The 70980-nt window shown below is 41.8% G+C and overlaps 4 protein-coding genes and 1 long non-coding RNA gene across 6 annotated transcripts; 2 read left to right on the forward strand and 3 right to left on the reverse strand.

Moving 5' to 3' along the window:
* The first annotated feature begins 2216 nt into the window (after positions 1 to 2216).
* gadd45gb.1 (growth arrest and DNA-damage-inducible, gamma b, tandem duplicate 1) lies at positions 2217 to 4317 on the forward strand. Its single transcript, XM_036140001.1, has 3 exons — positions 2217 to 2435; positions 2531 to 2738; positions 3547 to 4317. The coding sequence occupies exons 1-3, from the start codon at positions 2293 to 2295 to the stop codon at positions 3658 to 3660; spliced, it is 465 nt and encodes a 154-aa protein (XP_035995894.1). The 5' UTR covers positions 2217 to 2292; the 3' UTR covers positions 3661 to 4317.
* A 2618-nt stretch (positions 4318 to 6935) lies between these two features.
* si:ch211-22d5.2 (serine/threonine-protein kinase NIM1) lies at positions 6936 to 12126 on the reverse strand. Its single transcript, XM_036140002.1, has 3 exons — positions 11828 to 12126; positions 9863 to 10131; positions 6936 to 7844 (listed from the first exon to the last, which is right to left on the reverse strand). Exons 1-3 carry the CDS (start codon positions 12102 to 12104, stop codon positions 7080 to 7082), a joined length of 1311 nt encoding a protein of 436 aa, XP_035995895.1. The 5' UTR covers positions 12105 to 12126; the 3' UTR covers positions 6936 to 7079.
* On the forward strand, positions 11879 to 17704 carry LOC118563902. Its single transcript, XR_004931515.1, has 3 exons — positions 11879 to 11964; positions 16088 to 16167; positions 17627 to 17704. It is a non-coding gene; the product is annotated as an uncharacterized LOC118563902 (long non-coding RNA).
* Positions 17705 to 18984: 1280 nt separating this feature from the next.
* LOC118563903 (coiled-coil domain-containing protein 152-like) lies at positions 18985 to 30037 on the reverse strand. Its single transcript, XM_036140004.1, has 8 exons — positions 29830 to 30037; positions 26843 to 26948; positions 26421 to 26489; positions 24985 to 25049; positions 24697 to 24832; positions 21566 to 21693; positions 19954 to 20055; positions 18985 to 19482 (listed from the first exon to the last, which is right to left on the reverse strand). The coding sequence occupies exons 1-8, from the start codon at positions 29890 to 29892 to the stop codon at positions 19357 to 19359; spliced, it is 795 nt and encodes a 264-aa protein (XP_035995897.1). The 5' UTR covers positions 29893 to 30037; the 3' UTR covers positions 18985 to 19356.
* Positions 30038 to 35932: 5895 nt separating this feature from the next.
* Positions 35933 to 64598, reverse strand: ghrb (growth hormone receptor b). 2 transcript variants are annotated; one of them, XM_036140006.1, is made up of 9 exons: positions 64287 to 64598; positions 55419 to 55506; positions 45163 to 45286; positions 44216 to 44394; positions 42487 to 42665; positions 42263 to 42407; positions 42086 to 42176; positions 41883 to 41952; positions 35933 to 36826 (listed from the first exon to the last, which is right to left on the reverse strand). In XM_036140006.1, exons 2-9 carry the CDS (start codon positions 55498 to 55500, stop codon positions 36167 to 36169), a joined length of 1530 nt encoding a protein of 509 aa, XP_035995899.1. In that variant the 5' UTR covers positions 55501 to 55506; positions 64287 to 64598; the 3' UTR covers positions 35933 to 36166. The 2 variants fall into 2 exon arrangements, with proteins under 2 accessions (XP_035995899.1, XP_035995898.1); XM_036140005.1 differs by lacking the exon at positions 64287 to 64598 and adding an exon at positions 49226 to 49367 and having other exon boundaries at positions 35934 to 36826; positions 55419 to 55507.
* Between the last annotated feature and the right edge of the window lie 6382 nt (positions 64599 to 70980).

Genomic DNA, 70980 nt, shown 5'->3' on the forward strand with positions numbered 1-70980 from the left:
CCTCGGAGCCAAACAAAACGCAGACATGCAGCCGCGGAGCCGCGGAGCTGCGGCTCTGCCATCAGATAAAATGCTCCACTCAAAACATCAGCTGATTGTCATCGCTGCAAGTTCTGCGCAAACCCGCAGGTTGGGTCCAACACCTGTCGCTCTCTGCAGGAAGGGAAGGGGGGGGGGGGTTCTGGGGGAGGGAGGGTCCGTGCTGAGCAGATGTGCAGCAGCAACAAAAGCTCTGGGTCGATTTGCACGCGTCCGGCCTGTTGCCGTGCAAGCTGATCCTTTCTGCTGCAGATCCGTGTCCGGATCAGTCCGATGATCCGACCCGTCCCCGGAGGCCAACCTGCGAGAATCCAGCGCAATAGATATAAAACTGAAAGTGTGCAAACAAACATGTTGCTGCAATAAACTAAAGTGCAGACAAGGTTGGTGTTGCTGGTAAATAAAACGTGTTTACACCCTAAACTGAAGGCGACCTTTGTGGCGTTGGGGGTAAAAAAAAATAAAATAACAAACTCTCCACTTTGGAAGTTCTGCATCATCTCTTCTGTTCGGCATTTAAATTTAATCAAAAACTCAGACAACAGACTGAAGAATTTGGAGGCCCGGGGACAAAAGCTGGGCCAAAACCCGCGGGGGTCGAGGTTTGACCCGGGCTTATAGGACAGAGGAGGCGTTCCACCCCTCCTTCATAGCGACAGTTCTCCATCTGCCGCAGAACAATAGCGCTGAATCAATCAGCGCCAACCTGTGTCCCCGTCCTCTTCTATTCATGCAGCAGCAGCAGGCATGCTTCATGCAAACGGGGGGCGTATTAAATGTATACACATAAAAAAATAGCCAATATGGGGAAGGATGCACCATTGCTACTGAAGAAGCGTGCGTAAACGTTAAACTACACACCAACGGGTGACGTTTCTGGACAAAATCAGACTTTTCCAGTGCCTTTCAGAAGTAACCCCTTGAACTAGTTTATTTTCTCCCTCAGAGACCAACATAAAGTAGCATTATTGTGATGTGAGAGGTAAATTATTTATTTGGAAATAAAACCATATGGACATTTTTGCGTAATTCCAGTGGATTCCACTTGAATATATACTCTGTTGCAAAACCGATGCTTACAGACGCCTTCCATCCAGTGGAGTTTGAGCTATTTTAAGAAAAGAAGGCTGGGCAAAAGTTTCGGCTTTAAAGCGCACAGCTGATAGAGAGGGGCCCCAATTGTCCGCGAAACCTGTTCCTGCAAAGGGCTGATTAAGATGGGATCAAATGCACCCAAATCTATGTGGAAAAAAAACGTATAGCAGTTTCCTTCTACGTTATAATTAAGTCCTAAATTATGTTAGATCATCACAGAATATCCAAAAAAGTTGAGTTTCTGTAATGGCGCTGTGTGTGCAGGAGCTGCGCACTCCGCGCACTCTGCACAGCAGACGACAGAGTCGTGCGTAAAAGTCTCACCACTCCAATTCTACCACGAAATGTAAATAAAGAATTTAAAAAAAGTGGGCAGCTGATGGCCACGTGGTCTGCGTGGGCCAGCAGGAGTATGCACAGTTCTGGCACGCGCTGTGCATTTGCATTTGTATGAAGGAGTGGGGATGGGGTTGGGTGGGCGATAATAACAAAAAGTGGGGCTTCTGTGCACACAATGAGGGTGGTTTTATGGCCTGCTTCTAGTCCACAGATGGCCTGATCCACCTGCCCTTTCTCCCTGCTGCTGCACAAAGAGAGAGAGAGAGGGAGGGGGGGATAACACTTTCTAGTTTATCTCGCAAAACCTGCGCAAACAGCCCCCAAACTGCGGAGGTTCCAGTAAGAAACGTCATAGTTTGGGTTAGATTTGAAGGCGCACGCAACCAGAACGATAAATGTGCACTTCTGCAAACTTCTGAGCCTAAAAATTACATTAAGCTGCACAAATCGGTTTTATATTGATGCATTTTATTAAGCATGACGTAAACAAGCGAAGCTGCTGTGGATTTTTGTAAAAGTTTGAACCCATTCTGCAGAAACCTCATATTTTCCTCTTGCGGTTCTTGGTGATTGTTGGCGTGCAGAAGGGGGGCGTGCGCCTCTCCCTGACCCCCATCAATCTGCCACGAGCCAAAGTGTGACAATAGCATTATCATACCAATGCGCCATTCAGCTCCAGCCAATCAGCGTGCGGCGCTTTCTCTGCGCCGCACGAGCCGGTGGCTATAAAAGCCGCTGCTGAGCGCCTCTGAAGGCACTCTGCTCCAAACTCTCTCCAAACGCTTCTCTCCGTGCTGGAATATCTTCACCGCCCGCATCATGACTTTTGAGGAAGTTCTGATCCAGAAACCCACCGAGGGCGCTCAGTGCGCCGGCGCAGCCCTGGAGGAGGTCCTGGTCTCGGCCAAGGACAACGACTCTCTCACCGTGGGAGTCTACGAGTGCGCAAAAGTTATGAACCTGTAAGTGTGGAGATCTTGTGATGATTGCAGCATTTATTTCCACCTGCAGACAGTTTCAGATCAGATCTGACGGGATGTTGTTCTTCCTCCCACAGAGACCCGGACAGCGTGTCCTTCTGCGTCCTGGCCACGGACGAGCAGTTCGAGTGGGACGTCGCCCTGCAGATCCACTTCACCCTCATCCAGTCCTTCTGCTTCGACAACGACATCAGCATCGTCCGCGTCAGCGACACGCAGCGTCTGGCCGACATCGTCGGGGACAAGGCGGAGCAGCTGGAAGACGCGCACTGCGTCCTCATCACGGTACGTTGAGACCAGATGCGGAGCAGGGGCGGCACCAAGGCGGGGGAGACGGGGGGCCGATGCCCCATCAGTGCTATGTGCATATTCTGATTAAGACACATTCAGACAGGAGAACATGAACTTCAGCTTTCAGAGGTGGCATTTTTAGACTAATGGGCCAGAAATTAGGATGGACATCAGGACAGAACTTTCTGGATTTGCAGTCTAAGAACTCACACTGCAAAAACGGAACTAAAAATAAGCAAAATGTTCCTGAAATGAATGTATTTGTTCTTGATTTGAGCAGGTAAATAAGATGATCTGCCAATGGAATGAGTATTTTGACCCCTAAAATAAGATTATTAGATATACTGCATTTGAAGTAAGATGATGGAGATGAGTTGTTCCCATTTTAAGTGCATAAATCTTATTCCATTGGCAAATCATCTTATTTGCCTGCTCAAATCAAGGACAAATACACAAATTTTAAGAACATTTTACTTATTTTTAGTTTCATTTTTGCAGTGCAGCAGCTAGCTGAAGGCTCTTTGATTTATTTAAGTTTGGTTTCATCAAGAACAGATAAAGGTTGGGGACATATGCCTTTATGCCATTAGTGAGGATGTTTTAATTCTTTAAACAACTGAAGAGGCACAAAACATAGTCGTTTTATTTTATGTATTTAGGAGAATTTATCCATTTATCTGACTCCCCCTGTTTAAAACTTCCCAGAGACGCCCCTGCTCAGGAATTGCTTCATTTGTGTATTTATTTGTGTAGATTTTCTAAAGAAGCACGTTCTAAAACTCCTCTGCCGTTGTTTGAACAGAACCCAGCTGATGGTTCCTGGGAGGACCCCGCTCTGGAGAAGCTGCACCTGTTCTGTGAGGAGAGCCGGCGCCTCAACGACTGGGTTCCCGAGATCAGCCTCCCTGAGCGCTGATCCGGGACTCTGTTCCTCACCTGCTCCGTTCCTACCTGGAAATACTCATCCTGCCGACCAGGATGATCCTGTTTCTGGCTCAACCCTGGACGCTCCTGAGGAGGTTTCCCCGTCCAGGCAGCACGGCGCCGGCCCCCGGGCCGAGGGGGCCCGCCCCCGCCGTGAAACCGCCGCCCCCTGCACCCGTCCATGCCAAGATGACTCTCATTCTTTCTGTGAACGAGGTCGGGCATGCAGCGGGGGGCGGCACATCGTCGACCCTCATTCTTTGTGCGGATGAGGTTTGGAGAGGAAGGAGAAGCGAGTTGTGCCTCCTGTGGTCCCACGGAGCAAACGTCGCCGCGTAGAAGCACGCGCAGCAGGAGAAGAAGCGGTGCTGAGGAAGGAGAGGCCATCTTGGAAAGAGACTTTTCACAGATGTTCCTCTTCAGCTGAGCAACATGACAGCGGTTGCAGTCAGCGCAAATGTTTCCCACTTTCCAGAATTGTCTTAATTCTCTAAAGGTTTCACTTTAGAAGTTTAACAACGACAAAAAATACTTAAAAAATATATTTTTAAAAGTCTTTTCTCTAAAGGTTTCACTTTAGAAAATGACTAAATTAAATTATTGATAAAACAAATACATTTTGAGTCAAAAAGTAAAAAAAAAAAAAAAAAAAAATACATAAAAAAATGTTCCTGGAGTTCTGGTTTAAACAATGTAAATTAACACATTATTCATTAAAAAAATGTAACCAGGATTACCTAACATTTTATTTTTTCCATTTAATTGTAAAACTAAAAGAATAAATGTTAATTTTGTTCTTTGCCAGTTGATTGTGTGAATAAAAACATTTAGTGAGTTTTGCTTACCACCATTGTTGACTCAGTTAAACTGTAAAAAAAAAAAGAATTTTACTCCATTTTGTGTAGATTTTTTTTTATTTTTTATAAATTAACATTTAAAAACATCGTTGTAGATTAAGTTTTTCCTCAGAGGTCCAACTGACATTAGAAATCTCTAAATTAAGTTATCATTGAAGAATTATCTTGATTACCCTGTGAAAAAATGTTGTTTTAACTTTAAGTGAAAAAAACACTCAATAAAAACGCTTGGAGATGAATTTCTGGAGTTCTGTTTTCACTTTGTGTCGTGTTCTGGTGAATAAAGAAGCAAAAGTTTGGGTCCGTTGGGCCAAATTTGCATGGGAGGCTGTGAATCCTGTCGCCTGTCTCCTCCTCCTTCATCTGCATGTCTATGGGGCTCCTAACAATGGCGGCGCTCCCCGGCCTGTCAGCTGCAGCGGCGCCGCACAGAGAGCCCATTGTCTCGGCGGCAGATGTCTCCGGGGCCACGCCGGGCCATCTGCCGCTTGGTGGGGCCGGGGGTCACCCAGGGCAGGCGGTGCTGAGCTGGGAGGAGTCAGGCCAGAGGGACTGGGGGGGGGGGTCTGGTTATTGTGAAAAGAAAAGGGTTTGTCCTGCCAGCTGCTGTTTACTTGCACACACTTGGTGAAAGTTTTGGTAAACAGAGACGATGGCAGAGCAGATGTGCTGTGGGGGGGGGGGGGGGGGGGGTACCACCTGCTCTGAAGAGCAACAATGAGGCTGAGCTTCAGGCCTGTAGGCAAACTTTTCATGCAGCTACTGCTGTGTGATCAGGACAGGAGTGAGCGGTGTTGAACTTTTTGAAGACAGACAGAAGCTATTTCCTTCTGGATAAATTTCACCTAAACTAGTGCACTCTCACAAACTCCCACAGGTGCTGGGTACCAGGTATTAAATGTTCACTTAGATACAGTAAGCTTATAATTTATGTATTTATGTTCTTTCACTTTCTTTTTTCAGGTATCACATTACACATGTCAGCTTACATAATATGATTTTCCAATGGCATCTAGGTGTTACTCGATTGTATCTGTTGCTTTATGTCTGTTGGTTGTGCTGTTCTTTTTGCATCTCTTTCCAGGTGATGGAGCAGACGGAGAAGGTTTTATCATTCTCTCCCTTTTATCTCTTCTTTCTTTCACCTCTACTCTTTTTTTTCTCTCTCACTTCTTGTTCTTCCTTTACTCTCCCATTGTAGTATCCATATAATTTGAAATTCTCCTTGCAGGAATTATAATAAAGCTATTTACATGCATAAATCAAGCGGAGCACTATGGCGAAAGCTGTTCGCTCCACTTGTAAAAGCAAAATCTGTCGAGCTCTATCTGGCATTGAGACATCAATTCCTATTGCCACATTGCTAGACAGGACACTGGGAAAAAAAAAAAAAAAAAAAAAGACAGACTCCTCAGATTTCCTCCATTTCTTCCTGTTTGAGCAACAAACCTTACGGTATTTCATTAAAGTTTTCTGTGCAGCAAGGATTGCTGCAAAGCCATCAACAATGCAGACGACTGTCCACTGTGGCTCTACGCTCTTTCAGGAGGAGTGAATGCTGCTTGGAGAGACTTGATGCAACCTGCTGGGTTTCCTTAGAGAGGAAACTTTCTCACCAACCTGGAGGATCTGATTGACAGCTGGCGCTATATGAATAAAATTTAACTGAATTGAACTGTGATCGAGCGACAAAAAGTCACGCCTGAGTGTAAAGTGGAAGATTTTTACAGATCTGAAAACGGTTTCCCTCACATCACTCCTCTGCTTTATTCCCTCCACCGGCTTCCAGGACGCTTAGGGGTCAATTTTAAACCTTTAATGTGTGATTTTTCCTTACTGTGATTTTTTACATAAACTGTAAACATTTCAATTGTTTACATAAACCGCTGCTGCTGTGATTTTTCAAGCTGTATGCAAACGAAATTTCGTTCTGTACGCACGTTGTGCATACAAAATGACAAACAAAATAAAACAAATAAAGTTGTCTAAGTTAATGTCCATCTTCTATACCTGCTTGTCCATGCAGGAGGCCTGGTGTCTACCTCCAGCGGTCCATCCTGGTCCAGAGCTGTGGATTTGAGACTTGTGGATCTACCTTGGTTTAAAGCTAAGCTAAAAGGCCGTCTGTGCGTGATTACAAATGCAAAGTCTTTTTATTACTACAGAATTCTACAATAGAAACACGTTATTGACTGGAACCAGGTGAGTTCTTTAACAATGCTACGCATGTTTGACCATAAAAAACATAAAACCAAGCATAATTTTTTTAAAGTTTGTGGTTCTAACAGGACAAAATGTGTAAAAAAAAAAAAAAAGGTGTGAATATTTTTTCCAGGCACTATAAGGTTTGATTTTGCATCAAAGAAAGGAAGAAAACAAACAAAAAAAAAAATCACTTTGAATTTCAAGCTTGGTTTTTTACTTTCCTTTTATTTCTTGTTTTTCAGGCACTTTCACAATAAACGGCAGAAGGAAGAAAAAAAAAAAGCAGAAAAGTTCCGACTCGGTTAGTAAAAAACGTGAATCTACACAAAGCGCACGCAGTCAGGTTTGTTTACGAGAGCACGCAGAACTTGGAGGTGTGCCGGAGGCCCCTGTACGCCCGCAGCCCCTCCCTCTTGGGGTCCCTCACCATCCCCCGCACCACCGGCGGGGATTCGCACCCCCACCTCTTCTGGGCTCGGTGCAGCAGGATGCGGTAGACTCCCGTGACGGGGCTGCGGCTCTCCGTCAGCGGGTTGTTCTGCAGGTGCTCCACGGTGAAGCCCAGCTCCTCCAGGGAGCTCCTCACCTCCTCCTCCACCTTCTCCTCCTCCAGGTTCTCGTGCTCCGACTCCAGCAGGCTCTGCAGGGGGCTCAGCGGCTCCAGGGGCACCAGCGTCCACGGGAACTCCACGGGCAGGAGCCAGTCGCAGCCCAGCATTTGGTCCACGGCGTAGCGCTCGGCGGGGACGGGCTTCAGGATCCCCCTGATGAGCCTCTGGCAGGGGCCGGGCACCCACGGGGGGACGGTGTAGGTGGCGTCGATGATGCAGCGCCGCAGCTTGCCCATGGTGTCCGCCCGGAACGGCATGGTGCCGGTCACCATGAAGAAGAGCAGCACCCCCATGGCCCACACGTCCACGGGGGGTCCCAGGTAGCAGTCGTCCCTGAAGAGCTCCGGCGCGGCGTAAGGCGGCGAGCCGCAGAAGGTGTCCAGGGCGATGCTGCGACTCGACACCCGGGTGCTGAAGCCGAAGTCGGCGACCTTCACGCAGCCGCCGCTGGTGAACAGGACGTTCTCCGCTTTCAGGTCGCGGTGGATGATGTTCTTGTTGTGCTGCGGGGCAAAAACAGAGACGGGTCAGACCGGTTCTGAGGCTCCAGAGCAGGGGTGTCAAACTCATTTTGGTTGAGGGGCCGCATTCAGCTTTATCTGATCTCAAGAGGGCCACACGAGTAAACTCATTGCAAGATTAAATAGAACTAATAAATGTGGACTTGTTGTTGATTTTTATATTAAGTTAATTTCACTTTTACACAATATATTATGAATAACCTCAGCGTTTTAAAAAAAAGTTTGTGCAATTTCAACGACACTTTTACTCAGTTAAACATTTACTTGTGCATTATGCATAAGAACTGATCAGTGATTATACAATATTGAAAAACATTTATTCATATTTTTTGGAACTTAAAAACACTGTCCTGCACGACAAAATACATCAAACAGATAAAAATTAAGAAATTATTTGAATTTTTCCACACCTGAAGCGTAATCTGCTAATTAAAACACAGCGCCCCTCGTGGACAATATAGGAACTGCATATTTTCAATTAAACAAAGTACATGTTTTTTTACAATAATTGTTTTATCATTCTCTTCCTTTTATCTTGTCCACTTGTGAAAGTCAAATCTGATGAGCTCTTTGTGGCATGTTATTGCCACATTGCCAGACAGGACACTGGAAAAAACAACAACAAAAAAATATATATATTTTTTTATAATGATAATGCATTTAGCCACAGGGCCGGACTAAATTGTTCGGCGGGCCGGATCCGGCCCGCGGGCCGTATGTTTGACACCCCTGCTCTAGAGCCTCTGGTGGTCCAGCCATCGTGGAGGGAGGCGGGTTCTGTGACTCTTCATCAGTGAGACCTGCAGAGATCTGCAGCACAGACACGTAGTCTCACCATCACGAAGGCAAACAACCTGAGCTTAACTACCGCTGTGCGCTTCGGTTAAAGCAAAACGAAGAGTAAATATGTAGAGAAACATCTCTTGACCAGCGTTCAGTACGGTAACGGCTCTGTGGGTCTGTAACTTTCTAACAAGCACAGTCTGGATAAAACCCCTGCAGCCTCTATTTAAAGGTGCTTCATAGTTCTCCAATTCTGTATTATTTGTTGTTATTTCAGCTTTTAACTTTTTGTTCTCTGTCATTTTTCTCTTCATAGAAGGTACACCTGGTCTGGCGTTCTGTTAGCTGTGACATCATCAGGGGAGGCAGATCATCCACTATTACCATCTAACATAGAAAGTACTCCTGGGTCAATGTGAGCTTCTGAGCTTTCTGTGTCTCTGCTCTGTCTTCTCTAAGCCCCAGTGGGTGGAGGCAGATGAGCGTTCACACTGAGCCTGGTTCTGGTTCTGCTGGAGGTTCTCCTCCCTGTTAAAGGGGAGTTTTCCTCTCCACTGTCGCTTCATGCATGCTCAGTATTAGGGATTGTTGCAAAGCCTTCAACAATGCAGACGACTGTCCACTGTGGCTCTACGCTCTTTCAGGAGGAGTGAATGCTGCTTGGAGAGACTTGATGCAACCTGCTGGGTTTCCTTAGAGAGGAAACTTTCTCACCAACCTGGAGGATCTGATGGAGTCTGACTTTGGAAAGTGCCTTGAGATGACATGTTTCATTAATTGGCGCTATATAAATAAAATTGAATCGAATTGAAAACTGAAACATCTCACCCACAGACCCTGTAGAAAACCAGTAGGGTGAGCCGAGGAGAGCAGGACCCAGAACACAGGACTCCATCCCTCGAATTAAAAGGCAGATTTACATCCTCTGCGTGTCGTCAAGATCCCACGAGGGATTCATTTGATCCTGCTCGGTTGGAATAGCTACATCTGACACTGCAGGACACCAGAGATGGATCTCTGTGCACTTACCCTGATTCGCCAGTAGGTGGCACTGTGTGGAGTGACGCGATAAAGTCCAAAACAGCCACAGATTTAATGAGAAAACAGCTTTGAAACAGCTGTCCACGCTAGAGGCCATTATTTAAGACTGGAGCTCAGCCTTTTCAGATCAGGCTTGGTTTTAAAACGAACCGATCAGTTGAGCAGAGATCACCCACCATGTATTTGACGGCCGAGAGGATCTGGGCGAAGGTGATCTTGCTGGCGTTGTCGCACAGCTTTCCCTCGGTGCAGATGCGGTGGTGGAGGTCGCCTCCGCCGGCGTACTCCAGCACCAGGAAGAGGCGGCTCGGCGTCTCCAGCACCTCGTACAGCCGGATCACGTTGGGGTGCTGCAGGACCTCCATGCTGCTGATCTCCCTGGAGAGCAGCCGCTGGGCCTGGGCGTCCAGCCTCGTGCGGTCCAGGACCTTCAGAGCAACTTTATCTGTGGAGGGGGACACGAGTCAGAACGACAACAGTTAAAATCCAAAACAGTGCAGCCTTTACTTTTTTAGCCCTACATGAAACCCTGTGGCTCATAAGCTGTGCTGGATAAGTTACTTTAAAAATGTAATCCGTTACAGTTACAAGTTACTTTGTTTAAAATGTAATTGTAGTGTAACTTTTTCGATTACTTTTAAAAAGTAATGTAACTAATTACTTTGATTACTTTTTGATTACTTTAAGGTTTTAATGAGTATTGACCCATGTTCAACATTTAATTTTTGAGAACTGAACGTGACCCTTAAAAAAGCGGAATTGGGAGTTGACACTTTTATGACTCTATTCCTGTATATCCATCAGTAGTTAAAGGGCAAGAGTCAGCAAATGCAAATTCTGCCCTGTAAAACAATGACAGCACAATTGTTGCTGTATGATCTGAAGCCTCATTTGGAGCTTTTAAACAGGCTTTGAAAAACTTTGATAATTTGCTGCTGTAATATTATAGATTTTTTAGAATAAAAAGCTAGCAGATGTGCAGAATCAAAACATAACAGAAATACAATTATAGAGCATTCAGTATTGTAAGAAAGTCCACACTGTTTCTGGATAAATACATTATTGGATGAGTTAAGTTCTGTTCCGTTTTCTGCCTTTTTCGTTGTAAAACTGAAATGTCCCATGCTCCTGAATGCACCATAGCTTTTCTACGCTCACGAACGCAACACTGTCAACGCTGAGCTGTGTAGACGCGCGTTTGATTCTCCGCCTAAGACAAAGTTTTGCAGTTTCACAACACACGTCGGCTCTCACGGTTTATTGTTGTGTGTGAATAACAAGAGGCTGTCAACAAGCTTGAAGGCTGTCATTTTTGATGCGCTGCTTGAGCTGAAATAAAACCGTGAAACGTCCGCTCGCTTGCTGTTCTTTCAGAAGGCTCCACCAGCACAGGATGGATCATCAGAGTGATAGAGACAAGGAGCCGTAGCGGGAAACGGAGATACAGGGCGCGAAGCAATAAAAATATCATTACATATTTCGCAAAGGTTTTTCCTTTATATTTTTTAAAAAATGTAACTAAATTTGTAATTCTTAATATTTTCGGAAGTAACCGTAACTGAATTACATATTTTCTCATTGTAACTGTAACGAATTACAGTTACTCTTTTTTTGTAATTCAATTTAATTCAATTCAATTTTATTTATATAGCGCCAAATCATGAAACATGTCATCTCAAGGCACTTTACAAAGTCAAGTTCAATCATATTATACAGATTGGGTCAGATTATACAGATTGGTCAAAAATGTCCTATATAAGGAAACCAGTTGATTGCATCAAAGTCCCGACAAGCAGCATTCACTCCTGGGGAAGCGTAGAGCCACAGGGAGAGTCATCTGCATTGTACATGGCTTTGCTGCAATCCCTCATACTGAGCAAGCATGAAGCGACAGTGGAGAGGAAAACCACCCATTAACGGGAAGGAAAACCTCCAGCAGAACCGGGCTCAGTATGAACGGTCATCTGCCTCGACCGACTGGGGGTTACAGAAGACAGAGCAGAGACACAACAAGAGAGACAAAAAAGCACAGATTAAACAATTAAATTACGTAACGTCGTTACATGTAATCCGTTACTCCCCAACACGGCTCATAAGTAGACACAGAAGGAGCAAAAGAGAGTAAATCCAGACTCGTCTACCTTTGGTCAGGGCGTGGAAGGCCAGCTTGACCCTGGAGAAGGTCCCGTAGCCGATCTCCCCCCTGACCTTGTAGAAGCCCACCCTGCGGCCGATGATCAGCTCCTTGATGGTCTTCTCGTCTTTGCACATGGCCACGGTGAGTTTCTGCAGCGGGGTGAGGCGCAGCGAGCCCTCGGCGCCCTCGTCCTCATGGCCGCCGTCCGAGCTCTCCGTCAGGCTGTACAGGCTGTGGCTGAGCCGCATGCGTGCCTGGACCTGGTACTGGCTTCCAGGCATCTCTGCACAACAGAGACAGGCGTCAAAACTAGATTCACTTATCAAACTTCAGAAAAAAAGCCTTACGAATCATTCATGATGTTGGATTCAGAGATCATACTAATGCACTTTTCTTAAAATCTCACATAATGAAAATCGAAGACTTAATCAAATTTAAAACTCTTGCTGTGGTGTACAAGGCAAGGCAAGGCAAGGCAAGGCAAATTTATTTATATAGCACAATTCAGTACAAGACAATACAAAGTGCTTTACATGATTAAGATATACCAAAATAATAAAATGTAGATAGAAAATAGAATAAAAGCAAGTAGGGATAGAATGTAGTAACAAAAAAGAACATTAAAAACAGTAAAACTGTTTAACTAGAACAGTCAAAGGCAATTTTAAACAGATGTGTTTTTAATCTTGATTTAAAAGAACTCAGGCTTTCCACACTTTTACAGTTTTCTGGAAGTTTGTTCCAGATAAGCGGAGCATAGGAACTAAATGCTGCTTCTCCTTGTTTAGTTCTGGTTCTAGGTAAGTGGAGTAGACTGGAGCCAGAAGACCTTAGTGGTCTGGAGGGTTGATACACTGATAACAAGTCTGTGATGTATTTAGGTGCTAAGCCATTTAAGGATTTATAGACTAACAGAAGTATTTTAAAGTCTATTCTCAGATATACAAAGCAAGCCGTGATCTACTTCCTGTCAATATACAAAAAATGTTCAACAGTAGAGAAGAGAATTACAATTTGAGAGGAGAATTTGTGTTGAGAAGATGTGGCGTTCACACCACACGTAAAAGTCTGGGGCTCAGCCAAGCAGGAGTTGTGTTGTGGAATGGCTTAGATATAGAAATAAAAAGGAGTACCACGCTAAGACAATTTAAAAGCAGGTATAAATATGTCAGCTTTAAAAAATATGCATGTAACCCAAACATTTAAATGTGATAATTTGTAACATTTTCAATAAGTACTGCTAGATATCTTCTTCTGTACAATTGCTTTAAAATAAGACACCGTATTCATGTAAGTGTGCTTTGATTTGTAATGCCATTTATCAAAGGACTGCATATGTTACATGACATTAATATTGTAATTGGGGGTAGGTTCTTATAAGTTCTCTGAACTTCTACCTACTCCTTTTGAGCACTACTAAAATGTCTTAACATTTCAATGTAAATCTTACTTGTATTTTTGCTCAAAGAAACTGAAATAAAAAAAATAAAAAAAATGCATCTGGAGTTTGTTTGTTTTATTAGGATCCCCATTAGCTTCAGCATCAGCTAGAAGCTATTCTTCCTGGGGTCCTTCAGTCTTCCACGTGACAATACAATGTATTACATCACATTACACACTATACATACAAGACATTTACACAAAATTTAATACATATTTACATTTAACGCCTTTTATCGTTAAAAAGTAACATAAATAAATAAACATAATTAACATAAAATTTTGCTACTCCAGATAGATCTACATCAAAGAACTAGCTAACAAGAACCCTACACAGTATCTCCTTAATAAAATTAACATTTACTATTTAAATTTCTTTGAAGGTAATATTTCTTAAGTGCAGTTTTGAAACCATAGAGAGTGTTTTGTTGTATGATAGTCTTTGGGAGTGAATTCCATTCACACATTGCCCTGTACCTAACTGAACGTTGAATTGATTTTGTTTTAACTCTAGGTAAAATAAAACTACCTCCTACTGCATGTATTCTGCATGTATTGTTGGATAATAATGTGCATCAGTACTAAAGGATAGTTTTGTATATAAAATGAAAGGCGTTTTATTTGTTATAACATTATATAGAAATACCATTACTGAATACACCAATCTGTTTTTAACTTTTAACCATAAAAGACTATCATGCATTTTGTCCACATTTGATCTAAACCCACATGAAAGGGCAACACGTGCAGCTTTATTCTGAATTACTTGTAGTTTTTTTTTTATTAATTGATGAAGTATTTGACCAAACCACTGAGCAATAATCAAGATGTGAAAAAAAACAAAGCATCAAGTACTTGTGTAACAACCTGCGGTGTAAAGTATTTTGAACACCTTTTAATGACCGATAAACTATTACCCATTTTAGTTAACAAGTTCTGAACATGTCTATCTCAGCACAATCTATTATCAATTATCACTCCCAACAGTTTAGCCTCTTGTTTTTGATCCACAGAATTTTGCTCTATGGTGAGTTCAAGTTTCGGTTTGGAAAGTAAAGAAAGTGTCTTACACCTCCCAACATTTATTTGTCCTTCTTTTTCCCTCCGAAACTGCCAGAGGGACTGAACGACCTCCAGAGCAACTGGACAACTATCGATGGAGGCTTTAAATCCTTATGAGGAGGTCCGGCTGCTCTGAAGAAAAACATGGCCAGAAAAAGGATAAAAAAAAAAAAAAAGAGATCTATCTGAGCAATTACACCTGATAAACCTTTTACTTTACCTTTTACCCATTGTAACTATATTATCCTGCAAAGTTACTTTATTATCCTGCAAAGTTACTTTATTCTGAAATCCACTGCAATTCCCTGAAATTCTCAAGCTGTATGCAAACGAAATTTCGTTCTGTACGCACTCTATGCATACAAAATGACAATAAAGTTTGTCTAAGTCTTTTATGGTGTAACTTTACAACCACAAACCTCCGTGCATCTTATTAATAAGTGACGCGCCAACATAAAAGAAAGGACAACCCCTTTACTGTGATGCCCCTAAAAAGAGTCCAGAGCAATTAACTTCCTTCAGAAGTAGAGCTGGACGATAATTCGATAATATATATATAATAATTTTGTTACTGAGGACCCCCATGAAAACGAGATGCTTCATCTCATGGGGCTGATCCTCTAATAAATGTTTATAAATAAATAAATAAATAAATAAATATATCGACCGATAGACGTATATCAATGATAGAAAAAAAAGGGTCAATAAAAAGTTCAATAGAATAAGTTTTTCTTCTTTTTGCATTCTAGTCATGTAGGTTAATATTACAATCATTACATCCTCTCAACCAATCACAACGCAGACCCAGGAACCAAGCTCCGCCCCCTTAAAAGAGTTCAAAGAGCACGCATTCTTATTTCTTTTTTAAAAAAATTGCAGTTTTGGTAAAAAGTTGATTGAATAAAGGGTTGAGTTTGATTTCAGTGTTTGTCTAAAAATAGGCTAGTAAAAAACAGCATAAAATGTCCAGAGCTGAAATTAAAATATATGTTTTGAATTTGTTGATAGTTATCGATATCGATCAATATGATTTCTAATTTATCGATATGCATTTTTTCTATATCGTCCAGCCCCATTCAGAAGCACCCTAACCAGATAAAGTCATCTCTGTATAAAAGCAGATGTTCTGTTTCTGGATGGACCTCCTGCAGACCCACCAGGACATGGATGTCCAGGCCGGACCGGGAGAGCATTGAAGCTCAGGCGGGAGAATCCATCCACAAGCCTGGTCTTTATGAAAGATTAGCAATAAGGCAAACTAGAGAAATCACATTTAAGAAGTTTGTGTGGCAGGAACTCAACATCCTGACACCTACAAACCTTCCAGTGAGGCATGGTGGTGGCAGTGTGATGCTCTGGGACTGCTTTCCTCCAGAAGGGACAAAAGAAGCTGATTGGGGTTTAAGGGAAGATGGACGGAGCTAAACCCGAGACAATAAAATAAAACCCGTTAAGAGGCTGCAGAAAGTCCACCGTGAGGGAGAACCCAGAAGCTCCTCCATTCTTCAGACGTTTATTTGGAAAAAAGAACAATTTAAAACCATGCACTGTGGCGTTTTGGTCTATCAGATACTACAGGTTGAAAGTTTGTAACGAGGAAATTCTCACTTCTTAAAACGTCGCATTCTCTTCAGCGGCACACATGAGCCTCTATTAGGAGACAGGTTCTGCAGTCCTGAAGCTTTTTGCAATGAGATATTATATTTAAATAGTCAACAGGGATATATTCTCACCAGTCGTCCAAACTGCTCCTGTTCTTCAGACCATGGTTCTGGACGGATTCCTTTCCAAACGGCTGGCCCAGACGGAGCCAGAGAAAACAGGAGCTTCTTACATGCTGAGGTCAGAACAACCTGCCTTCCTTCCAACAGAGACCTGGGACACAGCAGACAGGTGAGGGGAGGGGGGGGGGGGCTCCTCTGGTGTCCCAGGCCACGCCTCTTCGTCCCTCCAGCAGAGGACAAGAGTTAAGATGCTGTCCATGATCTCTAATCCAAGTCTGACCCGCTCCATTTTAATGTCCCCCATAAAAATCTGGACAGAACCAGAAGAAAAACGATTTTTATTTTATTTTATTTGTACCAGCAGAAAGTCGGCTAATTCTGCAGACTGGACTCAGGTGTGCGGGAGGAAACGGGCGTTCTGTTGAGCTCCTGACTTTGGCGGCGATGGAACGTTACGCAACCGCGTTACCTAATGTTCCCGTGGAGATTAGACGAGTGTCCCGTTTGGACCGCGGCTGCAGGGATAAACAGATTACAGGGAAAAAGATCAGCGCCTCAGCAGGTAGAGCCGCTCCATTCAGGTGGGCGCCAACTGTGAGGAGCGGCGGACCCAAAACATACCTGAGCACAACGCTTTTGTGCTGGATTAAAAAGAAAACACACCGCCTATGGTTTTCAGGGCAGAATCTGGACTTCACCCGGCTTTAAAATCATTTAAAACTAACCTCAAGTGTAGAAAAAAAAAACATTCTCACCAAGGAAAGCTTTAAAATGGCTTCATCTCAGTTAGCAGGTTAAATGTTGAAGGTCAGGCAGTGCAGCGAGGAGAAAAACTGATCTCCTTTGGACAAGCAGAGACACAAAAACACCTCATAGTGGTGGGAGTGTGATTGGGGGGGGGGGGGGGGCACAGAACCTCAGCAGTCATTAACAGCACTGCAAAAACAGAACTAAAAAATAAGTACAATTTTCTTTAAATGAGTGTATTTGTCCTTGATTTGAGGAGGTAAATAAGATGATTTGCCGATGGAATGAGTATTTTTCCACTTAAAATAGGAACAACTCATCTCCATCATCTTATTTCAAGTGCAGGATGTCTAATTATCTTATTTTAGGAGCAAAGATACTCATTCCATTGAAAGATAATCTTATCTACTGGCTCAAATCAAGGACGAATAGACTAACTTTAGTAATATTTTACTTGTTTTTAGATCCGTTTTTGCAGTGAGGACGTACAGCTCCTCTGTTTACCAAGTAAGAGACCGTCTGTCCAAAGCTGGGCCCAAACTGAACGACGATCCCAAACACAGCAGACAAAACAGCAAGAAATTAACCAATGGCCTAGTCAAAGTCCAGACATCCACCTGATTAACATGCACTAGTTCAGCATTTTCCTACCCAGGTCCCCAAGGCACCTATCCTGCATGCTTTAGACCAGGGGTTCCCAAACTTTTCAGCCTGCGACTCCTGACACCCCTTTTTGGAAATTGTGAGAATACATTTATAATATCAAGAGAATAAAGTTGGTATCAAATTATGTTGTGACCTCCTGCTTTAGACGTTTCTCTGCCTTCCAGGTCCTGATTCCGATGATTGCAGCTCAGTAAACAGGTATTGATCAGCCATCAGCTGAAAGCAGGTGTGCCGGAGCAGGAAACGTGTGAAACCTGCAGGGCTGGACCTGAGTTGACCGACGCGGCTCTAGTGGGACCTCCAGGGAACCGAAGATCGGATCAAAACTGCTCCAGAACGTGGAGAACTGAAGAAGGCCCAGTGAAATCTTCCACAAGCTGTAGGATCACTGGGTGCACTTAGGTTTTCCACTCACAGAGAGGGAGAACGTTCCACTATGAGCGCGTTGTTTCTAGGAACACACCGATGTGAAAATTTGGACTGATATCGATTTCCGATATAAATATTGCTGTTATGTCCTATAACCGATATTTACCGATGTGTGTGTATATACACTGTATATCTATATCTATCTATCTATATCTATAGATAGATAGATAGATAGATATCTGGCGTTCTGTTAACTGTGACATCATCCAGAGAAGACGCCTCACCCGCTACTACCATCTAATGTAGAACAGATTACTGGATCAATGTGTGCTTCTGTGCTTTTTTGTCTGTCTTGTTGTGTCTCTGCTCTGTCTTCTGTAACCCCAGTCGGTCGAGGCAGATGACCGTTCATACTGAGCCCGGTTCTCGTTCTGCTGGAGGTTTTCCTTCCCGCTAATGTTTTTTTTTTTTCTTTCCACTGTCGCTTCATGCTTGCTCAGTATGAGGGATTGCTGCAAAACCATGGACAATGCAGATGACTCTTCCTGTGGCTCTACGGTTCACCAGGAGTGAATGCTGCTTGTCGGGACTTTGATGCAATCAACTGGTTTCCTTATATAGGACATTTTTGACCAATCTGTATAATCTGATTGATTTGACTTTGTAAAGTGCCTCAAGATGACATGTTTCATGAATTGGCGCTATATAAATAAAATTAAATTGAATATATATGTAGATATCTATTTGTATCTAGATAGATAGATAGATAGATAGATAGATAGATAGATAGATAGATAGACTTACGTCTCTGAGATGGTTAAATTTTGTAAGTTTGTACCGACTGCAAACTATTCTAACTGAATTATTAAATGTGGGTTATAGTCCAGACTTGCACGATGCTTTTATTTTATATCTCTGCTTCATTTAAAAACCCCACAATGCATCACTGTCACTTTTAACATGGCCGCATGACCAACCCCCTCACCTCCCCCTCTTTAAACACGGGCATAAAGAGCAACTACCTGGAAATAAACATCGGTCGTTAATATCGGCCCAGTTATGATTTATCGGACCGATACTGATAAGAATGACTAATATTGTCCGATTTCCGATGCTAATGCCGATATATTGTTGTTGATTTCCAGAAAAGTCATCAAAGATCAAAAGAAACCAGCCAAGCTTGTAGATTTTAAGGTTTATTGGTCTGAATGGAGGGAGATGAAGGACTGACTGCATGAACAGGATTAGAGTCCTGGCTCTGGGATCCATTCAGCTTCCTCCCTGCTCCTTCTCCGCAGCACTCTAATAGGATTACGGCCTCCTGCGGCCGTGCAGCGTGTGTTTAAACGTGCTCCCAGAGAGCGCAGCGCTCACCTGCGAGCAGAGCGCTGACGGAGGATCTAAACGAGGGTCACGCACCTGCAGCACCCAGAAGATGAACTCAAACTTCTTCTATCGAACACAGTTAACAGGAAACTTCAGAGCGTTTTGTGCACATGTCCGGCAGACGTGGCCTCCGGTCCCGCTAGAACCTCCTCCGCTTCACGTGGCTGTAGCTGCTGACGGCGTGCTGGCTCTCCTCCAGCTCCTTGATTCTCTGACGCAGAGTCGCAATCTCTTTATTCTTCTCCTCCTGGAAAAACTGCAGCTTCTGAAGGAACACACACGTTTAAATTAAACAGCGAAAAACTGGGTTAATCTTACCACTAAAACTCCCCCCCCGCCAACATCTGCTGCCTGTTTCAGCTCTTTAACCTGACGAGGTGCTTCATGTTTATGACCATCTGTACACTGCAAAAACTTAAAATAAGTAATATTTTCTTAAAATTAGTGTATCTGTGCTTGATTTGAGCAGGTAAATAAGATGATCTGCCAATGGAATAAGACTTTTGCACTTAAAATAGGAACAACTCATCTCCATCGTCTTATTTCAAGTGCAGGATGTCTAATTATCTTATTTTAGGGGTCAAAATACTCATTCCATTGGCAGATAATATTATTTACCTGCTCAAATCTAGGACAAAAACACACATTTTAAGAATATTTTACTTATTTTTAGATCAGTTTTTGCAGTGTAACCTGGGGCCTGAGCGGCGTCAGAGGTTGTGTGTGCACGGCTCACCCTCTTCAAGACACTCTGAGGAAGAAGGTTGGATCCATGGAGCTGCTGCTGCTGCTGGCTCCTCTGAGCTGAATTCTGAACCCGAGCCAACTTCGCACCAAACTGTTAAAAAGCACACAGAAACAAAGTGAAAACAGGTCAACCTGAGAGCCTTCTTGGTGTGGAAGGAAATCAGCATCTTCCTGTTCTTCTCCATCTTCACCTCTGATCAGAGTTTCTGCCCTCAGATTTAAAACCATTTTTATTTCTGACTTATTTTAGACGCCTCTAACAATCTACTTTCTGTCGCCGATTATAGAAAGTTGGCTGTAAGCTTTATGTAAAGGATGCACTTGCGGCAAAAAGGCTTTCACATTTAAATTAAATTAGTTTCTAAACATTTTTGCATGTCAGAGGCTTTTCCGGACTCGAAATTTCAAGAGTAGTCAGTTAATTTTAGACCATTTCTGTAGACTAAATAGAAAAGGTTGCATTTTCTGCCACAATGGTTGGATGGATTTAAAGAATATAATTCAGTATCCAGATAGATAGATAGATAGATAGATAGATAGATAGATAGATAGATAGATAGATAGATAGATAGATAGATAGATAGATAGATAGATAGATAGATAGATAGATAGATAGATAGATAGATAGATAGATAGATAGATAGATAGATAGATAGATAGATAGATAGATAGATAGATAGATAGATAGATAGATAGATAGATAGATAGATAGAAGCGATTTATGTAAACAATTGAAATGTAAAACAGTGTAACAATGTAAACAATACAAGACAAGAACTTTTACTTTTGCCAGTTTTTCACACTTAACAAAACATTTTAAATAAATTCAAGACTTTTTTTCCCCCCAATTGTGAAGGAACCATAAATTACATTTATTTATAAAGGGATCTGAAACTCTAACATCAGAACCTGATACAACACTAAACATAATCAAAAAGCAATCATTGAAAAATAGTTTAGGGAGTGGTTATGACGATTCGTCTTCATTGCTTGTAACATCCAAACAACACGATGACCTCCAGAATAACCCGTTCATCATAAATTAGTTAAGCTGGTCCGTCCCGGCCCGTCCATGTGCCGGAGCGTGTAGTACCAGCGGGTGTCAGCAGGGGGAGCTGTGTTAAGGCCTCACAGAGGGCAGCAGCTGTAGCTCATCTTCATGGAGCACCAAACCATAAAACTGAGCTCCACCCTGGCTGTAAACAACCCCAATCAGCAGAAGATGTCAAACTAAACGGTTTCTCCTTACGGACACATAAAAGGGGGCGGGGGACGTTGTACTCTTGGGCCTCCAGGCGTTGTGCTGACAACCTGTAATTTTTACAGTAGCAATCACATCTTCTTTTTCTTAGAATAATCCAAAAAAGAAATTCTTTAAATTTAACGAGCACCAGAGATTCTGAGAATGGAGCAAAGGAGCATGATTGCACAGAAGCTGGAGGTGTGAGTAAAAACTAAACAAATATGGATCTAATGAGTAAAACAATAACAAAGATACTAGATAGAAATGCGTTATAGTTGGGGAACTAAATACTAGTTGCTAAATAATAACACAGTAGGCTTTTGTACCACCATAACAAACGTCTTAGCTTTTCGCTGACCTCCATCTGTAGCTTGAGGAGCTCACTCTGCCTCTCCCTCTCCTGCTCCTTCAGCCTCATCTTCATCTGGTCCAGGTCCAGGTCCTTCTCCTCCAGCAGCCTCTTCATCTCAACATCTTTAGCTTTCACTGGAATCGCAGCGATCAACCTTTAAGGAACACTTCTGAAACTGTTGCCTCGGCAAAAACATCATCAGATCCGACTTTGTCCAACTCTGCTCAGACACTCTGATGAAGATGAGAGAGTTGCGCTGCTAAAAGTGCCGCGGTAAAGTCTTTGGTTTGTGAAAATCAAGACACATCTTCTGTCTTTTCTGAGAAAAAGTAACAATTTTACTGGAACTGTCTCAGATGAACTTTAACGCGATGTGGTGGGATTTTACACGACGCGTCTACATGAAAAAGAACGTAACTATAAAGTAGAAAAGGCTTTAATAATAGGATGAAAATCTGAAAAGTGCGGTGTGCTATTTAATGCAACACGTTGTGGAACCACCTTCAGAAGTAGCTTCACCTACAGCGTCTTACTTGGTCAACTGGGTCTGATGCTAAACAACTCAAGCTCAGTCAAAATGGACAGAATTAGGTCCGGTGTAGGTACCAGATCGACTCAGGGTCCTGCGCCTTCTGATGATGTCACTATACATGATTGGTTTAACGTTTGCACAATTGCGCAAAACATTGTGATTGGTCTGCACAGCTTACTGAAGTAATTATAGCGGGGTGTAGGTTTTTATTCGAGCGCGGGATTGCGGTTTGTAAACGGACAATTTTACGAAGAAATTCTCCATGGTCCCTGCGCCTCCCGATGACGTCACATTATGGCAACGCCACTCAAACAAACTACATAGAGCCCGCGGTCTGCATTTGTAACGAATCAATTTTATTAAGTTAATTTAGCGGTTTCTTTTTTCTCAAAAGCTTCAGGCTTAAAGATGAACATAGAAAATGTATGATAATCAACCCACTTTAATTAATAAAAATGAGGTAAAATATTTAGGTATAATGATTAGCAAGGACCGCACTGGAAATTATAGAACAAACATTCAAGCCATTTTACGAAAAAAATCAACAAATATTTGACAGTTGGCTCAATTTTTGGAAAAATATTGTTAACAAAAACGGAAGGGATAGCCAGATTAATTTATCCAGCATATATCTTAAATATACCAAATACTACAATAAAAAAATAATTAAATTCATCACAATTTCATCTGGAATAATAAAAAACATGTGATCAGAAAGAATGACATAGTAATATCAGTAGAAAAAGGAGGAATAAACGTTATTGATTTTAAAGTGATGAATGCAGTGATTAAATTAAAATGGCTGCAGACTTTTATTAAAAAAGAGTTTATGGTTTATTTTCCCTTCACAACTTTAAAAAAAAAAAAAAAAAAATTGGAGGAAGGAAATTTTGTCTTAAGATGTAACTTTGATCCGGCAAAATTACCGATTAAATTGTCAGACTACCACAGAAGCATTCCAGAAAGATGTTAAAAGTTTTCATGTCTCGATTAAGTTACTGGAAAATAACCGTAAATTAACAAAATAAAATTGATTTGTGACAAATGGAGACCGCGGGCATAATGTAGTTTGTTTGAGTGGATTTGCCATATGATGACGTCATCGGGACGCGCCCGAGCCGATCTGACCACCCGAGTCAATCTGGTACACTGCAAAAACGGATCTAAAACTAAGTAAGATGTTCTTAAAGTTAGTATATTTGTTCTTGATTTGAGCAGGTAAATAATATCATTTGCCAATGGAATGACCATTTTGACCCCTAAAATAAGATAATTAGACATCCTGCACTTGAAATAAGATGATGGAGATGACTTGTTCCTATTTTAAGTGCAAAAATCTTATTCCATTGGCAAATCATCTTATTTACCTGCTCAAATCAAGGACAAACACACTCATTTTAAGAACATTTTACCTATAATAAGTTCCGTTTTTGCAGTGTACCTACACCGGGCTTGGACTGGACTGTTGTAACACATGAATATTATCAGGCTGCAGGTTCAGGCTGGTTCTCCTGCTGGAACAGGTAGACCTCCAGGACTGTCCTGAATTCATCTCCATCCATCTTCACGTCAGCTCTGATCAGCTTCTCTGTCTCTGCTGGAGAAGAGGATCCAACAATAAGCTGCTCCAACCAACGTTTCTCTGGGGAGATTGTGTTACTGGCGACATCTTGCGTTATTTTTCTGCCACACTAAGCACTCAGGCCAAAACGGTTAACTTCATGATGGTCTCCAAGATGCTGGTTGTTCTCCATCAAACCTCTGAGGCCAGAAACAGAACAGCTGGATTCATACCGAGACGAAACTACAATCAGTGCGCTTTACTTAAAGGGCGCCAGGATAAAAATATACATCCCACTTTTCAGATTTATGCCCTAAACATCATAAAATCATTTTCCTTTCTACAAAAAATGACTACGTTGTGTTGATCCATCATGATAAATGAAATAAGGTGTGTGGATGTAGCATAATAAAACTCTGCTACCACATGTATATTCACATGTACACTGTGACTTTCTCCTGCATTGTCTACATTTAAATTGTTTTACTTTTAAATCAGTGCTGCACCTTATGCTGTATTTTAAATCTACGGTAATTTACAAGCTGTATTCTTGCACTAATGCTCTTTGCACAATCAATTTCTGCACATAGAAATGGTTTTAAAAATACTCACCTGTACACTGTGACTTCTCCTGCATTGTCTACATTTAAATTGTTTACTTTTAAATCAGTGCTGCACCTCATACTGTAAAATTCAATTCTTCTGCAATTTTACAAGCTGTATGCAACGAAATTTAGTTCTATACGCACTCTGTGCATTCTAAATGACAAATAAAGCTGTCTAAGTCTAATAATGCAAGAAAGGTTCAAGGGGTGTGAATGATAGGCAGAGAATTAAACATAATATTCATTGTGAGGTCAGTTCATGTCGCTTTAAATCAGCCCCCAGCTCATCAGGATTGAACTGAGAGTAAAAAAAAAGAATAAAACCAAGTTATCTAGCAGCTTACTTGTGATATGTTTGTGTTTAAGACGCAGAAATGTCTGTAAACGGCAGCAGCTTTAGTCCTGCTGCCTGTGGGAGTGGGGTTTAGTGAAGCCTTACTCTGCTCCAGCGCCACCCTGTGGGCCTCCTCCACCTCCCTGCTGCACTGACGCTTCATGGCCTCCAGCGCCCCCTGGTGTCCGTCTTCGTCTGCTCTCATCTTACGGAGCAGCTGCTCCACATCAGCCTTTCCTGCCTGGTTACAGGACAAAGAAAACAAAAACAATTCCTGACAGGAGACACTGAGGCCATTATTTAAACCCTGATCTGTCGGAGAACCCCGGCTGCTTGTCTGAATTTATCCGTTTTGAGGCCGGATCTTCTGCTGGTTATCGCTTCCACCCTTACCTCTGCTGTCCTTTGGTTCTCTTCTTTAAGATTCACGATCTCTCTCCTCAGTCGCTCGTTCTCCACTGAAACAGGAACAAAAGTAGAAGGTTCCAGTCCTGAAACTTCGTCTCATCATAACACGGCCGTATTTGAAATAATTCAAATGAGCTTATTTAGTTAGTTTCAGATCTTGGCTTTATGAGCTGTCGATATTTCAGCTTTTTAAAAAATAAAAATAAAGAGTTTCTGCCCTCAGATTTAAAACCATTTCACTCAAACATCATCTCTGCAGTTATTTCTGACTTATTTAGACGCCTCTAACAATCTACTTTCTGGTGCCGATTATGGAAAGTTGGCTGTAGGCTTTATGTAAAGGATGCACTTGCAGCACAAAGGCTTTCACATTTAAATTAAATTAGTTTCAAAACATCTTTGCATATCAGAAGCTTTTCCGGATTCGAAATTTAAAGAGTACTTGGTTAATTTTAGACCATTTCTATAGAATAAATAGAAAAGATTGCATTTTCTGACACATGGTTGGATGGATTTACATAATATAATTCAGTATCCAGAAAGACAAGAACTTTTACTTTTGCCAGTTTTTCACACTTATCAAAAATTTTAAATACATTCAAGACTTTTTTTTCCCCAATTGCGAAGGAACCATAAATTACATTATTTATAAGGGAGAACCTGATACAACACTAAACATAATCAAAAAGCAATCATTGAAAATTAGTTTCAACCCAAATCTTTAGCAAAGCCGACATCACACCAGATAAATAATGTTTTATCTGGTCAGACCACTGACTGCAGGTACAGACCAAACAGCAGGGGGCGCTGCTGTCACATTTAAAAAGCCTGGATTTTCTGAATGTAATAATGATAATAAATGCAGTTTTTAGCTTTGTTATCTTGGACTACCGGTAATTGCTTTTAATTTTCACAACATAATGATGCTAAAAGTGTCAGTAATATTTAATTTTAAATCAATATTTTTTTCATTATGTTGGAAACTGAAATTTTTTTACATCATTATCCACAAATATCAACATGCCATCCATTAAAAAACCTCTGAATGGACATAAAAGGGTGTTTCTTTAACGATGACAACATGTTTCCCACAGTAGATCTTTATCACAAATTATAACTTGTCTTTTTTCAAAAGGCCAGGCAGCATTTGCGGCTCTGAACCAGTTTAATTCAAGTGGACTTTAGGAAAAATGGCTCTTTAGACTGTAAAGGTCGTTTCTATGTTAGTTTTGTAGTGTCTGCAATACAATAAGTTCATCCAAGACAATTAAAGATTTAAAGAAATCATTAAAAGCCCCAAATTAATGAGGCGATCACAACTAGACGTAACGCTGTGACTTTATCCGCCTGTTTCCATCTTTGCCTCAAGCTTCTGTTAGATTTTTCTTGAATTTGAGGTTCACTGACTGGGTTCCTGTTACCTCTGAGGTCGCACTGCTCCTGCAGGGTCTGCTGCAGCTGGTCCACGGTGACGAGGAGGCTCTCCTTCTCTGCAACGTGCTCATCAAAATCACCAATCGTGCAAGGGCTGAAAAACTGTTGATGCTCCTCACAAACATTTTAGCTTCAGGTCTCAAAATAAAACTGCTGTGCTTCTCAAAAAGCATTTCATTTCTAATTAGCTCCCTTTTAATTTAAATGCAAATAGTTGTTACTGACTGCAAATGAACCCCGACGCAGTAAAAGAAGGAAAATAAAAACCTAAAATATCACAAAATCAAAGCCTCTCCACACTTGGTAGTGAACTGTTCTGTCATTTGGCAAAAAAGAGTCACTAGAGGGAGACATAAAACACACGTTCAGCTGAAAAGAAAGGCTGAACTTTAAAATAACACATACTCACCATCTATTAGACTCTCCTCCTTATTTAGATTGAATTTCACCAGTCTGTTGGACTCCTCCAACCTGATCTCCAGCGTATTTTTGTCACAATTAAGCTCTGTAATTTTCTGTCAGAGACAATAAAGAGAAAATGCTTAATTCAATAATAATTAACCCCATAAATCAGCACATAGAATAGTAGAGTCCAGGTCACTGCAGTCTAGTTAGCTCTGCTTAGGGCTGGACAATAATTTAATAACAATGTATGTCGATGATAGAAAAAAGGGTCAATAAAAAGTTCAATAGAATAAAAGTTTTCCTTCCTTGTGAATTCTAGTGATGTTAGTTAATATTATAGTCATTACATCCTCCCAACCAATCACAACGCAGACCCAGGAAACAAGCTCCGCCCCCTTCAAAGAGTTCAGAGAGCACGTGTTCTTTTTTCTTTTTAAGAACTTGGAGTTTTGGTAAAAAGTTGGTTGAATAAAGGGTTGAGTTTGAATTCAGTGTTTGTGTCTTTATTTAAAAGTAGGTTGCTAAGCAACAGCATAAAATGGGCAGGGCTGCACTTAAAATATATGTTTTGAATTTGTTCCTGTAGTTCATCATTTATATTCATGCGACTACGTTCCAGGTACTTTTCCAGACTCAAATATCCAGACTTCCTCAGTGCTCCTTTAAAACAGGTCATAAACTACAAAGACGGGAGATCACAACAACTTTTTTCCACATATTCTTATAAGGTTGAAAGAAAAAAAAAACAGGAAATAAAGACAAGGCTGGGTGGATGATAAACAGGTAGAGCAGGGGTGCCCAAAGCGAGGCCCGGGGGCCGTTTGTGTGGCGCTCCAACTGAACTTTAAGAAAAATTTGGACGACCAGCGCTGGTGGCTTTTTGCAGATGGAAACTTTTTATTTTGAATTACAGTAAATCTATTATAGACAAGTTCAAATCATACAATAGAATGTTTAAGTTAATGTTAGGTACAACACAAACGTTTGCTTTAATTTCATAGTATAAATAGGGTTGAATGGATGCACGTATTGAAGGAAGGATGGATGGAATATTTAGACCATGGGACAGGGTATAAAGTCCGAAAAAATAAAATTATTTCCAAGGTCTATTTTTATTTTTCCTGAGCTATCCAGACCTGGGAAATAATAAAATCTAATTCAAGACATGAGCTAAGAGACCATGAAGCTGGACCCCACCCAAAACAAAAGTGTGGATTTATTTCATTTTTCCACAAAAATAGATAAAAGGACTTCATGAATAATAAAACAACCCGTGTTATAGATTCTTAGCCTTATTAGTTCAAGTTCATCAGGTTTTAGTATCCAGGGGTCCGTTCTTCGTACGTCGCTAACTCAGTTAGCTGGATTTCATTGTTGACGATTTGGCATGATCTTGGATCGTTTGGTTCTTCGAAACTCATCCCGGACTTGCTGTCATAGCAACATGTGCGCAAAGTTGAGCCTGCTCCCGAGCAGGTTTATTTCATGTAAACAGGATTAGATCGTAGCGAAGAAGATAGGGAAGTCTGTGTCTAGCCAGCGCACTTGGACCACCTAGTGGCAGAGGAAGGGACAGAATTGTGGAACACCATTTTTTTTATGTTCAATAAAATACGAAACAAATAATGCTTTGTTCCTGTCGTTTTATTTAAACAATTATTTATAAAGAAAAGTCAGCAAGTCATTTTTTGCCTGCAGTAAGAGATAGTTATGTAAAGTCAGTAATACTACTGTGTGTAAAATGGTGTATTAGAATTTATTCTGAAGGTCCTTTTGAAGCAACTCGATCTCTAGTGCAGTTTTTCTCTTTTTCACGTTGTGGAGTTCAATTTCTCCTCTTAATTTGTATTTTTTTTTTCAGGTCAAAATACTTTTTCTTTTGTTGAAGATGCTGTTAATATAGGGAACAGATGGCACCTTGAGTCATTTTGTGAAAAAAAAGAAAAAAAGAAAAAGGGTTAAACATGTAAAAGTAAAAAGAACCCGACTTTTTTCCCAGGCTTCTTATTGGTGGCTGTTAAAAACAGACAAACACATAATTTAACAGTGGCTTTTAAAAAAGAGGAAGAAGTTGCTTTTTAAAATACAGTATAATAATTAAAGGCAATCATTTTGTAGAATATTCTTGTACTTCACTTTTTTCCCCATGTTCTAGTGGCTCCCATGGAGGCTCTGACATAAAAGAACTTAGTACTTATGAAATTATTAAAATACAAAAAATATATACTGTAGAAAGTGATAGAAACATCTATCATGGACAGTATTTACAATTTAATTTGTCTGTTGCTGTTTGCCAGCCCTCTCTCCTGGTTTTAGCAGACTTTGAGATGTTCCCTGTCGTTTTAATTGACTCAAATTCGGCATAACCTTCTTTTAAAAGCTCTGGTTCTGCTGGGAGAGAAACTGTGGGCGTTCTTTGGCCATGCTGAACAGCCAATAGCAGCGCTGCTGATCATTGTTTCTACTATCGATACATTTCCCCTTTTAAACAAACGCATGAATGCGCAGTTGTCTCAGATAACTAAATCCAGCCATACTAATCGTAAACAACAGGTGTGTTGGAAGAACCCAATTAGCCGTCTTGGATGTCTCATTTGATCTTGGATGTTTTAAAGCAACATACGAAGAACGGACCCCTAGACTTTAAACTAGAGCTGATTTCAGGTAGCCCTGATTGAATACAATAGAAACTGAAGACTTGGCCGTTTACACGGACCAGCGTTGTGCATTTAGCATAATGTCGGATAACAATATGTATCTGGTTTTATATGGGCAAGCTAACTAAAACAATAAACAGACAGTAAGACATAAAATATCAAAACAAAAAGTAGCTCAGTAAAACAGAAGTTTTTATATAAATGCACTTGCAAATGTTAAAAATATAAAAGATGGTAAGTGTGAACGAAAAAAATAATTTCTTTCTGTGTGACGTTATCACTCAGGTGACAAGTCTTCGTCCAAATTTATCTAGCTAAGCTAACTCTCACCTACCTGTTCCAGTTGAGCAAATTCCGCCATGAATCCATCCAGTTTAATGCAGTTTAATTTTGCCATCCCGTTAGATGACAAAATAAATAAGCAAACAAAAGTTTGGTTTCCGTAGTTTTATGAAGTTTGTGCCCAACACAGACGCTAAGCTAACGGCTAATCACAATAACGAACAGCCTTTTGCTAAGAGCGCGAGCGTCTCACCACGGGCCGGGGTTCTCCAGACCAACTTTACAATGACCACTCCCCCTCATAATAGTAATAATAATTTATTTTTTTTAGTAAAATAATTTATTTTGCATAGGCTACATGGAGATACTTTTTTTTTTTAATGAACAGCATACCAAAACAACTTTTTTTAATTTTGGGGGCGGGAGGGGGGTTAAAATTATTGAGTTTTAGCAGTTTCAAGTTGTGTTAATTCAATATTATTGAAAAGTCTAATTATTTCAGTAACACCATTCAGCAAAAGTAAGATACATTATACAAATTATTTACACACAGACTGAGGTTTTATTTATAATATATTTATATATTATATACTTAATTATAATAATTTTTCCACCTAGAGCTTGTGAAAAATTGACAAGATCAGATTATTACGTCAGACCAACAATAAACATTTTAATATAGAAATGTTGGCTTAATAAAAATGTGTTTGATACCTGCTTCTCAGGTACTTTTAATTTGACAAGCCTCACTGGATCGCATCTTCTATATTACTGAATGTGACTGTATATACATACTACTATATATATATATATATATATATATATATATATATATATATATATATATATATATATATATATATATATATATACATGACTTTTCAAGACTTAAAATCGCAATATATTTCAAATATAACATCACTGTGTGTAATATCAGTCTCACAAAGGACTGTTAGGAAAGCAATAATTGTTGGCTAATATATTCCAAGTTATGGACTTTCATGCTAATGTAATATTTAGCCAGTTGATTTTTATGGCAGCAGACGGTCACACTGAACACTAATAGTCTAAAGTGCTAAAATTCTAGCAGTGATCAGAAATATGAAAAAGTCAACATATTTGGAAACTGACATCATGATTGGAAACTATAATGTTGCATTTGAAAGATTTATGTAACAATGTGAAGTCTTAAATTAGATCCCAAAAATGCAGTTACTTAAAAATATGGGTTTTAGCCACTTTTCTGACAAGCACAACAGAATCCCCAGCTTTCAAAACTCAGTGAAGACAGTTTCAGAGTTCTGCGGCTTCATTATTTCTGTTTTAAGCAGTTAACGTGGCCCTTAATCATAGAAGGTATGGAGCCTTCAGGGAACACAGGCATGTAAAGGTTCAGAGAGGAACTGGAAAACTTCTGTGTGGCCTCCGACCACAGTTCAAGAGCAAATGTAACCTTCCAGCAAACTGAGCTGACACAAACCGATACTTTTTGCAATTTTTGGCAAATAGATTATGAATGACAAAATTAAATCATATTAAATGGAAAATAGTATAACCCAAGGTATTTTTTTTAGACATTTTTGCTTTCATTTTTTTTTTATTTTACTTTTTAGACTTGGCCCCACCTGTTTATTAAACTTGGCTAAATACAGTAAGGGTTTGTCTTTTTCTTGATAGGAAAAAAACTTACTTGAACAACAAAATAGAAATTCTTCAAAGAAAACGGGACACCTTTTCTTTTAATAGTGCAAACATCTGAGCTTGTTATTTGGAAACGTATTCTTTTCTACTTTGTTTCATTTAAATATTTCAATCTGTTGTTGAGCAGATAAAAAGAAAATAATTCACACTGAAATTATTTTGCAGTTTACGTTGGAAGAAAATGTCTCTTTCGGGTATTTTTCAACTTGCTGATTTTGGCCCACATTCTGGCCACCGTTGATGTAGAAGCTCCACCAGGCTTTCACGCTGCAGCTTTAACGCTTTGAACTTTATCAAAGCTTTACTTTGCCTTGTCACTGTTGATCAGTTAATTAAGTTGGGTTTTATGTCACGCAAGGACATTGTGTGACATAAAGAACCAGTGTTTGGTTCTGGTTTCACTGTCATTCTCGTTTGTTCTGGGACTCAGATGGATGAGAAATAACAAAACAAGAATAAATGGCCTCTGACGAATCATGGTTTTACTTGATTGGTTCACACTAATAATATAAATAATCAATCACAAGCATGCAAACATATACACATAAAACTGGGAGATTAAACAAAACAGAGCAATAAACTGAAGGAAACTTGTTTATTTGTAACTTTGGAAAATATATGTGGGAGGAAAACACGCCTATTATTCTCACTGTGACACTAAATGTGACTAAACCTGTCTGGTTGACAGGTCAGTTAGGATTACAAAACTTTCTATTATTGGCTAAATCTCTGAATAATAAATCTTGTGAAATCCATATAACGATGTCATGGCTTTGTGAGTTTCTTCCTTGTGTGACATCATGGCAGGCGGAATAACAAGAAATCAGCTTTGGTGCCACGTCCGTCGTGTGAATATCCAGCAGTCTTACCGCTCAAAGTTCATCAGTGGTTCTGCGACACACAGACAAACACGTTTAGGTATGAAACGTGCGAATTAAGCCGAGAAACAAATTTGAAGACCTGGTGAAGATGCAGACTGGAGCGGGTAAGAGATTATCTACATTCACAGTCCTTCACTGACATGGGCTGAAAGGCCACTCGGAGAGGAAGAAGCCATTACTCTAAGGGCAAAATAAACAGTTAAAGTTCTAGATTTTAGGTTTTAGAGACATGTCTGGTGGTCTGATGAAACCAAAACTGTTGGAAAGTGTTTGGTTGTAATGTTCTTTGTTACATTTGGAGCTAAAAGAGAGGATCTTGCTGTGGGAATGTCTTGCCGCAGGAAGGGCCCGGTGCCCTTCACTAAACAGATGATGAGGGAAGAACACTGTGTGGAAATGTTGACGCATCTTCAACCTTGTGGAAGGATTCCCCGAACATAACAGATCTAAAACAGGGAAAGTTTAGTTCAGGTTTAATGGCAGACAGGGAATAGGAAAAGCGTTCTTTTACAGAGTATGAAATGATCTGGTTTAAACTCTTATTACCAATCACACACACAACTCTGACAGCATCAGTTAATACAAATCAATTCGATATAAAAGCAAAACAATTCACAGAAAATGAAAAATATTTTTTCCTTTTTATACAAATTCACAGTTTCAGGTAATAAAAGAAAATAGCAATATTGCATCAAAGTAAAAAAGAAGAGCAGCTGATGCTTTATTGCAGAAATCTTGGTTCATATATGGTATGAAACTCGGTAAACAAAAAGTAGATATAAAGTCCTTTTAATTTTACTGTTATCACAGAATGTTTTTTGGGGGAAAAAATAAAATATATAATTACAGAGAAAGCAAGAAGCCAGTCGCATTACTCAACAATGTTGTTTTAATACTGAAAAAAGAAAAGCTGTAGTAAAACACGAGAGCTGAGTTATGTCACACAACACAGGCAGCGTTTATAAAGCATATCAGTGCACCAGATTTTGATAAAATGGTTTGGCTCGATTCCCCATGGATGCTGTTTCTTTCACAACCTAGACTCATTCTGGAACCACAAACCTCAATTTTAAAGCAACTAAGCCACGTAGTCATCAAACTGTCTAACCTTCAACTTCTCTACATAAATATTATGGGCCAAAAAGCCGACGATTTATGTCGTCTCCTCACAGTCTGAATGTTTCCAGTCATAAATAGATGGATCCCCCTGGTCTAAAAGGTCAGAGACGAGAGGACGTAAACGACTCTGGTTGGCAGAGCTGCATCCTAATGAAGGACAATTTCAATTCAAGTTCGGTTATATACAGCCAACTCACAGCATGTCATCCCAAGTCCATTAAATTAAATCATACAGATATTGGTTAAACGTTTTCCATCTATGGAAATGTAGCAGGTTGCATCGAGTTGCAGCGTTCTCTCCTCCTGAGAGAGCGCGCAGCAGACGTCTTGTCCTGAGAAAAAAACATCTGGAACGATGGCCCTTTGGAAACATGCAACTAAAAGTAGAAACAGCCGTGATGCACAGAACCATGTTAGCCGGACACCAAGCAACTTCTTTCTGCTCTCAGGCAGAGTGGTGGAGGTATGATGATTTAGGGTTTTTCTGTAGCCACAGGACCAGACTCAACGTACCCTCGAATCAAACGTGAGCCTGGCTGACAGATGAAGATGAGTCCAAACTGGGCTATGAACTGGACACTGATCTCAAACACAGAAAACCTGCAACAGAGTTGCTGAAAGAAAGAAAGGGATGACGGTGTTGCAGTGGCCCGGTCAAAGTCCAGGCATAAAGCTGATAAACAGGCCGTCCAGGAACAAACATCTGCAAACCTCAGGGAGCTCACTGCAAAAATGGAACTAAAAGTAAGAAAACTTTCTTGAAATTAATGTATTTTTCCTTGATTTAAGCAGGTAAATAAGCCTATTTGCCAATGGAATAAGATTTTAGCACTTAAAATGTGAATATTTCATCTCTATCATCTTATTTCAAGTGCAGGATATCTAATTATCTTATTTTAGGGGTAAAAATACTCACTCCATTGGCTAATAGTCTTATTTACCTGCTTAAATCAAGGAAAAATACAGTAATTTCAAGAAAGTTTGACTTACTTTCAGTTCCCTTTTTGCGGTGGCTGAAGCCACGTTGGAAACAAGAGTGGACTAAAATCTCTCCACAACGATGTAAAACAGAGAAAAGTCAGACAGAAAATCGCTGTTATGCAGCTTCGTCTTTGTTCAATAACCGTGTGTGAGGCGATGACTAAATGCATGAAAAAATGTTTTATTATGTTACACATAAGAAGCATACCTTAAAAAAATGCAGATGTTTGACCTTCATCTTGTGTGTCACGTACAGAGGTGAGAAATAAAGAGATTTTAGCTGGTTTTCTGAAGCTCAAAATGAACAACTCCCCCTCAACTACAGCTAACTCCATTTAAATAACCTGTTCCCAACACAGGGTATCCATCCCCCTCTGACAGAACATGGATATATAAGTAAAAGAAAAACTTGTTTAGGACGCCCCCAGTTCATGCTGCCCTGGGCGGTGAGCCATATCGCCCCATTGTTTAAAACACAGCACTTCTGTCTGCCTTTTTTTTCCCGTTTGAATCCATTTTATACGTTTGTAAAGACCATATTAGGTTTATTATGCCCTGATAAGTAGAACCCTGGAACTGAAAAAGGGTGCACAGACTTTATTCCCAGCAGAATACGTCCGTAAGAGTCTTGATTCAGCTGTTCTCCACACCGGGGAGGCTTTACCCGCAGACAGCTGCAGCGGTGTTTGCATTCAGCTCCTTAGAAAAGCCAGTTCTCATTACAACTTTGATTTACTTGTTATGAAAAAAAAAAAAAAAGTAGTTTTTTTGTTCCCGGTTAAGTCGAGTTCCCGGTCCTCAGATCCGGGGGGTTCTCGGTGTTCTCCGGTGCAGACGTGGTTCGCCTTTTACTGAAGCGTGAAGGTGAAACTGATACACTGCAAAAATGGACCTAAAAGTAAGTAAAACTTTCTTGAAATTAATGTATTTTTCCTTGATTTAAGCAAGTAAATAAGACTATTTGCCAATGTAATAATATTTTTGCACTTAAAACAGGAACATTTAATCTCTATCATCTTATTTCAAGTGCAGGATATCTAATTTTCTTATTTTAGGGGTAAAAATACTCACTCCATTGGCAAATTAGTCTTATTTACCTGCTTAAATTAAGGAAAAATACAGTCATTTCAAGAAAGTTTGACTTACTTTCAGTTCCCTTTTTGCGGCGTACATGCAGCTCTTTTTTGTGCTGTGCTGCACTGCAAAAATAGAACTAAAAATAAGAAAAATCTTCTTGAAATGAGAGTATTTTTCCTTGATTTGAGCATGTAAATAAGATGATTTGCCAATGGAATAAGATTTTTGCACTTAAAATAGGGACAATTCATCTCCATCATCTTATTTCAAGTGGTGTATATCTAATTATCTTATTTTAGGGGTAAAAAATACTCATTCCATTGGCAGATAATCTTATTTACCTGCTCAAATCAAGGGCAAATACATTCATTTCAAGATAATTCTACTTATTTTTAGTTCTCTTTTTGCAGTGTGGTTTAAAGTGTTTAAAGTGTTCGATTGCCGGGGGAAACGCCCAGGTCTCTGTCCTCAGAGACGACCTGCTGACAGTCTGAGGAGAAGTGACCCCCACACCCTGAAGCTATTCTAGGAAAAGCTGAAATCCCCCCCCCCCCCCTCCAGCAGTCCACCTCCAGGAACTGTACTCCCTTTAAGATGAAAAAGTCACAGGTAACTCAATCCTAAGCTGATTTACGGCGTCACGCTTCCCAGCAGGTCCGGGGTCAGGTAGCCGTCCGGCGCCGCTGTCATCTTCGGGGGGCTCGGGTTGGGGCCCGGTGTGGGGGTCGGCGTCAGTAGGAGGCTGTTCTGCCTGTCGACGCCTTCCACCACGGTGTAGACAGGAGCCGAAGGCGAGTTAGGGTTAGGATCTACCTGCAGGTTCAGCTTTGCGGCGTTGAGCTCAGAGGGGCGGGCTCTCTGATCCGCCTTCAGCGCCGCCGGGTCGTCCTGTTTGCTCTCCTTCTCCTCGCCGCTGTCTGAGAGCTGCTCAGGTGACAGCAGCACCTTACCAGAGGACCGGACCTCGCCGACCTGCGTGTACGCCGCCTCGCCGCCCGGCGCTTCCTGACCGGGGACGAGAGGGTGGAAGGGCGACCCGCTGGACTCGCTGAGGAGGTCCGGCTCGCAGCAGCTGGAGCGGCCCGAGTCGTCGTCTCTGAAGCCGAGCGGAGAGCAGTGAGAGGACAGGGAGCGGTCCAGGAGGCGGTCCGTGTCCACGTCCATCAGTTTGTCTCCAGGCTCCTCCATGTCCAGGTCGATGAACTCCACCCAGGGGTCGTTGCTGTAGAGCTCCGGCCTCAGGTCGGCGGGGCCGCCCAGGATCGTGGTCAGCTCCCGGAGCTTCCCCTTCTGAAACACAAAGGGAAACACGGCTCAGAGACCCACGGCAGAACCAAAACGGTACCGGCAGAGTGCGAAATATGGGGGGGTACGGGGAGGCTCGACCCCCCCCGATTACCCCATGAGACCCCCTGAAAGCCTCAAAAGCAAAATTTAAAGGGGGTCCTAAATTGTGTCAAAAAAATTTAAAATCAAATATTTTTTGTCACTAATGGTCACTAAAATGTTTTTAAGCTCAACATGTCCAGTATTCAATTCAATTTTTTTTTCACAGATATGTTCTGTTTTTTGCCAAGTGGAGCCAGCCAATCCTGTTTGCGTATGCAAATTAGCCATGTGTGCGGCGCGAAACAGAAAAAAGACGTAACGTTGACAACAATTAATACTAAAAATGTTTCAATTTTAGTATTAGGGACTGATCTTATCTGTTGTGCCTGTGCACTTTATCTGTTTCACTGTTGGTGAATGAGAAACATCCTCTCGAGTCCTTGTATGTCTGGTGAATGTGAAGAATTGACATTAAAGCTGACTTTGGTTTTGACATTATAATGTTATAGGCCTACTGCATATTGAGAAAATTTAGATCGGTATTGCGCAACAATCGGGAGATGAGGACCCCCCCAAACATTGACAGGTATTTCGCACACTGGGTACCGGTACCGGTTCTAGCAGAAAGGCAGCTTCAACTGTACCGTCTACAGGTGATCAATGACTTTTTACGTCAGACACCAAGGAATTATGGGAAAAAGGACCATCACTATGCAGACGACACACAGCTCTACATCACCATGTCACCAGGGACTATGAACCAGTTCTAGCTCTGACTTAAAGGAAATCAATGCCTGGATGTGCCAAAATTTTCTTCAATTGAATAAAAAACAAAACTGAAGTAATAATTTTTTGACCAATAGAGGAGAGATCAGAAGTTAGCTCACAGCTTCAGCTAGGAACCACTGATCAGGCCTGAAATCTGGGAGTAGTGATGGACTCAGACCTGAACCTCCATCTAAAGACAATTACAAAGTGGACCTTCTAGAACCTGGAGAACATTTCCAGGATTAAAAGGCTGATGTCTCAGCAGGATCTGGAGAAACTAATCCATGTTTATCTTTAGTAGAACTGATCACTGCAGCGTTGTTTTCACAGGTCTGCCTAAAAAGTGGATCAGAACGCTGCAGCTGATCCAGAACCTGCAGCCCGCGTCCTCACTAAGACTAAGAACGTAGAGAACATGGATCCGGTTCTGAAGTCCTTCCACTAAGACTAAGAATGTAGAGAACATGGACCCGGTTCTGAAGTCCTCACTAAGACTAAGAACGTAGAGAACATGGACCCGGTTCTGAAGTCCTTCCACTAAGACTAAGAACGTAGAGAACATGGACCCGGTTCTGAAGTCCTTCCACTAAGACTAAGAATGTAGAGAACATGGACCCGGTTCTGAAGTCCTCACTAAGACTAAGAACGTAGAGAACATGGACCCGGTTCTGAGGTCCTTCCACTAAGACTAAGAACGTAGAGAACATGGACCCGGTTCTGAAGTCCTTCCACTAAGACTAAGAACGTAGAGAACCTGGACCCGGTTCTGAGGTCCTTCCACTAAGACTAAGAACGTAGAGAACATGGACCCGGTTCTGAAGTCCTTCCACTAAGACTAAGAACGTAGAGAACATCGACCCGGTTCTGAAGTCCTTCCACTAAGACTAAGAACGTAGAGAACATGGACCCGGTTCTGAAGTCCTTCCACTAAGACTAAGAACGTAGAGAACATGGACCTGGTTCTGAAGTCCTCACTAAGACTAAGAATGTAGAGAACATGGACCCGGTTCTGGAGTCCTCACTAAGACTAAGAACGTAGAGAACATGGACCCGGTTCTGAAGTCCTTCCACTAAGACTAAGAACGTAGAGAACATGGACCCGGTTCTGAAGTCCTTCCACTAAGACTAAGAACGTAGAGAACATGGACCCGGTTCTGAAGTCCTTCCACTAAGACTAAGAACGTAGAGAACCTGGACCCGGTTCTGAGGTCCTTCCACTAAGACTAAGAACGTAGAGAACATGGACCCGGTTCTGAAGTCCTTCCACTAAGACTAAGAACGTAGAGAACATCGACCCGGTTCTGAAGTCCTTCCACTAAGACTAAGAACGTAGAGAACATGGACCCGGTTCTGAAGTCCTTCCACTAAGACTAAGAACGTAGAGAACATGGACCTGGTTCTGAAGTCCTCACTAAGACTAAGAATGTAGAGAACATGGACCCGGTTCTGGAGTCCTCACTAAGACTAAGAACGTAGAGAACATGGACCCGGTTCTGAAGTCCTTCCACTAAGACTAAGAACGTAGAGAACATGGACCCGGTTCTGAAGTCCTTCCACTAAGACTAAGAACGTAGAGAACATGGACCCGGTTCTGAAGTCCTTCCACTGAGACTAAGAACGTAGAGAACATGGACCCAGTTCTGAAGTCCTTCCACTAAGACTAAGAACGTAGAGAACATAGACCCGGTTCTGAAGTCCTCACTAAGACTAAGAACGTAGAGAACATGGACCCGGTTCTGAAGTCCTTCCACTAAGACTAAGAACGTAGAGAACATGGACCCGGTTCTGAAGTCCTTCCACTAAGACTAAGAACGTAGAGAACATGGACCCGGTTCTGAAGTCCTTCCACTGAGACTAAGAACGTAGAGAACATGGACCCGGTTCTGAAGTCCTTCCACTAAGACTAAGAACGTAGAGAACATCGACCCGGTTCTGAAGTCCTTCCACTAAGACTAAGAACGTAGAGAACATCGACCCGGTTCTGAAGTCCTTCCACTAAGACTAAGAACGTAGAGAACATGGACCCGGTTCTGAAGTCCTTCCACTAAGACTAAGAACGTAGAGAACATGGACCCGGTTCTGAAGTCCTCACTAAGACTAAGAACGTAGAGAACATGGACCCGGTTCTGAAGTCCTTCGACTAAGACTAAGAACGTAGAGAACATGGACCCGGTTCTGAAGTCCTTCCACTAAGACTAAGAACGTAGAGAACATGGACCCGGTTCTGAAGTCCTCACTAAGACTAAGAACGTAGAGAACATGGACCCGGTTCTGAAGTCCTTCCACTAAGACTAAGAACGTAGAGAACATGGACCCGGTTCTGAAGTCCTTCCACTAAGACTAAGAACGTAGAGAACATCGACCCGGTTCTGAAGTCCTTCCACTAAGACTAAGAACGTAGAGAACATGGACCCGGTTCTGAAGTCCTTCCACTAAGACTAAGAATGTAGAGAACATGGACCCGGTTCTGAAGTCCTCACTAAGACTAAGAACGTAGAGAACATGGACCCGGTTCTGAAGTCCTCACTAAGACTAAGAACGTAGAGAACATGGACCCGGTTCTGAAGTCCTTCCACTAAGACTAAGAACATAGAGAACATGGACCCGGTTCTGAAGTCCTCACTAAGACTAAGAACGTAGAGAACATGGACCCGGTTCTGAAGTCCTTCCACTAAGACTAAGAACGTAGAGAACATGGACCCGGTTCTGAAGTCCTCACTAAGACTAAGAACGTAGAGAACATGGACCTGGTTCTGAAGTCCTTCCACTAAGACTAAGAACGTAGAGAACATGGACCCGGTTCTGAAGTCCTCACTAAGACTAAGAACGTAGAGAACATGGACCCGGTTCTGAAGTCCTCACTAAGACTAAGAACGTAGAGAACATGGAGCCGGTTCTGAAGTCCTTCCACTAAGACTAAGAACGTAGAGAACATGGACCCGGTTCTGAAGTCCTCACTAAGACTAAGAACGTAGAGAACATGGACCCGGTTCTGAAGTCCTTCCACTAAGACTAAGAACGTAGAGAACATGGACCCGGTTCTGAAGTCCTCACTAAGACTAAGAACGTAGAGAACATGGACCCGGTTCTGAAGTCCTCACTAAGACTAAGAACGTAGAGAACATGGACCCGGTTCTGAAGTCCTTCCACTAAGACTAAGAACGTAGAGAACATGGACCCGGTTCTGAAGTCCTTCCACTAAGACTAAGAACGTAGAGAACATGGACCCGGTTCTGAAGTCCTCACTAAGACTAAGAACATAGAGAACATGGACCCGGTTCTGAAGTCCTTCCACTAAGACTAAGAACGTAGAGAACATGGACCCGGTTCTGAAGTCCTCACTAAGACTAAGAACGTAGAGAACATGGACCCGGTTCTGAAGTCCTCACTAAGACTAAGAACGTAGAGAACAGGGACCCGGTTCTGAAGTCCTTCCACTAAGACTAAGAACGTAGAGAACATGGACCCGGTTCTGAAGTCCTTCCACTAAGACTAAGAACGTAGAGAACATGGACCCGGTTCTGAAGTCCTCACTAAGACTAAGAATGTAGAGAACATGGACCCGGTTCTGAAGTCCTTCCATGGCTCCCTGGATCTCAGAGAATAGACTTTAAAATCCTTCTGTTAGTCTATAAATCCCTGAATTAGCACCTAAATCCATCACAGACTTGTTATCAGGGCATCAACCCTCCAGACCACTCAGGTCTTCTGGCTCCAGCCTGCTCTGCAGAACCAGAACCAGAACCAGAACCAGACATGGAGAAGCAGCATTTAGTTCCTATGCTCCACTGATCTGGAACAAACTTCCAGAAAACTGTAAAAGTTTTCTTTAAATCAAGATTAAAAACACATTTGTTCAGGATTGCCTTTGAATGTTCTAGTTAAACTGTTTTACAGAAACATCATTAGTTCATGTTTGTAGTCCAACTGATTTTAATATTTAATTTTAGTTTCCAAATTTTTATTTTGTTAAATTTTTTTTTACATTTTATTCCAACTAGTTTTTATTTTCCCCATGCTTTAAAGCACTTGATTAAATAAATTTGCCTTGCCTTTCAAAAGGATTCCCTCATTTTTTCCCCATCAAGACAACAAACCTTAATGTATTTTATTGGGATTTTCTGTGACAGGCAGAACGTAAACTTGATAAAATGAATAAAACTACGTGTTCCCAACGTCTTGCCGAAAACCAAGACGTGTTCCCAACGTCTTGGTTTTCGGCAGTGAGGAGCAGCATGTGGAAACTCGCCTTCAGCAGATATGGGTCGATTCCTTGTATTTTCGGTCCAGGAACGGGAGGCAGAAGGATAAACATCAACCTGGAGCAGCAGAGAAAAAACGTAGGTAATAATAAATGTTATGACACTCCTTCCTCCTTCAGTTTGGATTCATGGAAAATGTGGCAACATATCAGATTAACTAATCTTCAGATTATGATTATGACATACTAACTTTTCCTGCTGTGAAATGATGACTAGCAGCAGGATGGCCACTAGAGACAAAGCTCCGAAAATGAGCAAAGCCATAACTGGGAATCTTGAAACTGATGGAAGAAAAACAAAACAAATTAATTCAAAATGCTAATTTTGAATTATTCTGATGTGACGGTTATCAGCGAGCGTTTCTTACCTGCAGACGGGACCTGCACAAACACAGAGTCGCTGAAGTTTCCAAAGTCCTTCCCGCCGAGCATTTTGCAACGGACCCGGACCTCGTGGTGGACGTCGGTTTGGAGGCCGAACAGGGAGCGGTGGGTGCTTTTCACCAGGCTGGTCTGCGGTTCAGATGAACACATGAGGACCAGAACGTTCTGCATGGTCAGCAGAACGGGGAGCGCTCACACGGCCACCCACCTCCTCCCAGCGGTCAGAGCCGGCCTGGCGGTGCTGGACCTGGTACTGCAGCGCCATCCACCCCGTCTCCACGTCGGCGGACTGCGGGGGCTCCCAGCGCAGCATGGCGTCAAAGTGCGTGCCGGTCAGGCTGCGGTTCATCAGGGTCCAGTTCAGGCCCAGCGGGGGGTCGGGTCGCACTGCAGGGCGGGCAGAGCAAAACTCAGAGCGAGGAAGACAAGTTCAGACCCAATCAATGGATGACAGAATGTTTTAATCTGCTGGTCCTGGATGGATGGATGGATGGATGTATGGATGAATGAATGAATGGATGACAGATATACATGAATGGATATTTGGAGCAATGAAAGGATGAATGCATGGACAAATTGATGGATGGGTGAATGGTTGGATGGATGGATTAATGAATGAATGAATGAATGAATGGAAGGGTGAATGATGGATGGGTGACAGATGGATGAATGAATCAATGAATGAATGAATGGATGGATGGATGGATGGATGGATGAAAGATGGATGAATGAATGGATGACAGATAACAGATATACATGAATGGATATTTGGAGGAATGAAAGGATGAATGCATGGACAAATGGATGAATGGTTGGATGGATGGATTAATGAATGAATGAATGAATGGAAGGGTGAATGATGGATGGGTGACAGATGGATGAATGAATCAATGAATGAATGAACAAATCAATGAATAACAGATGGATGAATGAATGGATGGATGACAGATGAATGAATCAATGAATGCATGGATGGACAAATGAATGAATGAATGACTGGATGGATGGATTAATGAATGAATTAATGGAAGGGTGAATGATGGATGGATGGACAAATGAATGATGGATGGATGAAAGATGGATGAATGAATGGATGACAGATAACAGATATACATGAATGGATATTTGGAGGCATGAAAGGATGAATGCATGGACAAATGGATGGATAGGTGAATGGTTGGATGGATGCATTAATGAATGAATGAATGAATGGAAGGGTGAATGATGGATGGGTGACAGATGGATGAATGAATCAATGAATGAATGAACAAATCAATGAATAACAGATGGATGAATGAATGGATGGATGACAGATGAATGAATCAATGAATGCATGGATGGACAAATGAATGAACGAATGACTGGATGGATGAATTAATGGACGAATGAATGAATGAATGAATGGATGGATAGATGAACATATGGATGGATGACTGATGGATGAATTGATGGATGAATGAATGAATGAATGGATGAATGAATGGGGGGATAGTTGAACAGATGGATGGATGACTGTTGGATGAATGGATGAATTGATGGATGAATGAATGAATGGGTGAATTAATGAATGGATGAATGAATGGATGAATGAATGGGTGGATAGATGAACGGATGGATGGATGACAGATGGATGAATGGATGAATTGGTGGATGAATGACTGGATAAATGAATGGCTGGATGAATGAATGGCTAGATGAATGAATAAATGGGTGGATAGATAAATGAATGAATGAATGAATGAATGAATGAATGAATGGGCGGATAGATAAACGGATGGATAGATGGATGAATGAATGGATGGATGAATTAATGAATGAATGAATATCCCCCTCTCTTGTTTAAACTCCTGCCAACAGGTGGAGGATCTTAGCCATGGAGTCAGGAACAGACGCGGATCTCTCCAGACCTTCCAGACCTTCAGAGATGGTGAACTCACCGATGTCGGCCACAGAGAAGGAGATCTCATCGTAGAGGACATCTTGGTCTCTGGAGCGCAGCTGCACCGTGTAAGACGTCCAGACGGTGGTGTGGTTCTCGTTGAAGAAGCACTCGTTGGGTCTCTCTGAGCTGTAGTGGGGGCATTCACTCCAGTTTCCCTCCGAGGCGGTGGGGCGCCTGTTGGGGGGGGGGGCACACACCATCAGTCTAGAGGAGGCAGTCTGCTCCACAGGGCTGAAGAGTCCATGTGGCTCAGTCGGTAGATTTACCCTTTAGACGTGGATTCATTTATTTACTGAAGAGGCGTGAAAGTAACCATAACCTCTTAGATCTTCCCAGAGATCCTTGGACTTTCCCAAGATTTTAGATGTTGATCAGTCGGATCACTCCGCTCAAACAAATTCTTAGACTAGAGACCATTTTAGAGCTTCAGCTCCACCTAATTACAGATTAAGCTTAACGTTTGTATGTTTCTGAGCTGGTGCACATAATCCAGAGCTTCTGCGTCCAATTAAAGTTGTTTTTATAATTATTACAGTTTAATAAATCATTAAAAGCCAAACATAAACCCATGTGTAAAACCTCTGATTGGGTCTATCAGCTATCAGACGTGTGAGCCTCAGGTGGACTTTGCCTTCTTAACCTGGTGGGACCGGCGCCCAGCGTAGGGATAACGTGTCCCTAACCAGGTCAGCGGCTGAAAGACGTCGACTCAACGCGATAACGTGCTTCAGTTGGATGAGATATGCCTCGATTTTATCACCGGAGCTAAACCAAACCTCACGTTTACAGGTTTAAAATCCCAAACTTCACACTTTATTTTTTTTTTTTTTTACATTTTGAGCTCTTAAACACCTTTCTGTACCAACTCCTGCGCTCCTGATCTACCGTTAAGTGAGGGAAAACACAGGTTCAGATATTAGTTAAAACAGTGTGTTCCCTTACAATCTGTTGAAGTAGATTAAGCGCAGATCCCTCGGTTCTGAGAGGTTCTGGAAGGAGCCCACGCTCCATCTGCAGCTGAAAGTCTCCATGTTGGGGGAGATGCAGGCGGTGAGGTGGGGGCGGACTGTAGAGGGCAAAAAAAAAAAAACAATTTTATTTGCACATTATATTAAAAGCAATATCCTCTTCTTTTCATTGCTGCGTTGGAGGCTCTCTGAGCTGCAGGATGGCACCTGAAACCGGATTCCCCTCTGGCCACAGGGCGACCATCAGCTTTTTCCTGGAAGTCATTTTCCTGCTCGTCACGAGAACGCTGCGGGAGGAGGAGGGGGAGGAGGAGGAGGAGGCGCGCTCATTGCCTCCACTGCGGTGAAATAATCTGTTTGTTTTCGCTATACCCAGAAGTGCGCTTGCACAGGAACAGCCGTGTGGCTCGGGGTTGGGTTTTTTTTTACTGCCTGCACAAATTGAGAGCATGTGTGCACAGAGCAGCTCTCCGTGGAAAGCGTCCAGCTGCAGGCTTCATGCCCAACAAACACCGCATCGGTGAAAACCTGCTAACGGTCAGAAATGACCCCGCTCTGTCTCCTCCTGCTCACTGACTGGACCATAACCTGCAGTACGTACAGTTTTGCACCTTTGTGCAGAAAAGTGCAGAATGTTTGCAGACTAACACGCAGAGTGATAATCTGCAGATTAATTCACTGTGAAGAGATTTTTGCTTTTTTGCATGAAGGTTACGTAACAAACCACATTTTCAAAGCATTTTTGGACAAAGTGTTCTTCAGAACAGAAGGTGTTAAGGAGTTCCCTTTATTAGGCTGGTTCTGAGAACCAGGCTGCTAATAAAGTCTCAAAGAAGAAAGCAGGTTTGCCTCAGATCAACGTCTGCTAGTATTGGTTACTAATGGTTGCCTCCGAGGAGAGGAATGCTGCCGTCCTGGTTTGGCATCAAAACAGCCTGACGCAGGAAACTGCAGCCGCCGCAGCTAAAAGACGAGTTTTCACTGTTATCAGGAGCGTCAGGATGCAGGGAGGAACGGTTCAGGATGTCCAAGAAAGTCCAGTTTCAACCAGGATGTTCTGCTGCAGACCTGTTGCCACCAGTGCAGAGCTTGTGCAGCATCGGCAGAAAAGCAGCAAAAAAAAAAAAAAAAAAAAAAAAAAAAGGCCGGTGCCGTATGATAAAATCACCCAGAGCCGACGGAAACTGTGTGAAAAGTTTTCTGTTCTGATGAATCTTCCCTCTAATTGTTCAAGACATCTGGAAAATCATTTCTCCAGGAAAGAAAAGGGACAGGCTGAGAGCTCCCGTGAGTTCATCGTGATTCCAGGAATCCTGAAACAACTCCCTCCTAATAAGGAGAACCAAATCTACCCATGAAGGAGAGGGATCAGACCGGCGCTAAAATTCACACTGTTGCTGCAGAAAAGGGATTTTCTAAAGTTGCTTAATGGAGAGCATTTGTGAGTAAAACCAGCAGAAAACTCCATGGGTGTAACTGTAGAGCAGTGGCTTCCAAAATCCATTTCTTTTTATAAAAAAACAAAACAAAACAAAAAAAACCCCACAAAACTAATCTTTTGTAACATTTTTAATTTTTAACTGCAGAAACATAAACTAACATGCAAGATTCTATAGAAACTAACGCACCAGTCAGATTCCTATGGAAAAGGGACTTGCAGATCCAAAAAATAAAAAAGCTTCTTTTTTTTTTTTTGTTGAGTCGACTGTTTTCTTTAACCTGGTCATCAGCAGCGTCGTTCCTACTGGGTTCCCACCGTTTCTGGTTCTTCAGCTTTAAAAGGTTCTCTGACAGGATGGACGTCGCTCATCAGCGTGCTTCTTTAAATGCAGCGTGCCTCATGTGGAGGAGAAGGTTAGTCTTTAAATGTTTTTTTACGAATAAAAATCTAAAAAGTGTGGCAGGCTTTTATGTTTAGCCTCCTTTTGTTTTGACTCCTGAATAAAATCCAGAACAACCAATTAGTTTTGGTAGTCTCCTAATCAGACAGGCAAGTCCAGCTCTGTGTAATTTAATTAAGTATCAATCTGCTTGTTCTGTTTCTGGCCTCAGAGGTTTGTTAGAGAACTTCAAAGAACATCCAGCATCACGAAGATCAAGGAACAATGTCAGGAAGTTGTGGAGAACATGGGACTACTGCAAACACGTCTGTCCACCTAAACCAAGAGGAATGGAGAGGAGAACTTAGAGAGGTAGTCAAGAGGCCCAGGGTTACTCTGGAGGAGCTGCAGAGATCCACATCTGAGAGGGAAGAACCTCCTGATAGGACAACCATCAAGGTCCACTCCACAAATCCAAATGTTATGGAAGATGAACAAGAAGTGATGTGTTTCCCAGTTTGTCACCAGTCTGGTCACAGTAACCTGTGGAACAAGCTCACCGTGATTACCTCCTTCATTGGTTGAAGGAGGTAATCCTTAAAACTTAAAATACTTAAATGTTCTGAAAAAATGATGGTGCACCTTATATCTGATCACTGTTGCGCTTACTGGCTGATTTTATGTGGTACAATGCACTCAAATCTGTTAAAATGTTTAAATATGACTTTGGTTAGCAAGGAAGCTGCTCTGCTCAATGGATATTAGGAGCATTACGGTACACTGTGTCACTACCTGAGGACCCCTGAGCTGTCTACCAGACTGCCTGACTGTAATGTCTAAACTAGAAGTGCATTCATGTAAGGCAGCCTGGAGTATGCACTAGCAACAATAAACCTAGTAAGTTAATTCAATATAAAAGTTTATTTTGTCCAGCTGCTCTGTCCTCCTGATAGAGAGGGATAGAGAGCTGAGGATGTGGAGGAGTGATATTACACACTTGGAAAGAATGGTGATTAAAATGTGATTGAATGCATTTAAGATGTTTGGTTGTAAAGTTGCACTTGTAGTGTAAGTGGTGCATTAATATGGCCTATTCTAAAATGTTTTCTTTTCAGAAAATAATTATATTTATTTATTTATTATTTATTTATTTAATTATACGCAGCGCTGCATAGGCATAAAAACTCTTACTTTATATCTTCGTCTATCGATGTTGAAATAAATACCCACAAATATATTGTGATTACTCTTAAAGTCCATTTCGTGCCATCCCATCCCTGCGGTGAAACATGGCGGTGGCAGCATCATGCTGTGGGGCTGCTTTTCTTTAGGAAACTTTTCACCTTTTTCTCGTGTGAAGACAAACCTACAATAATCTTATGTTTAATTTATTGCTGGCCAGGTAAAAAAAAAAAAAGAAACTTTTGCATATGTATTTACAATAAAAATAAAAATTATGCAACGCCTGATAGTCGTGCTGGACTACTGCATAAACGTGCAGCAAAACGTGCAGCGTTGACGTTTGTGAAGTTGTAACATTACAAAACGTGGAAAGTATCAAGCTTTCACCATAGTTACTAATTAGACATAAACACAAACTCACAGCCATCCTGAGCCAAAACAATAATATTGATAATAAGACAAAGATTGTCAGCTGGTAATGAAAAAGAGTTGTGATCTGCATCTGGCAGGAAGCCATGCAGCAAGAAGGGGCATGAATCCACGACGTGTCGCCTTCAGGAGAACCGTGTTGCTCTCTGAAGCCGCAGTAACATAAAACCAGCCTTTTTTCTTCAGGTTTCCCTTCCAAGGAACCGGACCTTCTGGTAATCTCCCTTAAAACGACTTTCTGAAAGTTTTTCTTGGAAGCGAAGCCCAACGCAGGGATGGATGACTCCATTTCTAACTTTAGCCATGCAGAAGCAAACATGGCAGCCTCCAGCCGGATTTAAGTTTATTTATTGTAGCTGACGTCATCTTAAGGAAAGAGCTTTTTTTTTTTTATTATATAAAACAAACAGCTTGGAGTCGGACTGTGACTGAATCGTCCTGGAGGGCATCAGCCGTCGCTTTCTGACACCATCACGTCTCACAGGTCCGGGCCGGCTGAGGGAAAGTGGTCTGTGCTTTTCCAGCTGACGACGGTGATGCATGCTGTACAGAACCTCTGGCCCACTTCACAGAACAAGAGTTAAGGGGTAAAAATAACCTGTTTACCAGATCATGGGCTCCTCCCCCTCTGTGGAGCTGAGCTTCGTCAGGATTAGGGGAAAAATCTGACACCCAGCTATGTGGAGCGTGTCTGTGGCTCAATAAGCAGCATGACGACCTGACAACAGCCATGAACATCAGGGAGTTTCTGAAACGCAGATTTTAGGACATTTGGGTGGCGGTTATTTTTTACAAAACAGAAAACATCTGGCGTTGTGTGACTGACAGAGCCCATGGTCCCCGATCACCTTCATTACTGCAGCAGATCTCTGAATGAACTGAAAAAACAACGTAACGGACCGGTTGCTGTTTGATGAGCTAAATAAAAGGACATTTGGGGATCCATGAATAATTCACATTAGGTCCAGGCGCCATTATTTAAAAGCTTTCTTCTGGGAGGAAAATGCTTTGTTTTTGTGGCTTTTCTAATTCTATTTTAGATATTTCAGGTTTTCCACTTAATTTAAGAAAAAAGGATTTATCTGCAAATGGGTCAAAGTGAAAATGTTCAGCTCCATCAAAAATGTTTTAATTCCCTTTGATGGGATGGATGGATGGATGGATGGATGGATGGATGGATGGATGGATGGATGGATGGATATGTGGACGGAGGGACGGATGGATGGATGGATGGATGGATGAATGGATGGACGGAAGGATGGATGGATGGATGGATGGATGGACGGACGGATTGACGGATGGATGGATGGATGGATGGATGAGTGGATGGATGGATTGACGGATGGATGGATGGATGGACAGACAAACAGATGGATGGATGGATGGATGGATGAGTGGATGGATGGACAGACGGGCGGACGGGTGGATGTACGGATGGACAGACAAATGGATGTACAGATGGATGGAAGGATGGATGGATGGACAAACGGATGGATGGATGGATGAGTGGATGGATGGACGGACAAACGGATGGATGGATGGATGAGTGGATGGATGGACAGACAAACGGATGGATGGATGGATGGATGGACAGACAAACGGACGGATGGATGGATGGATGGATGGATGGATGGATTGACAGATGGATGGATGGATGGATGGACAGATGGATGGATGGAAGGATTGAAGGATGGATGGATGGATGTACGGATGGATAGATTGATGGATGAATGGATGGATGGATGGATGGATGGATTGACAGATGGATGGATGGATGGATGGATGGACAGATGGATGGATGGAAGGATTGAAGGATGGATGGATGGATGGATGGAAAGATGGATGGATAGATTGACAGATGGATGGATGGATAGATTGACAGATGGATGGATGGATGGATGGATGGACGGATGGATGGATGGATGGATGGATAGATTGACAGATGGATGGATGGATGGATGGATGGACGGATGGATGGATGGATGGATGGATGGATTGACAGATGGATGGATGGATGGCTGGCTGGATGGATGGATGGATGAATGATGACGTGTAATCAGATTACTAGAGAACTATCAAAGAATGTGAAACAGAATATTTTCTGGAAAAGATTTTCTCTGTTTTTTGGCTTTTATCCAGACTTGGAGCAAAATTCCAATATTTTCTGGACAGTCTTAGGAACCCTGAACTTCCAGCGACCTTCACCAACACATTTCCATCACAGCTGTTTCTCTGCCTCTCCACCGCTTCCAGCAAGGCGCTGGAGGTCCTCTGGTGGTCTCCTGGTCCTGGAGGTCTCTTGATGGTCTCCTGGTCCTGGAGGTCCTCTGGTGGTCTCCTGGTCCTGGAGGTCTCTTGATGGTCTCCTGGTCCTGGTGGTCCTCTGTTGGTCTCCTGGTCCTGGAGGTCTCTTGGTGGTCTCCTGGTCCTGGAGGTCCTCTGGTGGTCTCCTGGTCCTGGAGGTCTCTTGATGGTCTCCTGGTCCTGGTGGTCCTCTGTTGGTCTCCTGGTCCTGGAGGTCTCTTGGTGGTCTCCTGGTCCTGGTGGTCCTCTGGTGGTCTCCTGGTCCTGGAGGTCCTCTGGTGGTCTCCTGGTCCTGGAGGTCTCTTGGTGGTCTCCTGGTCCTGGTGGTCCTCTGGAGGTCCTCTGGTGGTCCTCTGGTGGTCCTCTGGTGGTCTCCTGGTCCTGGTGGTCCTCTGGTGGTCTCCTGGTCCTGGTGGTCCTCTGGTGGTCCTCTGGTGGTCTCCTGGTCCTGGTGGTCCTCTGGTGGTCTCCTGGTCCTGGAGGTCTCTTGGTGGTCTCCTGGTCCTGGTGGTCCTCTGGTGGTCTCCTGGTCCTGGTGGTCCTCTGGTGGTCTCCTGGTCCTGGTGGTCCTCTGGTGGTCTCCTGGTCCTGGAGGTCTCTTGGTGGTCTCCTGATCCTGGTGGTCCTCTGTTGGTCTCCTGGTCCTGGAGGTCTCTTGGTGGTCTCCTGGTCCTGGTGGTCCTCTGGTGGTCTCCTGGTCCTGGAGGTCTCTTGGTGGTCTCCTGGTCCTGGTGGTCCTCTGGTGGTCTCCTGGTCCTGGAGGTCCTCTGGTGGTCTCCTGGTCCTGGAGGTCTCTTGGTGGTCTCCTGGTCCTGGTGGTCCTCTGGAGGTCCTCTGGTGGTCCTCTGGTGGTCCTCTGGTGGTCTCCTGGTCCTGGTGGTCCTCTGGTGGTCTCCTGGTCCTGGTGGTCCTCTGGTTGTCCTCTGGTGGTCTCCTGCCCCGCGGCTCGTTCTGACCTTATCTCTGGGTGAGAAGAACCAGACTGACCCACTCATCTCCAGCCCTCCTGTAACATCTCTCTGAGCGTGTGTGTGTTTGCTCAGCGGACCCCGGGCAGAGTTCACCCCCCGCTGAAAGTAAACACAGGAGCAGCACGTCCTTCTCTGCACGCTCCCAGAACTGGGATCACCTCCCAGACAGGAATATCATCACCGCGCACCCCGTTCCCATGACAAGGAGCCGCGTCTGTGCCGTCGCCGGGTCTGCAGTAAACATGTTTACGGACGCTGACGGCGGTCTATTCCAGCGATGAAGACGTGTGTCTTCATCTGTCCACACGTGCTTCCTGGCAGCCGGGACGCAGGAAACATTCATCTCTCTTAAAACGGACAAAGCCGTCCCATTAATTACCGGCTCATTGTCCGTGTGGTTGCTCGCTCCCTCTGCGCTAATTGGCCCGTGTTGGTCCTCCCACTGGATCCATTTGTGGGAAGCCGTCGTTACAGTTTCTGCTGGAAGCACTGCGGGTCTGAGAGGTTATGTGGAGTCACGGGTTCAGCCGTCGCTCAGAGAGCTTTCCCGGGGGAACAGGCCTGGAGAAGCTGCTTCCTGCAGAGATTAAAGCTCAGAGCGTGGCTTTTACCAGAACCGACCGGGCGTCCTCCTGGTTCTCCGTTCCAGATCTGTGGTGCGGACGGTCGCTCTGCAGGTGAAAGTGTCAGAGAGGCAGAAAACATGTCGGGACACAAAGTGCAGGAACGGTCTGGCCCCGAAAATCCAAACAAAGCTGGCGGTAAAAATCAATGTCTCTCTGAATCGAAGCGCCCAAGCCGCTGAGCCAGGGTGGCCCCCCCTCCCCCCCACAGAGCCCGCTTCATTCCTAGAAGCAGAACCGCCGACGGACTCAACGTGGCCGGGAAATGAAAAGAAGGGAGTTCTTTGTTCTTTCAACTATTATTTCATTTCATCGTGTTTTTGCAGCGGAGCCGCTAGTATTACTGTTGCCTTGCAGCAAGAAGGTTCAGGGTTCAAATCCCAGCCTGGGTTCTTTCTGCATGCCGTTTGCGTGTTATCCCTGTGCATGCGTGGGTTCTCTCAGGGTACTCTGGCTTGCTTCCACAGGCCAAAAACATCCCCAAAAAATGGGTCAAAAATTATATCGTTTCCCAGAATCCCTTTTAAAATTGATAACATAGATATGGATTAATTTATAATATAACAAAGGTTTCTAGCCACTAGACTGTTTCAACACTGCCACACTTTTTTAACTATATGATATAGCTTTTTACTTTACTATAAAATATAATTTTTTTAACTATATAACATTAGCAACAATACAAATGGCTTTTAGCCCGACTCATACCTGCAGTCAACCTTTAACTATGTCCTCATGTGGCAAAAAATAATATCAATCCATTAACATTAAAGCCATTAATCACACTGAGCCTGGTTCTGGTTCTGGTTCTGCTGGAGGTTCTCCTCCCTATTAAAGGGGAGTTTTCCTCTCCACTGTCGCTTCATGCATGCTCAGTATGAGGGATTGCTGCAAAGCCATCAACAATGCAGACGACTGTCCACTGTGGCTCTACGCTTCTTCAGGAGGAGTGAATGCTGCTTGGAGAGACTTGATGCAACCTGCTGGGTTTCCTTAGAGAGGAAACTTTCTCACCAACCTGGAGGATCTGATGGAGTCTGACTTTGGAAAGAGACTTGATGATGACGCGTTTCATTAATTGGCGCTATATAAATGGCGAATGACAAAGGCAAATAGTGATGGCGGTTGTACTGAAACAGCAATTTCCCTCTGGGATTATTAAGGTATTTATTATACTATAAAACTAAATTGAATTAAAGATAAACTATAGTTAGTATTAGTTAGTTAAGTATTTTAGGAGTTTATGTCATGCTACTGACCGCAGGTACAGACCAAACAGCAGGGGGCGCTGTTGTCACAATTAGAATCATTTAGAAGGCCTGGAGTTTGTAGCGTCGTGAGACTTTCCTGATCTCGCGAGCTTTCAAGGTTTCACTCGCAGAACAGTCTGGCTACTTTCCGTTAAAGAAAATTTGGAGCCGTTCACCAAACGAACGTCCAATCAGTGTTGGCTTTGAGGCGCTTTGAGGTGTGACGCAACGAGAAGCGCGACAGTTCAGTCTAAGGAACATGGCGGCTTCAGCCGATGAAACTAGCGTTAGTGTGGCTATCGAGCAAGTTTTATCGGAATTACAGAGTATTTCTTTGCTGAGCTAACGAGCCTTTACCTGCAGCAGCAAGAGTAGCTTGGCTTGTGGTTGTGTTTTCGTCGTCGCTGTTAGTACGTCATATGCTTCGTTGATCTGATTGGTTCATTTGGCCCGTCTATCACCAACATAGGCCAATCAGCTAACCAGTATTTTCGCCCCTTCCCAAAATTACTTCAATGGAAGGTTTCCAGATGGATATGCGGAGCAAAATCCATCTGGCGGAGTCAGGTTATGGAGTTTGTGGAGTTTCTTGCGCCCCCTGCAGTACCTTCACGGACCACCAAGAGGGCGCACCACACTATTCGAGGTGCGTTGGGTTAATTTGTCTCTCCAAACTGCGTGTGCATGGCTGTTTGCCCTGTGACGGACTGGCGACCTGTCCAGGGTGTACCGCTGGAGAACAACCCTGCACGGCTAGGCGGGTCTAGATAACGGATGATAAAGGGGGACGAATACTAGACAAGCACCGCTTTGTGTTGCTTATCTCGTATTTTTGTCAGTAACCAGGCGGATAGGTGTGCTGTGATGTTTACACGAGTCCCTGTTGGTCCCGGCTCCTTCAGGTTTTCTGACACAGAGACGTACGAAAGACTTTGAAATGACGATAAAAAAATGCTTTAAAAATTCGCAGTTTGACTTTGACTGCACAGCCGACAAACTGCTGGCTGTCATCTTGTCACTTCAGCCCGCAGCGCCTCGGCCGTATCCTTCTCCCTGACAAGCAGCGCCAAGAAACAGGAGATCCAGAGGCGCAGCAGGAGACCATGTCCTCACATAAACCCCTGCACTCAAACGCCGAGTGTGACACGCAGACCAAACCCAGATCCAGATGTCCAACCTAAACATTGAATCCGGACGTCAGCTGAAACGTGAGCCGTGTGCGAAGCGTCTTTCTGCAGCAGCTGGACCAAAAACCCGGGCCTCAGCGCTGAACAGCTTCCCATTGTTTGGCCGCTGAGTGCTCCCTCCTCTGCAGAATTCCTGGTAAGCGACTTCACCAGAAACCCGCTGGCTCTCTCTGTGGAGGGCGCCCATGTTGTGCAACACACATTGTGCTCATCTAGTGGCCAAGGCTGAAGAGTTTGAAGTGATTTGAAGAACTGTTTATGCTCAACAACAATAATAATAATAAAAAAAAAAGACACTTTGCTGTCCTGGAAATCCAACAAGCAAACAGCAAGGCTCTCAGAAAGCAGCTCCAACTCAGAATAACAGGAGTCAGAGAGTTTCTGGTGGAATAAAAACACCTTCTTTTTTTTTCTTAACTGAAATAAACTGAGGAATGACTAAAGGTTGTAAGTTAGAATCCTACCTTGTCCAGATCCAGACTCATGCGGCGGGAGGCCGAAGACGTGAAGGGAGAGGAGGAGCAGAGCGAGCGGCACAGACATCATGTTGAGCTGTGACAGAAACATTAACTGAATGTTACTTTGTCAACATGTTCCACCCAGAAAGCCCGCAGAGGTCCAGCCCACTAATGCCATGAAGCACCCCCCCCCCACCCACCCACCCACCCCCTTTATTTAAATAATAAACAAATCTACACAACCAAAGACAACATCACATTAATGATCAGAAAATCTGTTGATCATCAAACCTGGAGGAGTTTTCTGCCTCTAAATATTTCAAATACAAATTCCTCTAGATGATTTTCAGCTGTTTTGGGGAATTTTAGGATTTATTCGCAACATTCCTTTTTTTTTGGGTGGAGCGATGACGCAACAAACGAGTGCAATGGCTTTTTTTCTTTCTTTTTTTTTTTTATAAAACAGCTGAATCCGCAGCTTCCCTAAATAACACTAACCTGACAACAGCCAGATGCATGTCTCGCTCCGCCTAGCTCCACTCACATACATCTGGGACATCGGCCATTGAAAGTGATTTCCCCAACCAAATTTATTGTCCAGCCAATCAGGACGCAGGGCGGGTGTCTCCTGGATGTGACGTAGCGGAGAAGCGACCGTGAGATTCCAACAACAATGGCGGCTCGCATCGAGGAAGCAAGCGTTAGCATTGATGCTGCTATTTCTTCCGTGTTGTCCAATCTACCTGATATTGTTAATTAAAAGAACATCAGAGAACGCCTCTGAAGGCTTTTGTTGGTGGAAACCATGTTTTCGCCCTTCTCCCGACCGGATTTGGCAAGCGGTTAGCCGCTAACGAGCGGTTAGCCGCTAGCCGCTAACCGTTAGCGGTTAGCACAAACCATGTTAGGAGGCCTTTAGTCCTCGACGCGGTCGGCCCGGGATCGACTCTGACCCGCGGCGCTTTGCCGCCTGTCTTCCCCCCTCTTCCTGTCAGCTCACTGTCAATAAAACGCGTGCCACTAGAGCCGCAAACACATTTAAAAAAAATAAAAAAAAGTTTTGTTTTTCCTGCGTCGCTCTCATCAGCGTCACGGGTTAGCTTCGGTGTGAGTGGTTGAAATAGCACGTCGATAAAGATGACAGACAAGTGGCTTATCCAATCATATGCAAGGATTTTTGATAAGCCCCAGCCTTCAATAAAGGCAATTCCTATGGAGAGGTCCCAGATGGATGTGAGTGGAGCTAGGCGGAGCGAGACATGCATCTGGCTGTTGTCAGGTTAAAATACCACAGGCTTTATGAGGTTAGTGATCGTGACTGAGTGAAGCTGATCGGGTCGGCTGAAAAGTGGCAGCGCTGCACCAGCTGTAACAGGCACGGTGGTGGCAGCAGCATGCTGGGGGACACCATCTCAAATCAACCGCTGGTAAGGTCCTGATTTAAGGTGGCGGCCTAATTTTAACTTCAACTTCAGCTTTTATCGTTAATCTTTACTTCAGGTCTTAGCTCCTGTCTTTTATCTCTTGCAAATGTGTGTTTTAGATTGATCTCCTTTAACCTTTACAAGCTGCTTCTTGTCCTTCTGTCTTGTCTATTGTCTGTATTGTTTGTGTTATTATCTGATGGCTGCTATTACTATTACTTGCTGCAAAGTCTAACGTCTAAAGGGTGCCGACTCAAGCTATGCTAACGAACCGCAGGCTGTGATTGGCTAATAAACTGCTCATGGTGGCTGTAGCTTAATAACTGTGGATCACATGCTTGTTTCATGTTAAATTTCCAAATGTTACAAATTATAAGAAAATATTTTTAGTTTAATAAATACTGCACTTCATGAACTTCCAACACAAGAGTAAGCAGACTTCAACAGTTAATTGCACAATTGTAAAGTGTTAAAAGATGAACGGTGATAAATATTTAAAGACTTAAATTCAACTGTTGTTCGTTCATGAGGACAAATAATACAGGATTTTATCGGCTCACCTGCAGATATGATAACGTGTTAAAAGGTAAACATGCATTTGATGAGGAAAAAGTCAACTGCAGGCATTTGAGACGTGACTTGGAGAATAAAAAGACGCGTGAACACAGATGACGCCTAGAAGGTTTGAAAGATGGACACGGTTTGGTGTCCCAGCAGGACAGCAATCCGCTTCCAAACCGGTTTAAAGAATGAATAACCTGGGGCTAACATGACATTTTGTTGGCGCCGTTCCCAAAACTCTGAAATCAGCCATGTTTTCAGTTTGTGGACAACATTAAAAACTGGATTTGCCAGGATTACAACCGCTTTGAATAAACTATCCTGGTCAAGCAGAGAGCAGGGAGTTGTTTATAGGGAAAAAAGGTTGAGATGAATAATTAACTGTCCAAAATTGGTGGAAATTTCATTGCTAAAATTTGTTTATTTAACTTCTTATCAGAAAAATAAGACTAAAAACTCAAGTTTGTAATTTTTATGTCTGTATGAGTCCAGTAGCATTGAAGAAAATCCAATTGTATTTGCTGTGATAATCTAATAATAATGTGATTTTATACAGCTTTCTGAGTCACACAGGTATAACTTTCTAAATATCACAAACTAAACACGGGGTAGATTTTCAAATGTACATAGAGTACCTGAACACATCGTGATGTCTACCTTGTCCAAGTAAAGTCCCTGTTAGAGTTGCCATCTTTTAAAGCGCTGATTATTAATTAAATGATAATTTTGTTATGTTGGGCCAAAATCGTAGTCAAAATGGAGGGAAAATGTGGGAAAATATATATAATTAAAAAAAAATCCCAAAAATGTACATTGGGATTATTGTACCTTGCTCAACAATAAACCAAGCATGCATTTTTTTAAATGAACAGCTTATAGAACCGGAATCAAAAGTGACAGCTAAGACGCGCCGCACCTCTTGGCTACTTGCCTGGAGGCACAATTTTCTCAATGTTTTCTCAGAATTCACATTAAATAAAGCCATAAGAGGGGTTTATTCATCCTTTCATTACTAGAAGTTCACTTTCATCCATCCTTCCTGGAAAAAGCAGCCGTCAAGCAGAGTTTGTGTCTGAGATGTGTTCACCGTCTTGTATTTCTGGCAAAGATCTGAGCGATCTCATCCTGCAAAGTGGACTCAATCCGGGCGTGTTTGGAGGTTCTGAGAACCACAAGTGGTCTGCTTGGCCACGCTGATTTCAACATGTCTTAAAGGTGCATAGCCACGTTTGACTTTTTTTATTTTAAATGTATACGTCAGTAGCTTCCCCTGGTTGTATACAAAGTTTTTATGAAAGATTATCACGTCCTGCTGCTGTATTACCGTCTTTTCCGAACTATAAGTCGCACTGGTGTATAAGTCGCATTTTTGGGGGAAATTTATTTGATAATATACAACATCAAGAACAGACATGTGTGAAAATAACAGGTATAATGATAGGCCGGTAAAAATGTGTAATAATTTCACACATAAGTCGCACCAGAGTATAAGTCGCACGCCCGGCCAAACTATGAAAAAAACTGCGACTTATAGTCCGGAAAATACGGTAGTTGTTATATTGGTGTTTTACGCTTCGTTTTTGCTCAGTTTGTTGGTAAATAAAGCCTTTCGTGTTTATTTACGAATTTAACAAAAGTACGTACTGCGCATGCGCTGCAGGGGTTAAAACAAGGAAGCGGCTAACGGCTATTAGCATCTTCCAGCGAAACAATGAAGAAAGGTCCAAGATCCAGTGAAAAGAAAACGCAAAAAAATATGATTCCAAGAGGGAAAAGCCTGCAATGTCTCTGGGAATCCAGTCTGAACATTGGTGTTCACTGAAGCGGACGCTAAACCTGCCGAGGCTCAGATGTGACACAGAGTTGACTGACGTGAGTAAATGTTCTGATATGAGCCTCTTAAAGTTGCTGTAAATCAGTTTATTTTATTAATAACTGTTCTTCGATCACGCTGAGCTGCTGCTTTACTGCGAGGCATGTGAAGGTCAGGCTCAGTCTGGCATTATTTAATTTTGATTTATAAATTAAGCAAACTGGCATTATGACAGTTCTGCGATACTGGCACTAGATGGCGCCACGTCTGTTTATATCTGCTCATCGTGCCTGGTGCTGGATTCTATCTAGCCTCAAAAAGTATCAAGATGGTGTATATAGCTTTTTTTTTATCACGATCAAACGGTTTGTTGGTCTTTTTTTAAAAGCATATTACATGGTATATGTATTTTTTTCACTATGCTGAATTCTCCTACTGTTCTCCAATTGTGCATTTTTTGTTGTCATTTTAACTTTTTACTTTGTGTTCTCTCTGGGGTTTTTTTCTTACTCATAGAAGGTACACCTGGTCTGGCGTTCTGTCCACTGTGGCTCTACGCTCTTTCAGGAGGAGTGAATGCTGCTTGGAGAGACTTGATGCAACCTGTTGGGTTTCCTTAGAGAGGAAACTTTCGGACCAATCTGGAGGATTTTTATGGAATCTGACTTTGTAAAGAGACTTGGAGATTACGTGTGTTGTGAATTGCCGCCATATAAATAAAAATGAATGGAATCATGCGACCTACTTTTCTATCGGATCGCATGCCAAACCGGATCCGGTGTGTTTTAGCCCTTACCCTGGACTCTGTTTTCATCTCATCTGATCACTAAACATTTTTCTAGTAAGCTTTTGGCTTCTCCATGGAGGCTGCTGCAACTTTCTGAACTTATTAATACAACACCTAAGACACTATCGTCTTCTCTCACTTCAACTAACTTCATGTCTTCTTTCCCTCCATCCATGAATCTCCCCTTAGATCTTCCTCTAGGCCTCCTCCTCTGGACCTGTCCAAACCAAATCGGTTTGTTCTCTCTGGCTTCATCTCCAGAACATCTAAGAAGAGCTGTCCCTCTGATGGAGTCATTCCTGATCCTCTCCATCCTCATCACTCCCAAAGAGAACCTCGGCATCTTCATCTCTGCTACCTCCAGCTCTGCCTCCTGTTTCTTGTTGAAGGGGAAAAAAATGTATTTACTTCCCTGTTGCAGCTGCAGAGTTGATTACGTCTGAGCACATTGTTTTTCATCTTGATGGGATCTGGGAGAGAGTGAGAAACTGTGGGGTGACATGTAGCATAAGATAACACTGGTATCTAAGGGGGGGTTATTACTTTTATCTGGGTAGAACAGAAAGGGGGAGGATAGATCAGACAGGACCCTTTCCAGGACGTGTGCAATATTGTTCTCCTTATGAGAAGAAAATACATTCTGACTTTGATAAAATCACAGACTTCTGTCTTGTTAATTGAGGAAAGCAATTTTCTTCCGGCTACAATTGGCGTCACGAACAGGATCTGTTTGACTGATGTGACATCAACATCTTGAAGTGACCGTTCATCCTGGCAGCATCTTCCTGGCCTCAACCTTGACTGCCAGTTTTTCCCTTTCCGCCTTTTTCTTGGTATTCTGAACAGCCCATTTCGGATCTTTTTGTGCTCCAGTAATGTTAATAGCTGTGTTGCTTTTTGCTTACCTCACCTGCTATGATGTGGTCTTAATATGGCTCAACAGCTTTCTAATATAAGGTGAGCTGCTGGCTGATATTCATGTCGTTTTTCGAGTATTACATTTTATTTTATTTTTATGAAACTTTATTGAACACTTTTAAAAAACAATTGCAACACTATAATAATAACAGAAACAATAGACGGGATTTCTATCTCTAAGAGTGCCTTGTCTAAACGAGACGTCATCGCTGGTCTCATCAGTTTTGAGCACCTTTACTTTCATTCCTGCTGATAAGATTCATTCACAGAACCACATTCTTTTTATTCTCAGCTCCAAGGATGCAAACTGAGACGAAGAAAGAGCTTTCTTGCATGCTGCTCCCTTTTCCTGGAATGAACTTGCAAAAAGACTTGAAACTTCATGACATGATCTCATTAGAGGCCTGTAGGGAAATTCTAGATGACTCGGAGTCAGACACACCCGTTTGCAGATGGTACGGCAGATATTCACACCTGAATTTCACGCACCTATCAATTTGACTTTACCGTATTGTTTCGGACTATAAGTCACACTTTTTTTTTCATAGTATGGCCCATCCTGCGATTTATAGTCAGGTGCGACTTATATATCAATTGTAAATGGTAAATCATACTGCTTCACATGAACCAAGGAGTAAACGTTACGGTCTATAGCCACTAGAGGGCGCTCTAGGCTTGTGAAAACTATATGCTGCTCTTGTACCACTTAAAAATTAATTGAAACATTAACTTAAAGACAAAAAGAAGTGAACACATATTTGTTTGTTGTTTTCCTGTTTCAGTCTGTATTCAGGCAGCAGAGCGTTGCGTGGTGCAGCTCGTAGGACCCAGACAACGACTGAACCTGTTATTGTGCTGTCTTTGAAGCTAATAACAGCTAGCGCTAGCTTACAGCTCTGTTGTCTGGGTGTTTTACAACTTTTCTGAGGCACACAAGCTTTATGTTGCTCTGAAGCATCAGTGTCATAGTGTTAGCTTAGCACGTAGCAACATTACGAGCGCTGACGGGAACCTTCTGGGTTGGAGTAGGTGGCTTGTTGTAATTTACTCCATTCATCCTCCCAGGTATGTTACATGTTATTCAGCCGGTTGTGGATGCAGCTGTGCAATTTAATAAATTAGCGTACCAGATTAAATGTCAGTTTTTACTCTTGGAGCGTGTGAAATAAATGTCTAAATAAATGTGACTTGATATAAATGTGCAATGTATATATGTTGTTTTCCTCTTTATGACAAATTTTTTGACTGATTCATGGTCCGCAAAATACGGTATTTGTTGATATATCTGTCCAGACATTATTGTTACAGAGATTGTCAATTTCCACAAGGCCTTTTCTGGTTGAATAAAGGTCAAATGAAAATAAGGAAAATCCAATAAAATAAGTGAAGTCAAACCAACTGTCAGCTGCACTTAATCAAAGTGCAGCTGACAAAAAAAGTAAAAACAAAACAAAAAAATATATATAAATATGAATTTGTGCACCTTACTCTAATTTTTAAATTAATTCACGTTTATTACATTTCAACCTAGAAAACAAGCAGATTTAATTAATTAATTATTTATTCAAAAGCTCACATTTAAACTCAACTTTTAACGCCGTGATGACTGAATGGCTTACTGGTTTGAATGGAACTTAATTAAAAAGTATATAATTTAACAAAATAACGAAAAATAAAAAAATGCTTGCGCTTGATCAAATGTCAATTTCTATTTAAAGGGAAAAATGTATCTAAATCTGGAATAAAACGATAAATGATTTTTCAATAACTAAAATCACAAAGAATTAATTTGTGACAAATTATGTTAGGTTTACTGTAGGGGAGGGATGTCAACTGAAAGACATCCAGTTTGATAATTATTTTTGGCTCGACTGATAGAAAAGAAGAAAAAAAAGGTTTATTGTCAGCAGTTAAAACAGGTATTAGTTCACTAATACTAAGAATGCTTTCTGTATTTAGCCACGATTAAGACATAAACTAAAAGCAGATTTGGGTGCTTTTGAGTAAAAGTGAATAATTGTGGTGCCATTTATTATTAAATTAAAAATAATGCAAACCTCCTTAAGTTGAAAGCTAACATTTACCTTTGTAATAAGATTTTTCTTAATAATTTTACAGTAATTTAAATAAAATCTCCATATTTCTGCATCAACAACCCGTGGCGGTGGTTTCCGCACTTTGGACGCCCCTGTTTTGCAGGTTTGAAGCTCTAACTTATGGGGTAAGATAACTGTCATGCAAACGTATGTGTAGATGTCTGTATTTGTAAATGTGAGTCCATAAACGTGAATAAATATAAGATTTTTTATTTTTTCCTTGTTGTAAACTCATACATGTGACATCAGATGCTTCATCTGTGAGAATATTTTTAGAAGTGACGAATACATGTTACAAAGTTACAACTTTGCAACGATACATACAACAAATCACAGATTTGGCAGTACGAAACAAACTTACGAGTACAAATCTAAAACCCCTGATAAAGCAGTCACACACCTTCCAGTCGATGGGAGTCCAATGCACCATTAAACAAGAAGAGGAAGAAGGTGAAGAACACTGAGCTCACAGCGCTAAGTTAAAAATGTCCTTTTTCTGCTGCTGCTGTTCTTCATTCTAATTAATTAACGTTTAATTCTAATTAATTAACTTTTTTATTTTTATTAATACTTTTTTATATTTTTTAGGCTTTTTTAGATATTAAAAATATTATTGTTTTTAAAAAAATTCAATAAAATATGGTGTAGTGTATAAATAGTTTTGCGTGTCAAAAAAAGGCTAAAGAACTTAAATTATAATTTATTTAACACAAAATATTACCTCTCACATTCAGCAATGGCTACATTATTCACACAATTATTTCATTTTATTATCAACAATTTATTATCATCTAAAGACGACTAATAACAGGAGGAGAAATGCAGTTCCAGACGAGCTCAGGTGTTTTAAATTCACACAGGTAGGCCTACATCTGTAATTCACATAACTTAAATCGTACTTTTACGGTTCCAAAGTTGTAACTTTGTAATTTATATTCATAACTTCTAAACGTGAATTCTCACAGATGAAACATCTGATGTCACACGTATGTACGAGTTTACCGCGAGGAACAAATATAAATCTTCAATTTATTCACTTTTATCGACTTACATTTACAAATTCAGACATCTACGCATACATTTTTTATTGACAGTTGTCTTACCCCATACTAACTTTCCCTGTTGTCCCCCACGGAGTCTGATTTAATACAATAAAATAAAGCAGCATTCGGCTCAACCAGGAACACAGAAAAAACAAACACAAACCGCGTTTTAGACACAAAAAGATGCGAGTTTAGTGCTTTTATCAGAGCAGAAGAAGATCCCGGTGGTTACCTTCAGCACAAACCCACAGGTCTGACCCCGGAGGAGACCCCCCCGACCACCGCTGCGGTTCCTCTGGTCCGCTCCCAGCCCTGGAGCTTCTGCAGACCGGGCTTCCTCGCTGAAACAAGCCGACAAAAACGGCGACCAGACGCGGTAATTAGAGAGCCGCTGCTGCACCGGGAAAAGACGGACAGAGCCGGGGACAGAGCCGGGGACAGAGCCGGGGACAGAGCGCTCCTCTCGGCTGTAGGGCAGGGACTTTGTGTCGGGCTGCGGCTGTTGGACGCTGGAATAAATACGCACAGAGACGGGCGCCACCTGCTGGCGGAGTCTGGCTACAGCAGGAACCAGAGAGGCGGCTGGGCCCTTTGTGTGACTTCACAAAGTTTATTTGCTGGCCAATAAGAAAAATATCACCTAAACGTGCATTAGAGATCAATTTAAAATAAAATTTCAAACAGAATAAAAGCCACACGAGAGGTTGCTGGTATCTACATGTGGAGAACTGATCACATCTTAATGGGGCCTTGAGCAGAATTATATTTCTCAAACAGCAGGGGGGGAATGTTTAATTGACTGAGCGACAGCCTGCAAAAAATAATTGTTATTTATTTATTTATTTATTTATTTATTTGAATTAGGACAATGCACATTCATCAACATGTCAGCTTAACGCATCAATGTAAATATGCCAGAATTAGCACGACAGCTAATTTGCATCCGCTGTCCCAAGGCAGGTAAGAACAGCGAACATTAAACAAGACACCATGGGAGAGAACAGAGTGGACACGGACAGATAAGATGCCAACAACATAAAATCACAATAAAATTAGGTTAACAGGCCCAAGTATACAGATCAATTCACCTGTGAACACACGTCTGGTTAGTTTTAACTTTCACTTATACAGGCTGTCTCATTGAGATCCAAGATCTCATTTACCAGAAACACCTGGTTTCATAAAAAAATAAAAAAAATAAAACAAGAACATTTTAGTATACGGCATGGTAAAAACCCAAACCATAATAATATATCTAATATATAAATACAGACATGTGCAAAGGTTTTAGGTAGGTATGAAAAAAAATGCTGTAAACTAAGATTGCTTTCAAAAATATGAATAATAATTGTTTGTATTTAGAATTTTTTCAAAATTGAAAATGCGAAAACAAAAGAAAAATCTTACCCAACATTAATGGTTGGTGTTGCCAACTTTTGCCTTCAAACCACGATCAGGCTAGACTTGATAAAAGGAGATTTTAAAACTTATGTACAGTAGGTTACACAGTCCCTAACACAGGGGTGTCAAACTCATTTTGGTTTAGGGGCCGCATTCAGCTTAATCTGATCTCAAGAGGGCCACACGAGTAAACTCATTGCATGATTAAATAAAACTAATAAAAGTGGACTTGTTGTTGAATTTTATTTTGAATTAATTTCACTTTTATACAATATATTATGAATAACCTCAGCGTTTTTAAGAAAAGTATATGCAATTTCAACAATACTTTTACTCAGTTAAACATTTACTTAAGTGCATTATGCATAAGAACTGATCACAGTGATTGTACAATGTTGAAAAACATTTATTCACATTTTTTGGAACTTAAAAACACTGTCCTGCATGACAAAATACATCAATCAGATAAAAATTAAGAAATGGTTTAAAATCAATTTTCCACATCTGAATCTCAGTGCTACCATCTGCTGATTAAAACACAGCGCCCCTCGTGGACAAAACAGAAACTGCAGATTAAACAAATGTTCTTTTCAGTAATTGTTTTATCATTCTCTTCCTTTTATCTCCTCTTTCTTTTTTTCTTCTTGTTCTTCCTTTCCTCTCCTACTTTCCCATTGTAGTGTCCATATCATTTGAGATATTCCCCGCATGAATCATAATAAAACTATTCACATTCATAAATCAAGCGGAGCACTATGGCAAAAGCAGTACTGTTCCACTTGTGAAAGTCAAATCTGATGAGTTCTTTTTGCCATTAAGACAACAATTCTTATTGCCACATTTCCAGACAGGACACTGGAAAAAAAATGAATAATGATAATGCATTTATCCACTGGGCCGGACTGAATTGTTCGGCGGGCCAGAACCGGCCGTATGTTTGACAACCCTGCCCTAACATGAGCTGGCAGTGCGTTCCATAACTGCTCCTCTGATGGACACAACCATTTGACCAATTTTGGTCCTACGCAGCTGAACATTACTGTCTCCTCTGGTTAAAGCTCTGGTGTTCATTCTAGTAATGTTTTTTTTTTGCTTATAAAATCTGTTAGAGGAGGAGGAGCAAGTCTATTTAAAACTTTTAAAACAAGGCACGCATCCAAAAATATCTGATGACGTTCAAAGCCAAAAATGTTGTACTTACTTAAAATGTTACAATAATGATAAGGTAAAGGCGTTTTGTCAAGAACTTTCAGAGTTTTCTTGAAGACAGACTGTAGGGGCTTCAGAATGACCTCTGAAGTGTGAGACCATGTGGTATGGCAGTAGTTTATATGGCTAAATATCATGGCATGCATTTAGGTTTTTGCTGATTCAAAAGTCAGAGAGATGATGTGTTTGTGAACAAGTCGAGCTGTATCTCAGAGAAAAGATTAGACCTGCAAGCTTCAGATTATAGCCGTGGTAACAGCATTCAAACAAAGTAAAACTACCAATTCCTTTAAATGTTTAATCAACCAATAGCATTCAGTGTTGCTACATGCTCATGCAGGGAAAGTGAATGCTGCTTGTCAATGACTCGATGCAATCTGATGAGTTTCCTTGGAAAACTTGACTAATTTAAATAATAAACTGAATTTAGTCACATTGATTGATATCCTAGTTAAATTCAATAGTATTTCTAATAAAACAAATATACACCTTTTAAATTTAAGTGTTCAAATGCAAGCAATTATGAAAGGCCTCTACTGGTTTGGGGGGCCTAAGCAGTGGCTTAGTTCACTTCTGCCTTGGGCCGGCTCTATGTACCAGCATTATTCAGAACCATAGTCGACTCTATTTACCAGCTTACAGTGAAGACATTGTAAATATGAAGCTCCTTGACAAGGAGGAATGTATACCTTCCTGTGCAAAGGTTTTATGCTTTTAACAACTGAGGTGTTAATAGTTTAGTGTCCTCATTTAAGAAAACACAGTTAATGAACACAAGTCAGATCTAAATCAAACATTATTTGGCGTGACCACCTGTTGCCATCAAGGCAAGATCATCATCCACCTGCATTGAATTTACAGAAAGCTCCGGTCAAGTACCACTGCTCGACCACAAGAAAGGGTATTATTTTCATTAATATTACATTCATTAGCTTATACAGCTAATTATTGTGGTGACATGGAGCTAAACCAGCAGCTGCAGCTAGACGATGAGGACTACCTGAAAAATGGACGATGTCATTGCAAGTGATTTTTCAATGCTTCATTTTTCAATGTTTGATTTTACAATGCCAAACCTCTTTTCAGTGTCGCTGCAAGCTGTCACTGTTTTAGCTCCATAATCCTCCAGACAGGTGGGTCAGAAAGTTTCCTCTCTAAGGAAACTCAGCAGGTTGCATCAAGTCTCTCCAAGCAGCATTCACTCCTCCTGAAAGAGCGTAGAGCCACAGTGGACAGTCGTCTGCATTGTTGATGGCTTTGCAGCAATCCCTCATACTGAGCATGCAGTTTGAGGGATTGCTTGAAACTGTGGATGACAGCTTCCTCAAATCTTTCTGTGTCTTCATGTAATCCCAGACACACTTATAATCAGGGCTGGGTTGCCATAAATTCCAACACTTCTTTTTCTTCTTAATGCTGATAGAACTGAATGACCTTGACTGTATGTTTGGGGTCATTGTTTTGCTGCAGAATAAATTCGGGGCCAATCATATACCTCCCTGGTGGTATTGACTGATAGATAAGCCTCTACCTGTATTTGCTAGCATTAAAGACACCGTTAATCGTGCCCAAAACTCCAACTCTGCAGAAATGCAGCCCCAAACTTGCACAGAACCTCCACCTTTCTTCCCTGATTGGCTGCAGACACTCATTATTGTGCTGCTCTCCATCCCTTTGGTGAACAAACTGCATTCTGCAACAACCAAAGATTAAAAGTTTTGTCTCATCAGTCTGGAGCTCCTGCCGCCATCTTTCTGCACCCTGGTTCACTTGATTCACTTGGCCCGGTCTCTGTGTCGGAGGAATGGCTTTTTGGCGGCAACACTTCCATGAAAACCACTTCTGGCCAAAATATATTCAGACAGTAAAGTTATTTGGGTCCCAGTAATATCTGCAAGTTATGAACTAATGGCACTGCTGCACATCTTCAGATTTCAAGGCGAAATAACTTGATCGCACGAATCTGAAGCGTGAAATGAGTGTACCCCTGTTGTGCTGTTGTAAAGTGATCTGTGCACAGAGGTAGCTTTGTCGGTGTGTATCCAGTAATTTGTGCAAACATACATACACTTATGTGTGTAATTTGTGATTGTGCATGTGTACTATTACTTTGTATTCATAATTTTTTTTTTGTGTGGATTTGAAAAGACATTCACAAGTGCCTGAAGGTACACACAAAATGTGTTTTATGGTTTACAAATCATGCTTTACACATACAAAGTAGGGCTGTCAATCGATTAAAAAAATTAATCGAATTAATTACATACTCTGTAATTAATTAATCTAAATTAATCGCATATAATTTTTGCTGTGAAATTATTTTAAATATTTAAATTCAAATGATTCAATGAATAATCAGCATTAGATACATTAAAGTGCTGTTTTCAACAGCAGACAAACTGAACTAAACAGACACCAATGTCAAACTGAACTCACGTCAACAGGAGACGTCAACTGAAATAATAATAAAAAATAATTTTTTATTATTAAAAAGACGTCTGAATTTAACAGACGTCAACATATTCTATATTGCAATTTACTTTTTAGGCTAATTATACACAATTTAGACCTAGTGCTACTTTAACAAACAAGCATTTTATTAGTTGTTATCTCTTATCTGATGTATTTCTGATGTTTGGCACTTTGTTTTACCTCGTGTCAAAGTGCTCTTTAAATAATGATAACAATGATGATGATTATGATCAGAATAAACTTTTGCATCACCTCCCAGAAGCTGGAAAGAAAAGAGACAAAGGCTGAGGCCAATACTCCTGCTGGTATAATTCCTAGGGTCACTGAGGCACACAAACCCTATGACCACAATAAGGTGGCAATCCCCACAAAAAATAGAAATAGATAATGAATAAATAAGAAAAAAACTAAAATAGCCTTCATCTATGTTTTAACAACCAATAGCATAACGTATTAATATTATTATAACATAATAATATTATAATTATTAATTAATAATTAAATATTATTAGAACATATTATTAATGTCCTCTGAGCATTTTTATATCTCAAAATAATGTAACACTAATTAACAACTGACAATAACCTTAAAAAATAAAACATATAGTCATAATACAAATAATCATAAAGAAATTACTAAAATAAATCTTGGTGAGAATTAACAAACACCGCATACATAGATATTTTTTTTCAGGCCTAGTGGTTAGAGCATTGCACTTGTGTCCGGGAGGTTCGGGGTTCAACTCCTACAGACTGCCACTCTGGGTCCCTGAGCAACACTCAGAACCCCAGATTGCTCCCTGGGCACCAACGGGATGGGTTAAATGCAGAGAACAAAGTTCATAGGAACGTATGTTCCAATGACAATAAATGTTATTAATATTATTATCATTAACTGTTTAATGGTTGTAAAGTTGTGTGTGTTTTTATAGTAAACTGTGCTGTTGTGTGCAGTATTACGTGTATAACATGAAACGGCTCCACCTCTGAGGAGAAAATGGATGCAGAGACACGCACGGAGCTCTTTAAAAGCCGCTGAAATGAGAGTGGAAGGTGAGAAAAGTTTAAAACCACTGCGTGTTTATCCTGGAAACGGCATCCAGACATAGAGGCTGGGCAGGATGTGTTTCACACACAGGTCACCAGTGTGAAAGTCTGTGTTAAACACTGTGAGCCGTTTGTTTTTGTGATTTAGAAACGCTTCCACTGCAGGGCAGGACAAACAGATGCTGTACTTTAGTTTCTTTTTGTTGCTATAAAGTATCTCGCAACATGAGTGCTGCTACCAAACGTTGACCGGGACGCTGTTTACAGGGGGGAGGCTCTCTGCTGCTGTCTGCGAACAGATCATTCTTCAGACACAGTGTTTGACCCGTGACATGAAAATGTCCTCCAGAACCTCATCCTGGTAGCAGAGTTTGTCTCTTCCTCCTTCTACACAGTCGTTTCTGTCTTAGTAAACCTTCAACATACATGTGTCATGCTATGTAGGGTGTTTGCAGGACCAAACTCCACGCAGGAACTGGGGAGAAGCATGGTGAATATAAAGATTTAATGATAATAAATGACAAATGTCCAATAAGGTGCAGGACACGGAGCACAGGGAGGGAAATGGGGGAGCAGAGAACATGGGAGTAAAACGGAGGGATCTAGTGGGGAAATATGGCCGAGAGTGAATTTAAATGCTGAGGGAGGTGTGGAGAAAGACATTGGAAGCTGGTGTGACGATCAGAGGAGGTGAGGCAGAAGGTAAGGAGGGTGGCTGAGGAAAGGAGAGTAATTGACACAGAGGAGCTGTGTAATGTAATGTAATGTAAGTAATGGGAAGCAAAGAAAAGAAAAAA

The sequence above is a fragment of the Fundulus heteroclitus genome, chromosome 8 (assembly GCF_011125445.2).
Source record: "Fundulus heteroclitus isolate FHET01 chromosome 8, MU-UCD_Fhet_4.1, whole genome shotgun sequence".
In the NCBI taxonomy this organism is placed as follows: Eukaryota; Metazoa; Chordata; class Actinopteri; order Cyprinodontiformes; family Fundulidae; genus Fundulus; species Fundulus heteroclitus.

Excerpts from the sequence above, each read along its gene's own strand:
- gadd45gb.1 (XM_036140001.1), top strand. The coding sequence starts at position 2,293 with ATGACTTTTGAGGAAGTTCTGATCCAGAAACCCACCGAGGGCGCTCAG. Across the intron at positions 2,436-2,530 it reads TGCGCAAAAGTTATGAACCT|AGACCCGGACAGCGTGTCCT; the intron begins GTAAGTGTGGAG and ends TTCCTCCCACAG. Across the intron at positions 2,739-3,546 it reads CGCACTGCGTCCTCATCACG|AACCCAGCTGATGGTTCCTG; the intron begins GTACGTTGAGAC and ends TTGTTTGAACAG.
- si:ch211-22d5.2 (XM_036140002.1), bottom strand. The coding sequence starts at position 12,104 with ATGCCTGGAAGCCAGTACCAGGTCCAGGCACGCATGCGGCTCAGCCAC. Across the intron at positions 10,132-11,827 it reads CTTCCACGCCCTGACCAAAG|ATAAAGTTGCTCTGAAGGTC; the intron begins GTAGACGAGTCT and ends CCCCCTCCACAG. Across the intron at positions 7,845-9,862 it reads TCTCGGCCGTCAAATACATG|CACAACAAGAACATCATCCA; the intron begins GTGGGTGATCTC and ends TTTGCCCCGCAG.
- LOC118563903 (XM_036140004.1), bottom strand. The coding sequence starts at position 29,892 with ATGGCAAAATTAAACTGCATTAAACTGGATGGATTCATGGCGGAATTT. Across the intron at positions 25,050-26,420 it reads GGAGCAGTGCGACCTCAGAG|TGGAGAACGAGCGACTGAGG; the intron begins GTAACAGGAACC and ends TTCCTGTTTCAG. Across the intron at positions 24,833-24,984 it reads AGAACCAAAGGACAGCAGAG|GCAGGAAAGGCTGATGTGGA; the intron begins GTAAGGGTGGAA and ends TCCTGTAACCAG.
- ghrb (XM_036140006.1), bottom strand. The coding sequence starts at position 55,500 with ATGATGTCTGTGCCGCTCGCTCTGCTCCTCCTCTCCCTTCACGTCTTC. Across the intron at positions 44,395-45,162 it reads TTAATCTACTTCAACAGATT|GCGCCCCACCGCCTCGGAGG; the intron begins GTAAGGGAACAC and ends CCCCCCCAACAG. Across the intron at positions 42,666-44,215 it reads CTTCTCTGTGGCCGACATCG|TGCGACCCGACCCCCCGCTG; the intron begins GTGAGTTCACCA and ends CCCGCCCTGCAG.